Source organism: Neoarius graeffei, chromosome 7, assembly GCF_027579695.1.
Source record: "Neoarius graeffei isolate fNeoGra1 chromosome 7, fNeoGra1.pri, whole genome shotgun sequence".
Taxonomy (NCBI): Eukaryota; Metazoa; Chordata; class Actinopteri; order Siluriformes; family Ariidae; genus Neoarius; species Neoarius graeffei.
In genome coordinates, this window is record NC_083575.1 from 55,612,760 (window position 1) to 55,684,848 (window position 72,089).

The window sequence follows — 72,089 nt, forward strand, 5'->3', positions numbered from 1 at the left end:
TTATAAATAGAATTGATCATCCACTTTAGGTCTTCCAGGCCTTTTGGTGTTGCTGAGCTCACCAGTGCATTCATTCTTTTTAAGAATGGACCAAATTGTTAATTGTAACAGTTACCAAATGCAAACTCAACACATGGAATAAACTCCAGACCTATTAATTTGTCATGACCTCATTAATTTGTCATGAAGTTATGAGGAAATGTGCGATAATTGGCCACGAAATTGCTTATCAGTCAGTTGTCAATTGTGAAAATGGAGGGATTATGTAAAAAATGGTTTTAATTCTTCAATGTTTGATGCAATATTTTTTGTTAAACCTCTTGAATTGAAGCTGAAAGTCACATCTTGATTGCTTAATTTAAAATTTATTGTGGTGAAATAAAATTGCAGAATTTAAATAATCACATAAACAAAACTGGAAAGAAACAACAAAGAATTCATGAAACTAAAACTCAGAGACACACAATAAATGAGGCTCTGAAATGAGACAAAGGAACCTGAAGGTATACACTAATCAAGGGATTACCTCAGAACAGGTGCACACATTAGGTAACAGCTAGAGCAGTGATGGGACAGGACAAAAACATTGCCACATGGCGCTGTAAACAAAAAGCACATGGCGTGAACTCAAAACAAAACAGAAAGTGTCAAGGTGACAATAGGTTCTATAATGTCAAATGTACAACCCCGATTCCAAAAAAGTTGGGACAAAGTACAAATTGTAAATAAAAACGGAATGCAATGATGTGGAAGTTTCAAAATTCCATATTTTATTCAGAATAGAACATAGATGACATATCAAATGTTTAAAATGAGAAAATTTATCATTTAAAGAGAAAAATTAGGTGATTTTAAATTTCATGACAACACATCTCAAAAAAGTTGGGACAAGGCCATGTTTACCACTGTGAGACATCCCCTTTTCTCTTTACAACAGTCTGTAAACGTCTGGGGACTGAGGAGACAAGTTGCTCAAGTTTAGGGATAGGAATGTTAACCCATTCTTGTCGAATGTAGGATTCTAGTTGCTCAACTGTCTTAGGTCTTTTTTGTCGTTTCTTCCGTTTTATGATGCGCCAAATGTTTTCTATGGATGAAAGATCTGGACTGCAGGCTGGCCAGTTCAGTACCCGGACCCTTCTTCTACGCAGTCATGATGCTGTAATTGATGCAGTATGTGGTTTGGCATTGTCATGTTGGAAAATGCAAGGTTTTCCCTGAAAGAGACGTTGTCTGGATGGGAGCATATGTTGCTCTAGAACAGAGGTGGGCAAACTACGGCCCGCAGGCCATATCCGGCCCGTTGGTGTTTTTAATCCGGCCCGCGGAAGACAATCATATAAACACGATTGAGCAGATCTATAAACTATAAGCGTCAGTGTTATCACGTAGACAGGTGTTCTAGAGATCCGTCTTTCCAGTCAGTCGTATTCACGCGAGATTACATTTGCAGAGTGGTGCAGCGCGTGCCATGGAAGTCATTCTGGCGCCCGTGCCACTGGTGATCTCGAGAACACAGGATAAAACTTTACAATGAGTGGTCCTAAAAAAAGAAAAGTGGACAGTGAGTGCAGGGTGTTCAATAAAGAATGGACAACTAAATATTTTTTGCTGAAGTCCGATCAAAGGCTGTATGCCTTATTTGCAAAGAAACCGTTGCAGTTTTAAAGGAATATAACATCAAACGGCACTTTTCCTCCAAGCATGCTAATTATGCTAACAACCAGTCAGCGCAAGCACGGACGAATACAGCTCAGCGGTTGCTGAGTGAATGTGAGTATTAACACTTTCTCTTTTTAAAACTATGTTGGAGCTGTAATAAGATGGTAGTCACATGTTTACAGACATAATAATATAAAAAGTATAACTCTTAGTAATTTTGGTTGTCGTGGGTGGCTGCTGTAGTGCTGGTGTTTGTTTTTAAGTACCATGTGCTTTTGGGTGTCTGCTCCGCCCCTCATTTATGTCCCGGTCTGCTATTATAGGTGTATTATGAGCAGCTGACCTTGCTTCTGCTTATATCTGTTCCTGGACTTTTGCCTGTGGAGGTTATTCTGATCTATGAGTGGCCTTTTGGAATATGAAAACCTGTTTGGAACCTGTGTTTTGATTTTTTGAGGACTGGAAATATTTCAGTGAGTGACTTTGAACCTGAAAACCAGTTTGGAGTTTTTTGCTTTCTTGAGCTGTTTTGTCTGATTTTGTGGGCTGGATGGATCCAGTGCCAAACCATTGAACTGCAAATATGTTGGCATGGTGTGGTACCCAAACTGTTGAACTGCAAACATTTTGGAATGGTGTGGTACCTCTCCTACTAATGGTGGTTGGTTGTACTGGCAGGCTGGAAGTGGATGGTTAAAAAAAAAAAACACTCAGGTGTAAATCTACGAGTTCAGTGAAATGTACAAAAATGATATGTACTGATATGTAATTTAGTTCAATTTAATGATATGCAATTTAGTTGTATGTATAAAATGATACAAATGTACAAATACACTGGCATCCTACTCATCCTGGCAACTCAAAGATGTAATTTAAGAATTAAGTGTGCTACTTTTCTTACTGTCACGTGTGTGTGTGTGTGTGTGTGTGTGTGTGTGTGTGTGTGTGTGTGTGTGTGTGTGTGTGTGTGTGTGTGTGTGTTACTTTTCTGGATGGATCCAGTGCCAATCTATTGAACTGCAAGCATTTTTCTGCTCTGCCTTTGTTGACTGAGAACTAAAATAAATGTCAATCTGATCTGCATTTGGGTCTCTGTCAGTGAAGGCCTTACAAGAACACTAAAGCTTTTCTGGTTTATGTTCGATATGGGCGGCACGGTGGTGTAGTGGTTAGCGCTGTCGCCTCACAGCAAGAAGGTCCGGGTTCGAGCCCCGTGGCCGGCGAGGGCCTTTCTGTGCGGAGTTTGCATGTTCTCCCCGTGTCCGTGTGGGTTTCCTCCGGGTGCTCCGGTTTCCCCCACAGTCCAAAGACATGCAGGTTAGGTTAACTGGTGACTCTAAATTGACCGTAGGTGCGAATGTGAGTGTGAATGGTTGTCTGTGTCTATGTGTCAGCCCTGTGATGACCTGGCGACTTGTCCAGGGTGTACCCCGCCTTTCGCCCGTAGTCAGCTGGGATAGGCTCCAGCTTGCCTGCGACCCTGTAGAACAGGATAAAGCGGCTAGAGATAATGAGATGAGATGAGATGTTCGATATGTATGAATTTGGTGTTGGCTCGGCCCGCCCGGCAAATTTCAAAAGTCAGTGTGGCCCCTGAGCCAAAAAGTTTGCCCACCCCTGCTCTAGAACCTGGATATACCTTTCAGCATTGATGGTGTCTTTCCAGATGTGTAAGCTGCCCATGCCACACGCACTAATGCAACCCCATACCATCAGAGATGCAGGCTTCTGAACTGAGCGCTGATAACAACTTGGGTCGTCCTTCTCCTCTCTAGTCCGAATGACACGGCGTCCCTGATTTCCATAAAGAACTTCAAATTTTGATTCGTCTGACCACAGAACAGTTTTCCACTTTTCCACAGTCCATTTTAAATGAGCCTTGGCCCAGAGAAGATGTCTACGCTTCTGGATCATGTTTAGATACAGCTTCTTCTTTGAACTATAGAGATTTAGCTGGCAACGGCGGATGGCACGGTGAATTGTGTTCACAGATAATGTTCTCTGGAAATATTCCTGAGCCCATTTTGTGATTTCCAATACAGAAGCATGCCTGTATGTGATGCAGTGCCGTCTAAGGGCCTGAAGATCACGGGCACCCAGTATGGTTTTCCGGCCTTGACCCTTACGCACAGAGATTCTTCCAGATTCTCTGAATCTTTTGATGATATTATGCACTGTAGATGATGATATGTTCAAATCCTTTGCAATTTTACATTGTCAAACTCCTTTCTGATATTGCTCCACTATTTGTCGGCGCAGAATTAGGGGGATTGGTGATCCTCTTCCCATCTTTACTTCTGAGAGCCGCTGCCACTCCAAGATGCTCTTTTTATACCCAGTCATGTTAATGACCTATTGCCAATTGACCTAATGAGTTGCAATTTGGTCCTCCAGCTGTTCCTTTTTTGTACCTTTAACTTTTCCGGCCTCTTATTGCCCCTGTCCCAACTTTTTTGAGATGTGTTGCTGTCATGAAATTTCAAATGAGCCAATATTTGGCATGAAATTTCAAAATGTTTCCCTTTCGACATTTGATATGTTGTCTATGTTCTATTGTGAATACAATATCAGTTTTTGAGATTTGTAAATTATTGCATTCCGTTTTTATTTACAATTTGTACTTTGTCCCAACTTTTTTGGAATCGGGGTTGTATATAGCAACATTGCTAAATATCTAAATAAACAGGCTCTATATAGGTATTTCTGCCCACTCCATGACTGCACAATCAGAAGACTGCACTTACACTGTACTGAAAATCAGAGGTGGACAAAGTACCAGAGTTCATTACTGAAGTCAAAGTACAGATCCCACTGGTCAAATGCTACTCCAATACAAGTGAAAGCTGTACAGTCAAATTTTTACTTAAGTTAAAGTACTGAAGTACTTGCTTTTAAAAATACTTAAGTATTAAAAGTACATTTTCTGTCAACGCATCATTGTATTATTGCCACAACGCTTACTATACCTAACGCCGTTACCAAAGACAGAAATGTGAATTCACAAAATGAACGCATGCTGTGCCATCATGGCGATTTAATGTTAAGCTAGCTAGTCAGTGAAGCGCCACCTGACATGCTAGCAAATGCTTTTCAAACTCGAAATCATATTGGGTAGCTAATGTTACTAGAAAAGAAAGATTTCTACATTCTGTTTATTTGGTAAGATTATGCTGAAACATATTTCTGAAAGGACTTAAGATAAGTTAACATTATTCATGTTAGTGTAACTCCATTTTTACATGCCAACTAACTAGTTAACTAGCTATGTGTAAACGTTAGCTGTGGACAAGGCTACGGCAACTTGGTGGGCAAATCCATAGAAAGTCATTTGACTACTCAGACTGCACAGCTATTGCAACGTTATCGCTAGCTCTAAAACCACAGACAACTTCACTACAAGCTTTATCTTGGAATAAAATGTTTATATACCTCAATATGCTTCTGCAGGTTGGATGGCGAGTTTTTGTAGGCCATAATGTAGTTCGTTTTCAGCAAACATCTCATCATCTCATTATCTCTAGCCGCTTTATCCTTCCTCGCCAGGTCATCACAGGGCTGACACATAGACACAGACAACCATTCACACTCACATTCACACCTACGGTCAATTTAGAGCCACCAGTTAACCTAACCTGCATGTCTTTGGACTGTGGGGAAAACCGGAGCACCCGGAGGAAACCCACGCGGACACGGGGAGAACATGCAAACTCCACACAAAAAGGCCCTTGCCGGCCTCGAACCCGGACCTTCTTGCTGTGAGGCGACAGCGCTAACCACTATATATATATATATATATATATATATATATATATATATATATATATATATATATATAGTCTTGTCAAAAAGTCTCATCTCATCTCATTATCTCTCGCTGCTTTATCCTGTTCTACAGGGTCACAGGCAAGCTGGAGCCTATCCCAGCTGACTACGGGCAAAAGGCGGGGTACACCCTGGACAAGTCGCCAGGTCATCACAGGGCTGACACATAGACACAGACAACCATTCACACTCACATTCACACCTACGGTCAATTTAGAGTCACCAGTTAACCTAACCTGCATGTCTTTGGACTGTGGGGGAAACCGGAGCACCCGGAGGAAACCCACACGGACACGGGGAGAACATGCAAACTCCACACAGAAAGGCCCTCGCCGGCCACAGGGCTCGAACCCAGGACCTTCTTGCTGTGAGGCGACAGCGCTAACCACTACACCACCGTGCCGCCTTTCAGCAAACATTTAAAACGAAATGAATCTTTAATCCTTTCAGAAAACTGAAACATGGGTTCCAGGTATGGCCATGGGTGCGTGCGTTATTCCCCAGAAGAACTGCCTCCTTCCATTCTGCCATCAACTGATCATGTTTAAATAATGCTGCTGAGAAATTATTGAACTTGATTTTACCCAGTTTATGGACGTGACATGACCCTAGTGATTACTGATAGACTGTCTCAGTGTCACCTGCGAAAAAACCAATCATATTTTAGAAAAGAAAGGAAAAAAAACATCCACTTTCAAAGCTGCTTCATAGTAACGAGTAACAAGGACCTTGACAGAAATGTAGTGGAGTGAAAAGTACGATATTTGTCTTTCAAATGTAGTGAAGTTAAAGTCATAAGTTTCCCCCCAAAAAAATTCTCAAGTAAAGTACAGATACTCAAAAAGTGTACTTAAGTACACTTAAGTACAAGTAAATGTACTTCGTTACCGTCTACCTCTGCTGAAAATTCATCCTGCACTTGAACTCTGTACTCTAAATTTGTAAAGTAGAACACTTAAGGTCAAACAACACCCAAAAATAAATGCCGTTTGTTGATCACGGCAAGTACCCTGTGCCCTCCTTATTAAAAATAAAACTCTATAACAAAAATTTATCCATTTTAAAAAGTTATGATTTTGCTAAAAATAGGCTTACCAGGACACAATCATTTGCACTGAAACCGGATATCTGCCTGTGACATTAACGGCACACTAGTACGCTGATTACTTTCATAACACAGAGCCATCAAATAAAGGCTTCTAATTCTAAAAACAACAACAACAACAAAAAATCCCTGGGTGCCACTGTGCTCTTTTTCTCACCCTCTGTGTGTGTGTGTGTGTGTGTGTGTGTGTGTGTGTGTGTGTGTGTGTGTGTGTGTGTGTGTGTGTGTGTGTGTGCATGTTTTCACTGTTCAAATGGGTTGAATACAGAGAAAGAACTTTACTGTGCTGTGCACTACCGTTCAAAAGTTTGGGGTCACCCAGACAATTTTGTGTTTTCCATGAAAAGTCACACTTTTATTTCCCACCATAAGTTGTAAAATGAATAGAAAATATAGTCAAGACATTTTTCTGGCCATTTTGAGCATTTAATCGACCCCACAAAATAATGTGATGCTCCAGAAACTCAATCTGCTCAAAGGAAGGTCAGCTTTATAGCTTCTCTAAAGAGCTCAACTGTTTTCAGCTGTGCTAACATGATTGTACAAGGGTTTTCTAATCATCCATTAGCCTTCTGAGGCAATGAGCAAACACATTGTACCATTAGAACACTGGAGTGAGAGTTGCTGGAAATGGGCCTCTATACACCTATGGAGATATTGCACCAAAAACCAGACATTTGCAGCTAGAATAGTCATTTACCACATTAGCAATGTATAGAGTGGATTTCTGATTAGTTTAAAGTGATCTTCATTGAAAAGAACAGTGCTTCTCTTTCAAAAATAAGGAAATTTCAAAGTGGCCCCAAACTTTTGAACGGTAGTGTATATGTGGCTAAAAATCTAATGAGAAATTTTCTGTAACCATGTGATTTTTACTGGCAACAAAATATGCAAATCAACAGACTTCACTTTTGTGAAGTGTAAATCTCACTTGAATAAATAATGAATATGCTCTACTGAAACAGATACTAGCAAACAATCCCGTTGCCATAGCAATGCGATTCTTACCGTTAAAGCAGATTACTTTTCTCAGTGAATAAAAACAAACAAAAGCATGTCATATAAAAATAATGAAAACAGAAGAAAAAATATACCCAAACACTTGACACTCTGGCATCTTCAGGTTTTTTTTAAAACAACAATTTAGAAGTGATATATTCACTAGATCTCAGCCTCGGTAAGTCCTGTAGCATGTAAGTGGCGTCACAATCTTGGCTTCTCTCGCATAATTTGTACTCAGAGCCCGATATTTGAACCTCAGAAAGAGTGAGATGGCAGCGCCCAGGGACATTGTTTTTCTTTTAAAATAAAATCTGTACACAGTATACAGGTACAAATATGAACAAATGAACACTCAAACATGTCTTGTATGGATATTATCTGTCAGTATAAAGGAGTTTATTTTGGGGTTTTGTTAATCTTTACATCATTTATATCAGTCACTCAAATAACATGAGCTGGTTTCACACCACTTTCATGCTAACCACCAAAACTGCACAAATTGGCTAAAAAAAAAATTAGCCATCTTCATTTTATTTCCGAAATGCACCCATATTTTTGCATTAAGTGTGGAATTGTGGTTTCATAAGTTAAAAACTCTTGAGTCTTTTACCTGAATCTATAATTACAATCCACCAGACGCCACTTCACTAAACTAGTCCTTTTGCTTAGCACACTTTTTAATTACTTTTATCACTTACATATTGCATTCTAATCAGAGCTTTTAGCAAAAATGACTCACTTCCATGGTTTCCAGTTTCCAGTTTTGGACCCAGTAATTTGTATTTGAGCAATTGTCCTGCTCCGATTAGGTAGGGTTGATGCCACTACTGTAGTCCAGGTGGATCTATTGCTTAGATGTCAAGTCTAGTGATGGCACACCCTCAAGTTAATATTAACAGGCATTATCTATCCAAAAGGGATAGAAATCTTTATGTCTGACATTGTCAAGTCATTTGCCACTTAATCCTCAAAAAGTCCTTTAGGACCATAACAAGCATTCACTAATAATGAAATCAGTGGGTGACACACCGACACCAGTGAGGGATGGCACACTCAGAGCACACCACTGACACACAGTCAATCCTTATTTACTTAATTGCATGGCAAGTGGGTCACATGGAGCTATTTGTCTCTCTGTCTGTCCCACTGTTTGTCAGGATGTTTCATCACTGGCTGGGTTTGCATCTTCCCTCCCATCTGTGCCCGTCTGCATGTGTGAGCTGGCAGAGAGACAGAGCTCTTCTCATCACTGCTGGCACAGGCTGCATCCCCACAACCCGGTCATAAATCCTGAAATAATGCAATGTACAGAGATACGCTCCACTCTACCACCGCAAGAGACATGCAGGGGTGGGAGAGAGAGAGAGAGAGAGAGAGGATGGAAGGAAAGAGGGAGAGAAAGAAAGAGAATGCCTTTGGCTTCACTGATCCAATTAGTAGATCTTGTATAGCTTTCTCTCTCTCTCTGTCTCTCTCTCACTGTCTCTCTCTCTCTCCTTCCTGCAAATCTTAATTGGAAGCCGAAGAGACCAGTCGAAATCGCATTAACAGAGGTCCTGACAGAGAGGACCATCAATCTTTTTTTATTACGGTGTAATGGGGGTTCTTGGGAGCCACGATTCGATTTGTCACCGGCCTCGTTCGCTGATAACAGGCATTTGTCATCACTTTCCCCCTGCGTTAATGTTATCATCCCGGCCCTGACAGCTGCCTCCATCCAGGGAGTGCCAGCGACACAGCACATCCGTCAACATAATATTTCCACGGCCAAGGGGACTGCTACAGCAATAAGCCACATTAAAGCACTTATGAGAAGAAAATCTGTTGTCATTAATTAAAATGTTAGAGGGAGCAGCGGGTTTTCTTTGTGAGGGTACTGCGTCTGTTTGTGTTCTTTAGGAGGTCGGAAGGAGGGTGGCAACTTTCTTGTACTTATTTTAATCCTGCTGTCAGTATGCTAAGTGTCTTTTTGGAGATAATTTTGAATATACAACAGTGTATATTACAGAAACATACAATACATGCATATGCATAACAAATACATAACATATACATTTTGAAGGTGGAAATGTTTCCAACAAATACTAAGAAAGCACTGAAATTTCTATACACTCAAGCAATGCATTGTACAGCTCTATTACCTTACGCTAATTTCCTTCTTTAGCCACAAGGGGGCAGACCCGAGACCACAGCGACATGTGGTAAGGAGATGTAGATTCCTCTGCTGCTAATTAGACCAACATCCTTTCCTCTTGCTGACCTACAGGACGACAGTCCTTCCATCAGGGAGGCAATTCAGAGTGAAATATTAGCCTCTGTATTTAATGCTGCGCAAAGCACCAAGGATGAAGTAAATTTAAGGACTACCGAATTCTAAGTGAACCAGCAGTGGGACACAGAGATGGACTTGAACAAGTCATTTTCTGCCCAACTCTCTGTCGGAGATATTTCTATAAATGAGGTGGTTGGACAACTTGGCATCGGAGCAGCAGGAAAATAAAAAAACTACTGATTTCTAGCTACTTGTCTTTTCTTTATACTTTAGTAACACTAGTTGGTCAAGTGTGGAATACAACCCCAATTCCAAAAAAGTTGGGACAAAGTACAAATTGTAAATAAAAACGGAATGCAATGATGTGGAAGTTTCAAAATTCCATATTTTATTCAGAATAGAACATAGATGACATATCAAATGTTTAAATTGAGAAAATGTATCATTTAAAGAGAAAAATTAGGTGATTTTAAATTTCATGACAACAACACATCTCAAAAAAGTTGGGACAAGGCCATGTTTACCACTGTGAGACATCCCCTTTTCTCTTTACAACAGTCTGTAAACGTCTGGGGACTGAGGAGACAAGTTGCTCAAGTTTAGGGATAGGAATGTTAACCCATTCTTGTCGAATGTAGGATTCTAGTTGCTCAACTGTCTTAGGTCTTTTTTGTCGTATCTTCCGTTTTATGATGCGCCAAATGTTTTCTATGGGTGAAAGATCTGGACTGCAGGCTGGCCAGTTCAGTACCCGGACCCTTCTTCTACGCAGCCATGATGCTGTAATTGATGCAGTATGTGGTTTGGCATTGTCATGTTGGAAAATGCAAGGTCTTACCTGAAAGAGATGTAGTCTGGATGGGAGCATGTGTTGCTCTAGAACCTGGATATACCTTTCAGCATTGATGGTGTCTTTCCAGATGTGTAAGCTGCCCATGCCACACACACTAATGCAACCCCATACCATCAGAGACGCAGGCTTCTGAACTGAGCGCTGATAACAAATTGGGTCGTCCTTCTCCTCTTTAGTCCGAATGACACGGCGTCCCTGATTTCCATAAAGAACTTCAAATTTTGATTAATCTGACCACAGAACAGTTTTCCACTTTGCCACAGTCCATTTTAAATGAGCCTTGGCCCAGAGAAGACGTCTGCGCTTCTGGATCATGTTTAGATACGGCTTCTTCTTTGGACTATAGAGTTTTAGCTGGCAACGGCGGATGGCACGGTGAATTGTGTTCACAGATAATGTTTTCTGGAAATATTCCTGAGCCCATTTTGTGATTTCCAATACAGAAGCATGCCTGTATGTGATGCAGTGCCGTCTAAGGGCCCGAAGATCACGGGCACCCAGTATGGTTTTCCGGCCTTGACCCTTACGCACAGAGATTCTTCCAGATTCTCTGAATCTTTTGATGATATTATGCACTGTAGATGATGATATGTTCAAACTCTTTGCAATTTTACACTGTCGAACTCCTTTCTGATATTGCTCCACTATTTGTCGGCGCAGAATTAGGGGGATTGGTGATCCTCTTCCCATCTTTACTTCTGAGAGCCGCTGCCACTCCAAGATGCTCTTTTTATACCCAGTCATGTTAATGACCTATTGCCAATTGACCTAATGAGTTGCAATTTGGTCCTCCAGCTGTTCCTTTTTTGTACCTTTAACTTTTCCAGCCTCTTATTGCCCCTGTCCCAACTTTTTTGAGATGTGTTGCTGTCATGAAATTTCAAAATGTCTCACTTTCGACATTTGATATGTTGTCTATGTTCTACTGTGAATACAATATCAGTTTTTGAGATTTGTAAATTATTGCATTCCGTTTTTATTTACAATTTGTACTTTGTCCCAACTTTTTTGGAATCGGGGTTGTAGTTTTCTGCTCAGAAAAGGAACTCTGAGTGCAGCTGTGTGTATGGAGGCATGTGGGATCACATTTAACCAGTGACCTTGAGCCCAGTGGACAACAGTTGGGAGACTGAAAGCCAGACACGATTTAGCTCACCATTTCTCTTCTCGCACCGGGAGATGCAGGCACTTCATATCATTTGTCTATACAGGGATCTTCTGAGGGAGTTGCAGAGGCCCACACAGATGGAGCACCATGCCTAGGGGCTAGCAGAATTAGCACCTTGCCTCAGTACATGCATAGCTCTCTGCGCCAGATAGACCCAAGATGTCACACACACCCACATGGTGTATTAGTTCTGAGCTGCCACAGCTTTGGTGTATAATAGGTTTAAAATATTGTGTTCTAGTAATGGTATAATTTTCTGCACCACAACAGACATTCTAGAGGGAAGTTTAATTGCTTTTAAGAGAGTAAAAGGACATGAATCTATATGGATATATAATTACTCTTGATTCACCTGGACTGTTACAATTTTCTGTATAAAATCAGATACTCTTCCCACGAATGCAACCAACCAGAGCCAGCGAAAGTAAAGGAAAACATGGTTTTGAATAGAATTTCTGGGCAAACAGAATCATTATACATGTTCATTAAGCGTGAGGATATTTTCCTCAATTAGCCCATGTAGAAAAATCATGTAACAGAGCTTAGTCAAAGAGAAGCACAGTACCCATAGATGAAGGTGAGAAAGATAGCCCTTTTCTTTAATTAAGCATTAAATCCGCCTCCTCGGTGAGTTAATGAAGCTGCTCTGGGTTTGGCACTCAACGCTGCTTGGCGAAAATCACCAAATCTCTGCTCGCATCTTGCTTAGCAAGCATTTACTGGCCTGCCCCGATATTTCCAATAAACAGACTACCAAAGATCCTCTAAAAACATTTTTATTTGTGAGGTTTTAAAAATTCAATATTCTTAAAAACTCAAACATCTGGCCAATTACATTTAAAATTAGAAAAATTATTATCACCAAAAAATGCCATTTAGATACAATATTATATCAAAATTCATTAAACAGACATTTTGATCCTTGCAAATTTGAAATGAGAAAGAAAATCAGGCAACAAAAAGCCCAATATTATAGCATGTAGTATGTACATTATTTCATACAGTACAGTGCCTTGAAATATCATTTTATTTCCAATTAAACCTGAATCTTTATATAAAACTGTTTTGTACAAAATAAGTTAAAAAACATATTGAATTTGAGTGCTAAATTTGAGTTTACATCAACATCAAATAATCTATAAATATCCTAAATGTGACAATCGTGAGATAACATATGTATGTAGATCGTGCTGTTCGTAAAGCTATAATATACACTGTAACTATAACCATGGCATTGACTCTAATATTAAACTTCATCCCATCTCAAACTGTTATTAATAATTACCAGTTTACAAGCGTGAAACCATGTTTGAAGACTGTTTGATTAAGTGTACTCTCCTCTCTGCTCTCAGGGACCAGAGGAGGAGCTGTCAAATTCGAGTGAGCCATTTTCTAGCGTTCCATAACCATTCATCTTCTTCAGTTTAAGCTGATCTGGCTCACTGAGGCCCTGGCTCTCTACCACCGCCTCTTTAGTGGCGAACATCTGACTGATCTCCATAAACGTCTTATTCTTTGTTTCAGGAATGACGAAGAACACATAGACAGCTACTAGCAAGCACACACTGCTGAACACCAGGTAGCAGTAGGGTCCTGCCAACTTCTGTGACACAGAGACAAAAAGGTTAAAAAGTTATTTCAGCTCATAATAATAACCCAGGGATGACAGTGGGTGGTCATCAAAAAAGCAGAAAACAAGATGGCGCCCGAAGCCAACGGGGGGTGGGGGGGTGTTCAAGATGCCCCCCCCGGAAAATTTTGAAAAATAAGGCCTTACAAACCACTTGTCCTGCAATCTGAGCTGTAGTAGATAAAAAAATATATCTGTTGTCTTTTTTATATATTTACATGAAAATATGTTTCAAATCAATAGTATTGTTTGAATTCAAGATAAAATCACATTCTACATTCAAGGGTATGGTTATAATTCATGATCAACAAAAACAACAAACTAAATTCACATTAAACTTAAGTTTTATTAATTATCAAAATGTTCATATATTAAATAAAATTTTAGGGTGAAATTTTCTCCCTATGTCCTCATTAGTTGCATATGATTTCTTCAAAAAGTCTTTTGAAATATTTAAGTTTTCAAAACTGTCAGCATTAATTCAGATTTACTGACTATCATAAACATGTTCAATGTACTAAATCAAACGAATGCTAAGTTTATGGGATAATGTCTATGTACACTTTATACAATTATTTATAGTTCACAGTCACTTCTCATTTTCATTTGATCATTTCGACTTCTTCTTCAGCTTTTTGGCCAAAGACAAGAGCTTGTCAGGCCTCTCTCTGTTTTTTATACCAGCATTGATTTCACGTACCTTTGCTTCATCTCGCTTGTCAATTGTATTCGGCATTTTGAGTAAAAAAGCCGATACGAAAGAGAAACGTATTTTTGAAGAGCAGCGACGATGAACATGTGCAAGTTTCGATAAAATAGAACAGATGCGGGTACTTTTCTAAGAACTGTTATGATTGGTTTTTGTTCTCTCCCACACTCTTGTAAGAACTGTTATGATTGGCTATCATGCTCTCGCCAGCAATGTTTTGGCCAATTACATTGTAGATAACACATATTCTACCGTGAGACTTAGCGAGACTAAAGATGGCGAAAATGTAAACATGTAACATCATCGTAGGAATGAATTACGCTTGAGTATCACGAAGGAACATACCCCAACCCCCCTCAATAAATGAAAAAAAAATCTCAACGGATTTGGCATAATATAAAAAGGTTGATTTTTACTCAGAAAAAGTGGAAATCCGCCGAAAAGCGGAAAACTCTCATCCCTGATAACCTGAATTTTTGGAATATGGAATATATATGGAAAAGTATGCAGGAAACATAAACTTGTGTTTGCAGCTTTTACAATACACAAAACTTTGCCTGACTAAAGTTCTGGTAATCTTCACTCCTCTATCCTAAAACATAAAGTCATAAGTCTGATAATTTACGAATGTTCCTGCAACATCATTTCTCATGGTAACACTTTACTATATGGTTCCTTAGTTAATGCTTAGTGCTTACTAACTTAGCATTAAGTAATAAATTGTTACCATAGTAGTTCTTCAGTTATTACTAATCTCATCTCATTATCTCTAGCCGCTTTATCCTGTTCTACAGGGTCGCAGGCAAGCTGGAGCCTATCCCAGCTGACTACGGGCGAAAGGCGGGGTACACCCTGGACAAGTCATCAGGTCATCACAGGGCTGACACATAGACACAGACAACCATTCACACTCACATTCACACCTATGGTCAATTTAGAGTCACCAGTTAACCTAACCTGCATGTCTTTGGACTGTGGGGGAAACCGGAGCACCCGGAGGAAACCCACGCGGACACGGGGAGAACATGTAAACTCCACACAGAAAGGCCCTCGCCGACCACGGGGCTCGAACCCGGACCTTCTTGCTGTGAGGCGACAGGGCTAACCACTACACCACCGTGCCGCCCTATTATGTTGTTTAATGACACAAATGTTATGAGAGAATAATGATGATTATTATTACTGATACATCAATGACACTTATTATTAATTGTACCCCCATAAATAAACCAAACCAGTGCCCTTATCCTTACTATTACATCACTAGTAACTAGTACCCAAAACTGGATAACAAGTCATTAAAATTTTTGTCAGTATATTATCCTAGTAGCCTAAACACTGCGGCACGGTGGTGTAGTGGTTAGCACAGTCGCCTCGCAGCAAGAAGGTTCTGGGTTCGAACCCAGCGGCCAGCGAGGGCTTTTCTGTGTGGAGTTTGCATGTTCTCCCCATGTCTGTGTGGGTTTCCTCCGGGTGCTCCGGTTTCCCCCACAGTCCAAAGACATGCGGTTAGGTTAATATGGGACGGCCTTGGGCTGAGGTGCCCTTGAGCGAGGCACCTAACTCCCAACTGCTCCCCGGGCGCTGTTAGCATGGCTGCCTACTGCTCTGGGTATGTGTGTGTTCACTGCTTCAGATGGGTTAAATGCAGAGATGAATAAAGTTGTTCTTTCTTCATTCTTCTACTTCAAATGTTAATACCTATGATTAATTATTTAATTTATTACACTTTCATTGGCATAGCTATATATTACATTCGGGAGTAATTCATGGAAGACTGATATGGAATACCTGACTATTTACTGAAATAGTACTTAATCATTAATTAAGGAGCCATGAAACATGTTAACAGAGTAATTTAATCTCTCATTAATGTATTAACGCCTCTGTATTGGCAAAGTAAGGACAGCGTACAACACCAGATGCAGATAACATGCCAGCATAGTAAGTTAATACCTGTATTGGTTACTAAATCATTACATTTTTGTCAACATTGAAATTCATTATAGTGATGAGTAATTATTGAAGCTCTACTATGGCGATACTTGATTACTTTCTGCAAAGTGTTTAAACATTAATTAAGGACCATGTTGCAATGTGTTACTGGTCTGATGAATATTGGTTATATTCCCCCAAAATATTTTCATTACAAATAATGTGAGTGTGTTGGAGTGGAATGCACTTCTGAAAGTAGTAATAGCACCTGTAAGAAAAGGAAGATGAAACCAATAGTGAAATTGGACATCCAGTTTAGAGAGCCTCCCACAATATAAGCAGCAGGACGGTGGGACTGTGTAAACAGTTCTGCTGTGATCAGGAACGGGACACCAGCTTAAAAACATAAAAGAAAAAACAATCAAATGCAAAACACCATTTAGTTCTAGACACTTATTTATGTAATTCAAGTGTGTCGAGTGTTTATTTATTTATTTATACTGAAGAGTTCAAATTGCTTATGGGAATTGACATACAGTGCACATGCTTTTGGGAAGCACATATAGATTAGGGTATATATGCAGATATACTATGCATATATATTACATCCATTAATGCACAAGTCCAGTGCTTTTCCATAATGCAACAGTTCATGAAGGGAAGAAGACAATAAAGTAGCTTTACGAGGTGCTCGTTATTGTTCCAGTGCTTAACTTCTAATCCCTTTTGGTTACCAGTGAAAAATAAACAGGCGCAAGGTGTTATTTCAAGTCTAATGAATTCAGGAACAAGCCAAGCTGTGACTTCATTATTTGTGCATGATAATTGCAGTAGAAAGCATGCTGCAGTTAAATTGATATGGAACTCTGCTTGTAATTCATTGTTCATGCAGGATTTTGGCTTAAAAAGCCATATTCATCATTGTTTATGAACAATGAGCCATAAAAAATCCTAATTAAAGACGTAATTACAGCGATTGAGGCTGCGGCCTGAGAATGAATTATAGATTTTGGAGTGGGGTTGAATCATACATCAACAGAGTAAAGCACTTGCAGTCTCATTCATCATTTCAGATGTGCTCCTTTGCTCTACCCTACTCTTGTGGCCTGCATAAACTCCACACATAATACTGATACACCACTGAATAAGCAATGCATGCACTTAATAACAAAATCTACACTTCTCGCTTTTAAATCCAGATTACTTGCTCATGCCATGGAGATATGTAGTGATAGGTAGCAGTAAAATAGTAGAGTAGTAATATAAAATGAATTGTATATACTGAATGTGTGTACACAGTCTTTATGTTACCATGTTACTACTTATGATTATGAATGAGTAAGTGAAAGGATAATGTATATCAATGTCTAAGCAAGCTCAAAGATCATCAAACCAATGGCTCATCATTAGAAGAATCCATCTATTTAAAAAAAATACACACAAACAAATAAATACCGTTCTATTTTTCTACAAGTTATTTACCTTGCCTTGCTGTAAAGGAGTCAAGGAAGCTCTTAGGAAGATTTCCTTACAGTTAATTTAGCTATTCTGCCTCCAGGTGTCGCTATTTCCCTACTTCCAGATGTCACAGGAACCAGGGGTCAAAGAAGGACCATCTGTTGATTCAGTCTCAACCACTCTCTAGAGACCATATCTCTTCATATGTAGTGAAGTAGTACCATTTCATATGATAAAAGTATGGCTTTTAAAGTTAGCTATTTAAAACATGTTGAAAATGTGCAACAAAATAAATTTTATATATAAATAAATAAAACACGGCGGCACGGTGGTGTAGTGGTTAGCGCTGTCGCCTCACAGCAAGAAGGTCCGGGTTCGAGCCCCGTGGCCGGCGAGGGCCTTTCTGTGTGGAGTTTGCATGTTCTCCCCGTGTCCGCGTGGGTTTCCTCCGGGTGCTCCGGTTTCCCCCACAGTCCAAAGACATGCAGGTTAGGTTAACTGGTGACTCTAAATTGACCGTAGGTGTGAATGTGAGTGTGAATGGTTGTCTGTGTCTATGTGTCAGCCCTGTGATGACCTGGCGACTTGTCCAGGGTGTACCCCGCCTTTCGCCCGTAGTCAGCTGGGATAGGCTCCAGCTTGCCTGCGACCCTGTAGAACAGGATAAAGCGGCTACAGATAATGAGATGAGATGAGATAAATAAAACACCCACCTGGTCCTATACAGAACCCAGCAATGATGCCAACCACACAGCCTACACTCACATACTTCATGAAATGCACGTGTGTCTAAGAGAGAAGGATAGGAATAACACAGGGTATATGATACTAATGCATTTTGAATACTTTGATGCACATATCAATTAACTCTACATTTAATTTCATAATATAATAAATCCAATATGCACAGAGAAATGTGATTTTAATTGTAGTTGAAGTCCTATTGCTCACCTGTAGTGCAAGTGAAAAGGTTATCCCAGCACAACAGATGCCCATGACCCCAAAACCTCCAATTATCAGCGGCCTTCTTCCGAGCCGCTCAATTGTGAAACACTAGGGAAACAGAAGAATGAATCAGTACTCTATTGATATTTCATTAATATTGCAAAACAGATGATATAGAATACAAACAATACAATACAACTGCCACCACTCAACATATTTTCATTGTGCTCCATGTTAGTAAACTGAAAGCCGAGGTGCCATTTGGAAATTTCTGATTGGTGCTTTAAGACTGTAATTCTGAAAGACTGAGACTGCAAGACAATAAGGAAAAGATGAGAGCCAAAGCAGTGCACTGACTTAAAGGAGGGTGTGGAGAGCAGCTGACAGCAGAATGAATAGTTGTAATTTTATAACCAATCTCCGGCCTTCCTCCTGTGTGCCATTGGCCTCCCAAGTGAGGGCCAATTGACACTGACAGCAATGAGTTCTCCTGACTAACAGCGCGCCTCGCCTCCGCCAGTCGCTGATGGTGCATCACTAAATCCTGGCTAAGCGATACGCCTGGGAGACGGAGACTGCGTCTAGCCTCCATTACAGCTCTGAGATGTGACCCAGAGAAGGAGCCAGTGGGAACAAGTCTCATCCATCTCTCTAATGTTTTCCTTTCATCTCATACAGTGTTTTCTATGAGTGTAAAGGCAGAAAAAAAACGAAGAAAGTGAGCGGCAGAAGATGGACAGAAAAGCAAAGTGAAGCAGAAGGAAATGACGGAAAGGCAGCGTGACTCCAGAGGGAGAGCTCACACGTACGCGCCTGATTTCTTTACAACTTGAGCATGGTACTACTTCATAGGCTTGAGCCAATTGATGATGCTATCGGGAAACTCAAATATATTTTATTTATCAGAGATGGAATCAAGTTGTCAATGCCAGGATGACCTTTTGCACAAAAGTAAATCTTACTTGTTATAATCTTTTTATATTATTGGTGATTTAAAAATCACAAACATTGTTATTGCCTCCAAAATGACACCTTTTCCAGAAAAAAATGCTTTGTGAGTAGATAAGAATGAATGTTTGCTCATATAAAACCTTAGCCATACTTCCTCTGTTCATTTCAATCTTCACTAGTCATATTACTATATTAGAATATAAAAACAAAACAAAACTCACCCCTAGGAGGCCTGCGATGATCTCTATGACTCCTGTTCCTACAGTGGTGTATGGGATCTCAGGGGTTGGTATCCCAGCATTCTTGAAAATGTCATTAGTGTAGAACCAGATCTATGGTGCAAGTGAAAATTAAGAGCGGTGGGTGAAACATAGTGAGAGGGGATGAGAACGAGGGAGATGCTGATTTTGGCTTGAACAGGTGGCGTATCATAGCTGCACAGTTATGGTGTACAGCACTTCAGATTCAATTTTGGCGCTGGAGGGGTGTATGCGACTTTAGACGGGGGGGTAATCAGAAGAAACACAGACGGTTTTAGAGCTACTGGGAGTGCAGAGGACACACACGGTCAGCCACTCTCCTGCTGCTCTGGCTCAACTCAGCCAAGACACACCACCTGTCAACCCCATTTACCCTGCACACACGCATGTGCACACACACACGTGCTGGGATACTCTAATTCACTGCGATTAATAATCCCCATCACCTCAAAATTTTTTTTCTATTGTTTTTTTTTTTTTTTTGCATCTCCTTTAAAGGGCAACTCTGACAAGAGCAAACGCACATCTGTCCATTCAAAAGCAAATGTAAAAAAAAAAAAAAGCTCACATGAATCAGCAATATAAACATATTTGTTTACATTCACATTCTAGCCAGAGTCTATAAATGCCAGTGTTTTTATGGTCATGTTACACAGCTGAAACTTTCTAGAACTTGATCTCAGAGATCAGTTTTGCATTCTTGTTTCTAGTGATTAAAGAGGATTATGGCTGGGAGCACTGATGCTATCAGACCTCTATTTTCAGTGTAAAGGAAGGAAAACACACTGAGGAGAAAAGTGGTTTTAAGCCTTATATATAAAAATGCATTAGATTGTTAACAAGTATAAATACTTGGGCGCTGTGTTACAAGCTCAACACATTTTATAAGCAACATTTATTTTCTTACTTTCAGGAAGCCAATATATTTGGTTTCCATGGCAACTGTTATAAATGGCAGGGGAGATGAATGTAATGTGGTGAATCTGTCCCAAATTTTCAGCTAAATTATTAATACACATTTACTGCCTGGCCTGCAAGATTATTCACCCAAACGTCAGCATTGTCTTTTAGCTGATGATACTTTAAATCTTATTCTGTTGTCAAAACGGCATGTTTATTTCATTTCCTAACTTCTAGCACTTTTATGTCATTGTATTAAAGATGCAATATGTATGATTATACTGCAAAATGGGAAATCCTGATTCTGTGTATTGCTCTAATCATCCCAAATGTGTTACAGTCCATTGATGTCTAATTTGGACACATGAGCTCTTTCTGGATAACACTGATGTTTTCTTTCAAATGTCAAAAATGTTCACCAGGGACATCATTCAGTAACCTCAGTTCACCACTGTAGTGTAAGTATTATGATTGCGAAAATCACACCCACTTTATCTTTGACTAAACTATGCCTCAGATTCAGATTTTGTTCTATGTAATTTGCTTTAATAATAGCCTACGTTTATTGCCTTGGCAGGGCAGAACAAATTAGATCCTATAAACAGACTCTTGAAATAAGGATTCTAATTTGTTCAGCTCTGTTGGGTAAAGTATGAGCTTTCTGCCAACTCTGTCCACTTAATCATCTGAATAATTAATTTGCAGCTAAACCAAATAATTCACAAAGGTAATGCTCCTGAATTTATTTGTTGTATAAATAAAAATTGAGTGAGCTCTTTCGCAAGCCTAGAAAAGTCAAATTTTAAGTTCTCAACATCAAACCCTTCATGGTGCCACCTTCATTCATATGTATGTCATGTCACTAACCTCGAATAGCTTGTCTCAATTTCCTAAACAGTGTTGGTTAAACTGGTGTATCTTACTATAATAAAACTTCATGCAGTCAAGTGCAAAAGGAAACAGCCTTACTGCATCTATACCAGACAGCTGCATCCCGATGTTAATGACGACCACAGAGAGGACCTGCCAGCGGACTTTAGGGTCCAGCAGCAGCTGCCACACAGACACAGTTTTGAGAGAGAACAGGGAGCGCTGCTCTTCCTGCATTTCCTCAATCTCATCCTGAATATTACATCTGGCCCTGTACCACTTCAGAGCTATAGAACAAGGTAGGTGATGAAAAAAAGTTTATTAGTAATAGTCTGTAGCACTATTCAAATCAGCGTAGCACACGTTGGTTTTTAAACAGCATATGACAGAACACAACAAAATAACTTGAAACCATAAAGGAGAGATGCTAAATTACATATAAAATTCAAAACTCCTATTAGAAATCAAGCATATGCTCTAAACACTAGGTAATACTACCACCCTGGCCAGTTCTCTCACCTGTGATAGTGGCATGGATGTTGTGCTTTTCAATCAACAAATAACGAGGACTTTCTGGAAACCATGGCAACAGCATCAGCTGGACAAATGTTGGGATAACCACAAGGGAGAGGAATAGGGGCCAGTATTCCTCCTTTGAAACAAAGCAATGACCAAGGAGCAGTCATTTATCATTCTCAGCCTAGACACAAAGTAATACAATAATATAGAGCTCCGTTTATGTGTGTCCATTTTTAGGATATAAGTAAGACGATACTGCTCTGTAAGGTTATAATAGTGCCATTCTGACACATACCTACCTTCCCAAGTAGTTCATGCAGACCCAGGAGCTGAGCAGAGAAGACCCCAATGCAGATAAATATGCTGGGCATGAGGCCTAGAAAGCCTCTCAGGATTTTAGGCGCAATTTCCCCCAGGTACATGGGCACCACACTCAAAGAGATCCCTGAGATAAGGCAAAAAGACACATACACGTCAAATGATTACTTCAATTCCATTATTCAGCTTAGTTGCGCAGCTTCTGACAGCATGTTACCTGAATGTATTCCTGTGATGAAGCGACCCAAAATAACCATTTCGGGTGAGTGACAGATTCTGCTGAAGCCCATTAGGGAGCCTGCTATGAAGACCAGCACAGTGGAGTTGACCACAGTCCCTTTCCTGCAAGGACAGACAGACACGAGTCCTGTTCCTAGCACTGCTCATTAACCAAGGCTGTAATGCTCAACAGCCGCCACCAGGGAGTTTAACTATCAAAACCAGGTTATTGATGTTCCACGACTGCAGCGCTGAATAAAATAGCTGGCCTCCTTGATTAGTTCTATCAGGTGGCAAACTTTTCCCTCTGATTTACACCCAGCTGTGCCATGCTCTGCGTTATGATGGCCTTAATCCTATAAAACACTTTGCTGAGCCACAATTGATTAGAGCATTAAATGGAGTTGTGAATCATCACCTTTCATTTGCATTTAAATGTCTGCAGTCTAATCTCATGGCTCCCGTGAGATACTTGGAGCAGACAAGACAAGCAGAGGAGTTTGTGAGTGCCTCTGTGGGCATGCTGAAGAATTCTGATTATGTCTCATCCTCACATTAAAGCATAGCTGAATATGCATTCCATTATAAAAATGTATTACTGTTAATATAAACTCTTGGGTCAACACAATACCCTAGCTTATTTTATTGTCACAGCAGCAATCTGAGAAGTTAGTGAGGGAAGTTTTTAGACTACAACCCCGATTCCAAAAAAGTTAGGACAAAGTACAAATTGTAAATAAAAACGGAATGCAATGATGTGGAAGTTTCAAAATTCCATATTTTATTCAGAATAGAACAGAGATGACATATCAAATGTTTAAACTGAGAAAATGTATCATTTAAAGAGAAAAATTAGGTGATTTTAAATTTCATGACAACAACACATCTCAAAAAAGTTGGGACAAGGCCATGTTTACCACTGTGAGACATCCCCTTTTCTCTTTACAACAGTCTGTAAACGTCTGGGGACTGAGGAGACAAGTTGCTCAAATTTAGGGATAGGAATGTTAACCCATTTTTGTCTAATGTAGGATTCTAGTTGCTCAACTGTTTTAGGTCTTTTTTGTCGTATCTTCCGTTTTATGATGCGCCAAATGTTTTCTATGCGTGAAAGATCTGGACTGCAGGCTGGCCAGTTCAGTACCCGGACCCTTCTTCTACGCAGCCATGATGCTGTAATTGATGCAGTATGTGGTTTGGCATTGTCATGTTGGAAAATGCAAGGTCTTCCCTGAAAGAGACGTCATCTGGATGGGAGCATATGTTGCTCTAGAACCTGGATATACCTTTCAGCATTGATGGTGTCTTTCCAGATGTGTAAGCTGCCCATGCCACACGCACTAATGCAACCCCATACCATCAGAGATGCAGGCTTCTGAACTGAGCGCTGATAACTACTTGGGTCGTCCTTCTCCTCTTTAGTCCGAATGACACGGCATCCCTGATTTCCATAAAGAACTTCAAATTTTGATTCGTCTGACCACAGAACAGTTTTCCACTTTGCCACAGTCCATTTTAAATGAGCCTTGGCCCAGAGAAGACGTCTGCGCTTCTGGATCATGTTTAGATACGGCTTCTTCTTTGATCTATAGAGTTTTAGCTGGCAATGGCAGATGGCACGGTGAATTGTGTTCACAGATAATGTTCTCTGGAAATATTCCTGAGCCCATTTTGTGATTTCCAATAAAGAAGCATGCCTGTATGTGATGCAGTGCCATCTAAGGGCCCGAAGATCACGGGCACCCAGTATGGTTTTCCGGCCTTGACCCTTACGCACAGAGATGCTTCCAGATTCTCTGAATCTTTTGATGATATTATGCACTGAAGATGATGATATGTTCAAACTCTTTGCAATTTTACACTGTCGAACTCCTTTCTGATATTGCTCCACTATTTGTCGGCGCAGAATTAGGGGGATTGGTGATCCTCTTCCCATCTTTACTTCTGAGAGCCGCTGCCACTCCAAGATGCTCTTTTTATACCCAGTCATGTTAATGACCTATTGCCAATTGACCTAATGAGTTGCAATTTGGTCCTCCAGCTGTTCCTTTTTTGTACCTTTAACTTTTCCAGCCTCTTATTGCCCCTGTCCCAACTTTGAGATGTGTTGCTGTCATGAAATTTCAAAATGTCTCAGTTTCGACATTTGATATGTTGTCTGTGTTATATTGTGAATACAATATCCGTTTTTGAGATTTGTAAATTATTGCATTCCTTTTTTATTTACAATTTGTATTTTGTCCCAACTTTTTTTGGAATCGGGGTTGTACAAGCCACAACACAACACTGTTCCTCCTCCACAGTGTTACCAAGGTCATCTACAGAGGTAAACCAAAAAAAAAAGGTCATGTGAGGTGATAGATGAGGTAGTGTGTACCTTGGTGGTCGTCACACTCTGGGGAGTAGCAATACCACACCTGGCAGAGTGACCAGACAGCACCAGATGTTAAGAGGTCTCCTATTGACTCACCTTCCAAATCTGGTGACGAGCATGCCCACCATCAAGGAGCCGATCAGGCCTCCAATGGCGAAGACAGACACGGTGAATGAGTACATAAGCATCAGCTGATCTCCATTCAGCCCAGTCCCATTTCGATTCACAACAGTACAGTTATAAAAGTTCCTAATGTACTGAATGTGTGTAAAGAGGGGAAAAAGATGGGAAAATATCATCATGATGCACCCAGTGAGTAATTATTCTACAGTTTCATAGTTATTCCTTGTTTAACACATGAAACATGCAACTATTTTGAGTCAGAAATCAAAGTGGCCTACTTGTGAAAATCAGGTTTTCGGTTTTAAAAAAGGGGAAATAGTGGTATTGTTGTCTTACATGTGAACAAATGCTTTCTGATTAAAAAAAACATGTTTAAAATATACTGCAAACGTTAGGGGTTTCTGACTCAAACAAGGTTTAACATTCAAACTAGCAAAATAACCTCCTGTGATATTTGTAGCACAAAGACTACAACAGGGTATAAAACATAAAATAGTGGTTCTGAGGGATTCAGAATAATGGAACAGATCACAATGAATCTCTTCACAGAAAATAATCTCATCTCATTATCTCTAGCCGCTTTATCCTTCTACAGGGTCACAGGCAAGCTGGAGCCTATCCCAGCTGACTACGGGCGAAAGGCGGGGTACACCCTGGACAAGTCGCCAGGTCATCACAGGGCTGACACATAGACACAGACAACCATTCACACTCACATTCACACCTACGGTCAATTTAGAGTCACCAGTTAACCTAACCTGCATGTCTTTGGACTGTGGGGGAAACCGGAGCACCCGGAGGAAACCCACGCGGACACGGGGAGAACATGCAAACTCCACACAGAAAGGCCCTCGCCGGCCCCGGGGCTCGAACCCAGGACCTTCTTGCTGTGAGGCGACAGCGCTAACCACTACACCACCGTGCCGCCCACAGAAAATAATAATAATAATAATAATAATATGCAACCTGAAAGGTCACAAGAGGCCAAATGACTTAAAATCAAGTGTCTATATATATATTTAAAAAAAAAAAATTTGACAAATTTTTATTGAGATGAGAGAACACACTGTCTCACATGGCAATTATTCTTGAGACTCTCTCTCTTCTTCTATGTCTCACTCACCTACTCACTCTATATTCTGGAGTTACACAGTCTAACTGAATTCCTGTGCAGTGTTCTCTCTCTCGCTCTCTCTCTCTTTTTAATGTCCTAATTATTTTAAGCAGAGTCACAGCAGTTTCTGGGCTGCAACGTTCAGTTACCTTTTAACAGACTTACAGACTTGTGACTACAACTGTGTGATATTAATTTCTAATTTTAATGAATGACTGAAAAGCAGTCATAAGATTTCAAGTCTTGGTGAGCATTTAGCTTGGAATTAATTTCTCAAGTTTCCTATTCTGAGGAAATCAAACATTTTATACAATTCACAATTTCATGTACAATAGCTAAAAATGAACTTTTTTGTTAGAAAAAAATATGTATTCTGTGCAAACAGCAGATGCACAAAACAAAACCACTTTCATGGGGAATGTAACAGCCGACAAAAAAAAAAAACAGAAATAACAGGAAAATTTGAATCTTTTCATCATTAACAGACTAATGGTGCAAGGCAAATAGGTCCCCACTTACTGTACAAGAAGACCTGCTAGAGGCAACCATCACGGCTCAAAATGGCAAAAAACCCTCAGATGACTAATGTTATACATCACAATTATACAAGCTGCTTTAAAACATCTTTTTATCAATTTATCAGAGAATCAGTTCAGTTATACATTTTGGCAAATAAAATATGCTATAGACATTACTGTAATTACAAGATTGCTGTCATTCCAAAATATAGTAATAACTGCTCTTAGAATAAGTTACAGAAATTATGATACAGAATCATGGGCCACATTCCCATAGTTTCAGTAAGGGCTAGTTCTGACACATGGTCCATTCCATCCACATTCCTCATCCAGTGACAAATCTCCCACTCAGAGCACAGTCTCAGTGGAGCTAGTGTTCATGCAACCACTAGGGCAATGCTTCTCCATTACACTGCAGAACTAAGATTAGGAATATACTACTCGACAACCAGTGTATTTAAATATTAATAACTTTATGTACAATCCCAAACCAGAAAAAGTTGGGGTGGTATGTTTAAACTGAAATTAAAACTGAAAACAATGATTTGTAAATAATCTTTGAGCTGTATTGTGCTCAAAACAATACAACAGCACATTATTTGATGTTTTACCTCGTGAAGTTTACTGTTATTGGTTTTTTTAAAATAAACACTAATTTCAACCTTGATTCTTGCAAGACATTTCAAACACGTTGGGATAGTAAAGTATTTACCATTTTATAATTTTGCCATTTCTTCTCACGACACTTATAATATGTTTAGGGACTGAAGACACCAAGTGACAAAGCGTTTTAGGTGTTATTTTGTCCCATTCTTCCTGTAAACAGGTCTTAAAGTGTGCAACAGTACAGGGTCGTCATCATCATATTTTTTATTTCAATATTCGCCACACTGGCACGGTGGTGTAGTGGTTAGCGCTGTCGCCTCACAGCAAGAAGGTCCGGGTTCGAGCCCCGTGGCCGGCGAGGGCCTTTCTGTGCGGAGTTTGCATGTTCTCCCCATGTCCGCGTGGGTTTCCTCCGGGTGCTCCGGTTTCCCCCACAGTCCAAAGACATGCAGGTTAGGTTAACTGGTGACTCTAACCGTAGGTGTGAATGTGAGTGTGAATGGTTGTCTGAGTCTATGTGTCAGCCCTGTGATGACCTGGCGACTTGTCCAGGGTGTACCCCGCCTTTCACCCGTAGTCAGCTGGGATAGGCTCCAGCTTGCCTGCGACCCTGTAGAACAGGATAAAGCGGCTAGAGATGATGAGATGAGAGATGAGATGAGAATATTCGCCACACATTCTCTACTGGGGACAGGCACCCTTTTCTTCCACAGCCATGTCTTTGTAATGTGTACAGAATGTGGTTTTGCATTCTCTTTTTGAAATATCCCTGGAAAAGATGTCATCTTGAACATAGAATATGTTGCTCCAAAATCTCAATGTGCTTTTCTGCATTAATGCTGCCATCACAGAAGTGTAAGTTACCTTTTTCAAGGACACTGACACAACCCCATACAATGACAGACCCTGGCTTTTGGACTTGTTCCTGGTAACAGTCCGGATGGTCTTTTTCATTTTTGGTCTGGAGCATATGATATCCATTTCTTCCAAAAAAAAACCCTGGAAGACTGATTTGTCTGACCACAATACACATTTTCACTGTGTGATGGTCCATCCCAGATGCCCAGAGAAGTTGATGGCGCATCTGGACACAGTTAACATAAGGCTTCCTTTGTGCACAGTAAAGTTTTAACTGACATTTTTGGATGCAACTCCATATGGTAGTGCTTGAAAAAGGTTTGCCAAAGTAATCCCAAGTCCATGTATTATATCAGCTATAGATGAACGATGGTTCTTGACGCAGTGCCGTCTGAGGGATTGGAGATCATGGGTGTTCAGCTTTGGCTTGCGCCCTTGTCCTTTACACACCAAAATTTCTCTAGATTCCTTGAATCATTTAATGATATGCACTGTAGAAAGTGAAATATCCAAATCTCTTTGTGGCTTTCTTTGAGGAACATTGTTTTTTAAACATTTCAATAATTTTCTCACACATTAGTTGACAACTGGAGAGCCTTGGTCCATCTTTGCTCCTCAAAGATCATTCAAATAATTTCATTATTTAATTGTCTTACCTCATTACTAGCCCTAAATTTCCCCGTCACAACTTTTATTGGAATGTGTTACAGGCCTGAAATGCAGGAATGGATGTAAATTACTGTGCAAAAGTCTTAGGCACACGTAAAGAAATGCTGTAGACCAAAAATGGCTTGAAAATAATGAAGTGAAATGAAATGTTTCAACATTAAAAAAAAATACTATAAACAGCAGTAAGTCATAATAAATGAAAGAAAGTCAATATTTAGTGTGAGACGGCCCTTTACTTTAAAAAAAAAAAAGTAGTAGTCTCAGGTCCAATGAGCGCAGTTTTATAAGGAAATGAGCTGTAGGTTTTACTGAGCATCTTACAGAACCAGCCACAGTTCTTCTGGACACTGTCACACTTGCTTCTTAATTTTTCAATAAAACCCAGCAGCCTTCATTACGTTTTCTTTTTTAATCTGAAAAATGGTCTCTTATGTCACATGCCACTCAGATACAAAAAAAAAAACTTCTGTAACATTTAATTTTGTGCTGGAAAATGAACATTTGGAACTCTAAATTGTTTTTGTCCGAACTCGATAATGTAGAAGTCATAAAATGGACATCTGTAACAAAGTTTGTATGAAAAAAAAAGGGTGCCTAAGACTTTTGCACAGTATATATAAAGAAATGAAATTAAATTGACCAGACAGAACATGAAATATCTTGGGTTGATTTTGCCTGCAATGAAATACAAGTAAAAGTAAATTTAGAAATCACTGCTTTCATTTTTTTATGTGTATTTTCCATAACATCCCAACTTTTTCTGATTTGGGACTGAAATTCTTTTTATACTGTAAATACAAATTGCAAAATCTTGCAAATTCGGGAAAAAAATACCTTAAGTATGGTGTATGACCTTATATTAGGATGTCTTATTCCTTCACAGTGAATAACATCACAGCATATTCTCATTTATATAATAATAATAATAATAATAATAATAATAATAATAATAATAATAATAATAATAATAATTTGTATTATTATTATTAAATGTTTTAGGTTTAAACTGACAAAAGTTTAAGAAACCCATTATAAGTCATAAACTGTAATATTAATATTTACTGACAAAGTGTGAGAACTTCCTAATCCCCCCAAATAATAATAATAATAATAATAATAATAATAATAATAATAATCTCATCTCATTATCTCTAGCCGCTTTATCCTGTTCTACAGGGTCACAGGCAAGCTGGAGCCTATCCCAGCTGACTATGGGCGAAAGGCAGGGTACACCCTGGACAAGTCGCCAGGTCATCACAGGGCTGACACAACCATTCACACTCACATTCACACCTACAGTCAATTTAGAGTCACCAGTTAACCTAACCTGCATGTCTTTGGACTGTGGGGGAAACCGGAGCACCCGGAGGAAACCCACGCGGACACGGGGAGAACATGCAAACTCCGCACAGAAAGGCCCTTGTCGGCCATGGGGCTCGAACCCAGACCTTCTTGCTGTGAGGCGACAGCGCTAACCACTACACCACCGTGCCGCCCATAATAATAATAATAATAATAATAATAATAATAATAGAACAGTGTTTCTCAAAGAAGTTCTCAAATTATCCTTTAGAACAATGGTTCTCTCAAATCCAGTGACTCCCTAGTGTCTATGAATTATAGCCAAAGGTAAGTGATTTTTATAGATATATTTGGTTACAGTGGTGGAAATTACAACTGCCATTCACATAACTGTTAATACAGTATCAAATTCTCATAGTTAATCGCTTGTTTGACTGGTTACTTGATTGAATGGGTTTACTCCAAGTCTCAATAACTCAAAAACAAGTCAACCTATAAATAATGTCAACTTGTACTTAATCTGTTCTATCAGTGGAGACTCTAGGAATAAAAAGCTCTATGGCTCAAATAAATAGCCAAAATATTTTTGTTCAATTGTGAACTTAATATTTGAATAGTTGGATTGTGTTCATAAAAAACAACAACAACTGTGCTGATGGGGTACATGGAATTTATTTTAAAGTTAAAGGGGTTAGAATGTCACTAACTGAATGTTGCTTCATAGGATTTGTGTACCAGGAATCACCAGTATTTTAAAATAAGATGAAATACAAGCTTGTAAATGATGTGACACTTCTTCCCTTTAGTACCTTTAACTGTTACCTGTTGCAGATTCATACAGAGCATGAAATTATATTAGCAATTCTAATCGTACAGTAGATGAACACACTTAGAGAGTTCTTACCTCTGCAGGAGAGTTCACCACAGCCAGATTATAGCCATACAGCATAGAGCTACCAAATGAGGTGAGGAAAGCCACAGTCAGTAGGGATAATGTGAGGTGCTGTAGGCAAGGAGAGAAAGGACAAAAATTCGTAATGCATCATGCCAGGATAACAGCGATAGCATTATATAAGTCAAATAATGCATAAAATCCATAAAATAAAACATATATCAACATAAAGTAAATATCATGCTGGTACACAACTATAGACCAATGTATGTTGATTATCAAAGAATAAACAAACTTGGTGACATAAATGCACTCTATATGATATGATATTTATTTGTCTATGAATATTCATCTATCAGAACTACCAGTAAGTGAAAACAGGAGTCATTCCATGACCTTAAAAGAGTACATTGGTCACTGATGTAATCCTGAATGAAATGAGATTATTACCAACTGGTCTGGGCTTTATTTTACTGGATCACACAATAAAAGAGATTGTAGGTTGCCACGTTTCAGATACAGACAGAAATTTTGGAACTGATAAAGACATCAGTAGTGATAAGAAGATTTTATTGAAAAAAAATAAAAAGACTTGCAAAACATGCCAACAGTATTACAATAAATCATCAGTACCAATGTGTATTCTTGTCAAGTAAACTAGGTTGAATTAAAAAAAAAAAGTTCATTACCTTATACCTATGTACATGATGCTAACAATGCATATTCATGAACAAATCAGTTGGGCTCATGTAAATAAAAGGGATGACCTTAATATTTACTTCAATATTGAGCATATTATTGCTAATGCAAAATTGGAGTATATTGTGACTGCAGGTCCAAATTTCAGATAATGTAAAATAACATCACTGAATTATTTATTCAACATAATAATCAGATTCATTGCTTAGTTATAGTGATCTCCATCTTAAATCAGTGCTTGCAGATTGGTGACAGTGTAACACTACAAAGTAGCCCTGGTACAACTGGTCTACACACAGCATAATTTAGAGCATGAAGTAGTCTGATGCTGCTGCTTAGGTACCTATGTGAAGAAAGACAGTGTCTTTTTTTATATTAAATAAACACTCTCTCTACATAAACACATTACTCCAAAGGCAAGTAGTTGACTTCATGTGATAAGTCTGCTCCAAATAGCCATGTACAACAACTATATTTATAAGGTATTGAGCCTGGTATTAGGATAAATGGTAGGAATTTGTAAATTTGAGAAATGGATGTAGGCTGGTCAAAAATAACCAGAAATAGTGTTACTGTTGAAAGAGTATGGAGGCTAAGAATGAGTAGGCTGTACATGGCCAGGCTAAAGTTAATAAATAAATAAATACACACACACACACACACACACACACAAATAATAATAATAATAATAATAATAATAATAATAATAATAATAATAATAATAATAAGTAGAATACATTCTAGAATAAATTAGCTTGGACTTTCAAATTTGAATGTTTATATATTATATAATAATATATTCTTTTTCTCCACATGTAATTTCTACATGTGGAGAAATATGCTTTATTCATACACATATCATACATCATACCCATAATATCCATCTTGCTATCTGTAGCTGCTTATCCTGTTCTACAGGGTCACAGGCAACCTGGAGCCTATCCCAGCTGACTATGGGCGAAAGGCGGGGTACACCCTGGACAAGTCGCCAGGTCATCACAGGGCTGACACAGAGATGAACAACCATTCACACTCACATTCACACCTACGCTCAATTTAGAGCCACCAATTAACCTAACCTGCATGTCTTTGGACTGTGGGGGAAACCGGAGCACCTGGAGGAAACCCACACGGACATGGGGAGAACATGCAAACTCCACACAGAAAGGCCCTCGCTGACCGCTGGGCTCGAACCCAGGACCTTCTTGCTGTGAGGCGACAGTGCTAACCGCTGCCCCACCCATAATATTGCATGCATTATTTTGTATGTAGAATTATATAAATTGTAAATTTGTGTGAGGAAAATGTGAAAACATACAGTACCAGTCAAGTTTGGACACATCTATTCATTCATAGGGTTTTCTGTATTTTGACTATTTTCTACTTTGTAGTACAATACTGAAGACAGCAAAACTATGAAATAACATCTGGAACATATATGGAATTATGTGGTAAAAAATTATTTTAAAAAATAACGTTTCATATTTTAGATTCTTCAAAGTAGCCAGCGTTTCCCTTGATGACGCTTTGTACACTATTGGCATTATCTTAACCAGCTTCATGAGGTAGTCACCTGGAATGCTTTTCAATTAACAGTTGTTCCTCATCAAAAGTTTATAAGTGCAATTTATTGTCTTCTTAATGTGTTTGAGATCAAACAGTAAATAATAATAATACAGTAAATAGCCCTGTTCCACAACTGTAGCAATCCATATTATATCAAGACCTATTCAACTAAGTAAAGAGAAACAACATCCATCATTACTACATGAAGTGTATTTTAATTAATAAAAATAAAGAAACTACGTTGAATCAGAAGGTGTATCTAAACTTTTGACTAGTACTGTATGTGAAAATATGTTATTTCACATTCAAAAGTTGTAAAACTTGTGCTTCTTATAAGGCCATTCATATGAAATACAATGAATCAATAAAGAGCAGAGGACTTACCGATGTAATTTTGCCTGGTGACGTTATCAACAGTTGTTCAGCCATTTATGTGCTTCAAAGGTTTCTTTTCAATGCACATCAATGAGAGGATGTTTCTTTTCAGCTGGGTTTGTAGTGGGCTGGTTGTAGGATCACAGACTTCATCTTGTGAAGAAAGATAGGCGCGGTCAGACTGTAAAGGTTGAGCATGCAGTTTATTCTCTTAGATCATGTACAGTCATAAAGCTTGCCAGGCTGTTTAGGACACTCCGAGTAGCCAAGCCATTCACTCACATGATGGACAGCAACGTGACACTGCTGAAATCAATTAGCTAAGTGAATTTGTAAAGGCTGCAGCCTGTGGCCTGAATCATGGCAACCCTATGCTGGTGAGTGAGTAGCTTCTTTCAGCTCAGCACGAGGAATAAAAAGTCACTGACAATATTATCAAGTGTCAAGTAAAATCAGATGAACCAGAACATAAAACTGAATTCATGAGTTTTGTAATCCGATGTCCCTAAAAATGCAAATATTAGACATGTGATTATTTTGGTTCTGAAGGACCGTCTTATTATGGGGTTTGGAAAATCAAGGCATAAAAATTAGGTAATTTCTGTATAAAAGTGATGCTTGCAAGCTCAGCCCCTCTGACAGTCACTAGAGAGAATGCTTTTTAGAAGAGTAAACATAAACTATACCTACAGATATGCAATCTATTTCCTCATTTTAACAATATCTACCTTCAGTTTGTAAACTGCCTTCTCAATACATGCTTTACTGGAAAAATGGTGACAACAACTTGAGTGTTCACCTATATGTTGGCATCAAGCACAATGTGTTTGTTATATTTAGTAATAATTATTATACATACAGTACACATTCCTTCCGGGGGGCGGCACGGTGGTGTAGTGGTTAGCACCGTCGCCTCACAGCAAGAAAGTTCTGAGTTTGAGCCCAGTGGCCAACGGGGGTCTTTCTGTGTGGAGTTTGCATGTTCTCCTCGTGTCTGCACGGGTTTCCTCCACAGTCCAAAGACATGCAGGTTAGGCTAATTGGTGGCTCTAAATTGACTGTAGGTATGAATGTGAGTGTGAATGGTTGTTTGTCTCCATGTGTCAGCCCTGTGATGACCTGATGACTTGTCCAGGGTGTACCCCGCCTCTCGCCCACAGTCAGCTGGGATAGGCTCCAGCATGCCTGTAACCCTGCAAAGGATAAGCGGTTACGGATAATGGATGGATGGATGGATGAATGGATGTTCTTACAGAAAGGGACAGCACTGTCCATGTGCCTCAATCTAATCATACTAGGAGTAAAACGCCAAAAAGAATTAGCTCTGTTGAATTTTCATTTGGTAACAGTTCTGGTCTTTTTAAACTTATCTAGTCTTGAACATTCCATCTATAACAATTTAGCTACAGTTAGTTAGTGTGATCTTAGTGCAACAAAGAGTCAGTTGTAGCTTCAGATTTAGATTACTGGAGAACCCATAAGCTAGGATCCTTAATCACATGTATGTTTCAGTTAATATTAATTCCCTGGCAATAGTATCATATGGAGAAACACAGCTGAAGTTATAGGATTGCTTATTCTATTTAACTTTATCATTCACTATATGTACTAATTTCATACAACTTAGAACTATAGAACGATAGAAGCAAGACCAGAGTGCAACTCTCAGTTTCTCTAAATTCGTTTAAAAACATGATAAAATGGTCAGATTTGAACTTGATCCCTTTAGTTTAGTAGTATACGAATCCATTTTACTTGCTTTAGCTTCATTTCAACATTGTGTTGGATGTTTATGATAGACACTTATGTCAAAGTCTCACTTAGTCATTGTAGCGAAGCTGATGTGTAAGTAGAGATGAAAAGTCATGTCTCCCTCATGAACAATTGTCCGCCTCAAAGACTATTGGATCAGCCTAAGATGTCATATGATTTTCATCAGTGTCATGAGGCTGCTTTGTAAAAATCAATTACAGCTTCACATAAAAGAGAGAAGGACTGCACCTCCACACTCAACCCATTGTGTGAAACTGGTGGTTGTTTTAGGCTTGACTAGAGCTGCCTGGAAATGATCTTATACAGCATTAAAATGCAAGATATATCAGCAAGAGAAAGGTGTAAGGTACCAATGTCTCTTTTCTTCCTTTTTTAGCCATTTTCATATCAGTATCATTTTGGAAATATTCCCTTCACAAAAATGCAGAATTTTAACATCCTGTTTCAATAAGTGATGATCTCAAGTTGGCAATAACCACACTTTATGACTGAACTATGAATATGTTGGAAAGACTGTACATTACACATTGGGTAGTTACTCTTGAACATTTGAGGATAACATATGGTACCAACTGTAAGGACTCTGACCAGCAAACATTACATAATGTATTAACTATATAAATATATATTAATTTATACATACTGTCATAAGGGTTCAAAAATTCCTCATCAAAAGAGTCTTTGGTAGAACAAGTGATGTTTTCACTTGTTTAAAATTAGATCATTTTAAAATGTTTTCTATTAATATTGTGGGAAACTGACTGCTCAAAATTTCTGCTCATTTGACAGCACATCAGCGTGTAAACAGTGTGGGTAAATTAGCCCAGCTGCAACTTCCTCAGGTAAGATAACCTGTCAACTCAAAGCTTTAAATCATCAGGTATTTATATAGACTTTCTTACCAACATAGGCGGTTTTAAACGGGGGCCAGGGGGGGCCAGTGCCCCTGTAAAATTGCTCCTGGCCCCTGTTGTGGCCCCTGTGCTGAACAGGTAACAAGATTTATTAATTTTGACGTGCGCTGGCTCGATGATCGGAACTGACATGACGGAGTGTTCTACACGGACTCCTTAAAGCGCTACACGCACACTGTTACCTGCAGCAGAAAGACCCGCAGCAGCGCGAATTGTAAACTTCGGACGTGAGAGATAACAGCTGCAGCCCTGCAAGGACTAGGCTACTGCAAAGAGGCGAAGGTAAGGAAAATTATTCAATTTCGTAACGTCATTGTTTGCACATATCCGTGTTTTACTGTTGTTGTTCACTACAATAATAAATCCGTTTTATTGCGCTTTCTTAAAAGTGCGTTGCACAGCAATAAGTAGCCTAACTTAATATTTTTGGGAAATGGGTAAAATAACCGACAGTGTTTAACCTTCTTGTAAAACTTTAATGGCCTTTTGATATGTAGAGGCTACATTCCTCTCCGTTTACTTTTTAGTATAGACCTACTGTAGGCTATCATCATGGAAAGGAGCAAGAAGGACATTATGTCCTTTTTTGCCCCTGTTGGCAAAAAGCAACATAGAGAGAGTAAGGAAGATGAAGATTATGAAAGAGGAGAGAGAGCCAGAGGTGGAGAGAGAGCCAGAGGTGGTGGTTGGAGAGGTGGAAAGTGAGGCATCTGAAAGGCAATCTGAGAGTGAGGATGAAGACATTCAGGATCAGATTGAGGGACAGAATGAGGGACAACCCAACGAGTCACTGGGACAACCAGATTCACCATGCATATCAAGTACAGCACCATCAGGTTTGTGATGTTGAACAAATGTATGTGTGTGAGCAGTGTCGACCTACAATTCATATAGCCTACCCTGAAAGTGTGAAGTCTGAATAATAATTAATAAATATAAAATACAAATAATAGATATAATAATAAATTAATAAATGAATAATGATAAATAAATGTTCTCAGTCGCACTCCCATATTTACTGTATTCATCTTTCTCCAGATATCAGCAAGTGCTTGGACAACACTCCAGTGCAGCCACGTCTGAAGAAAAGGTTCATTGTATGCAAAAATAGAAATCTTATTTTACAAAAAAGAGAAACATGGTTTTAAGATTTACTGAGCACAATTTATTTTATGTTTAGGCTATTGAGACAGAATGTTTATCTCATTGTATTTATGCTCAATGTATTTTGTTTTGGTTTTAAATAAACTAAACAAAACATTTTGAACGCTTAAATATTGCCATGTTTTGCCCATATGTGCCCCCCTGAAAAAACACTGGCCCCACCTCGGCCCCCCGAGTAATTTTGGTCTAGAACCGCCACTGCTTACCAATCATGCAGTCGTCTTCTGAGGAAAACTGGATATTGTTCTGACACAGCTTGAGTACATGACCTAGGAATAGGAGCATAAGAAATAGCTAATGTAGCACCTTTAGTCCTGACTTTGAGGTTAAAGAGATATTCACATTGCTCTAGGTCCGGTAGGAATTGCTCCAGGAAGTGAGTCACAAACAGGAGTGTTGGTATTTGAAAAGGTGATATTTTAATATAAATGCAAAACAAATAATAAAATATCAATAGCTTGGCTGTATTTTTATTTACCAAAAGAAGGCGCTGCAAAATAAAACAAAACAAAAAAACAAAAAAAGAGTCCACAGAACTCGAGCTCTCCTGCTCGATATTCTGGTAGGTTCAGTTCAAGAATAAAGATCCAATGTGTGTGTATGTGTTCAGTGTATCAATGTCCATTCAGTTTCTTTGTCCTCAACTCCTATAAACTACTACCTGGGTAGGTGAGGAGTGTGTGTGTCTTATCTGTTCTCAGAGTGTGAGATTCAGATGATCTGGAGTTGTCAAGGTAGGTTCTGCAGCTGGCCACACTGCATCTCCCACTCTCTCTCAGAATCGCTGGGCTCGCCATCTTAATCGTTTCTCTCTATTTCTCGGACAGTAGATCAGACTAGCAAAAAAAAAACAACCTACACAGAACGTGCATACTTGTAAGGAACTTCATCTGATTCTGTCTCAGCTTATCAGTTTATGATTTTCTTATGAGATCTCATCATTTTCTCAGTTCAAAGCATGAAATACACTACCATTCAAAAGTTTGGGGTCACCCAGACAATTTTGTGTTTTCCATGAAAAGTCACACTTTTATTTACCACCATAAGTTGTAAAATGAATAGAAAATATAGTCAAGACATTTTTCTGGCCATTTTCAGCATTTAATCGACCCCACAAATGTGATGCTCCAGAAACTCATCTCTCATCTCATTATCTGTATTCGCTTTATCCTGTTCTACAGGGTCGCAGGCAAGCTGGAGCCTATCCCAGCTGACTATTGATCGAACACTGTTGTCACTTGAGATCCAGTGTCAAGAAGACATCTACACTCAACTCCTGCCACTGTGATGTTAGTAGTACATTTGTTCCCAACAAGTCCTCTTGGAAGCTTGATGTGTTGTTCCAGGTTTTGAGAATGAATGGATGCTAGGTTGGAAGGATCAGTTTTGGGACATGCATGCTTGGTTTCAGTTCCTGTTAGTCCCTCAACAGGAACTGAGGTTAGTTTAAATGATGTCTGTTTTGTTGTTCCCAGGCTTGTTGTTTCTGCCTGAACTCTTTCCGTTTTAGTTCAACTTGTTCGGGGTCTGGCTCATTGCTGCAAGAGAGCGCAATATGGCCATCCTGCCCACACCTGAAGTAATAGCCTGGCTGGGGTCTCTTTTCAGGGGTAGATTCACCTGGGGACGGGGATTTTGGTTCAGCTGGGGTCTTTGGTTTGGGTTTTGTTTTCTTATTTGGCTTAGGGGAAGACTGAGCTGGGTTGCTACTCAAAGATGCTTTGAGAGAAGCTATCTGTGCTTGTAGTTTTGCAATTTGCTGCTCTAATCTATTCGTGTCAACGGGAGGGGTCACAGATGCTGTAGCTGCCATGTCAGTATCATCAGGGGTACAGTCATTAACAGAAAGGGGGTTCGACTGGATATTGGTTTTGGAAAACCCCAAGTGTTGTTTCATTCGGTTTGACTTAGCAGCTTGGCAGTCTTCGTCTGTACGTAACAGAAGGAGCAGCTCTGGGAATGGGGGGGGGGGGGGGGGGGGGGGGTTGGTTTTCTTTTGCTCCAACTCTAAACTCGTGATTAAACTGTTGTTCCAGCAACCCCTACAAAATTGTTTGAGGAGCTGGCGTTCGGAGTCAACAGCAATGCCACCTCGCTTAACCACTTTTCTCAAAGCTGCCTGCAGCTGCTGCAGGTAGCTGGAAGGTTTCTCACCTGAATTTTGATTTGTGTTCAGAAACTTAGCAAAAAGCTCATCTCCATCATCCATGATGCCATATGCTGAATTGAGAAGACTGAGATAGTCATGGGGGCTGGAGCTAGGCCCAAGATGTTTAACAACATTGGCAGCGGGTGGAAGAAGGCTCTCTACTATTCTCCTCACAGTGAGTTTGTCAGACATGGAAGGATCAGCAAGATAAAAATCAACATTACTACGCCATGTATCGTAGTCAGACTCCAAGTTTGGACAGGGAGTTTTCCCAGAAAAAGACCTTAGCTTGGTGGAGCCATGGTATTGGGAAACCATGTCGCTATTCCTAATGACATGCTCGACTACCACCTTTTGGACTTCGAGAGAGGTGAGTTGTTCAGAAGGTAGGTAAAAACCTAGTTTCTTAGGTGAGGGTACTGCCTCTGCACCTACAATGAGTGAAAGGGAGTCATGTTCATTACGTCAGTTACGTCAGTGACCACTTTAACAGGAGTTTGGGTCGGGTTAGTCACTACTTCCGCTGAGGTTACATCACTGGTCGACTGAGGTTCATGGTCAGTTTTAGACATACCTGTTTCAGCTGTCTGGGGTTTGGTAGACTCACGAATTCTGGTCAACTTGCCCAGCAAAACCTTCTCAAAGTCAGCACCACTTAGCTTAGCAACATCTCGCAGTTCAGCTAAATTAGTGTGTGTCAAGGTTGAACCTTTGTCAGCTGCATAAAGGTCAGAGAGGCACTGAATGTGGTTTGTAATGTTTGGGTTATTAGTGGGTTGGCTGCAGGGCAAAGTGCTCTGCAGGAACTGAATGGGCTCACCTGCCTTGAACTCTATGATAGCTGTGTCTTTAAACCGCGCTTCTGAACTGGTTACTTTGATTATCCTTTCAATAGGACCGCACTGCCCTAAGTAATCAATGACCTCAGTGTCTATTGCTTCACCAGTTAAACCATCTACTAAGACAGCATTGGGTACTTTCACATTTTCAGCAGTAATAACATCCATAATGTCATTTACAACAAATACAGTTTTCTAAATATGAAGTTCACTTTTTTTCAGCAAAAGCAAATGTCAACTGTTCAACCATCAACTCCTCCTGGCTGGCTCGCCAAGTTTTTTGTGTAGCACCTTTAGTCCTGACTTTGAGGTTAAAGAGATACTCCCATTGCTCTAGGTCTGGTAGGAGTTGCATCAGGAAGTGAGTCACAAAAAGGAGTGGGTGTTGGCATTTGAAAAGGTGATATTTTAATATAAATGCAAAACAAATAAAACATCAATAGCTTGGCTGTATTTTTATTTACCAAAATAAGGCGCTGCAAAATAAAACAAAAACAAACAAAAAAAGAGTCCACAGAACTCGAGCTCTCCTGCTCGATATTCTGGTAGGTTCAGTTCAAGAATAAAGATCCAATGTGTGTGTATGTGTTCAGTGTATCAATGTCCATTCAGTTTCTTTGTCCTCAACTCCTATAAACTACTACCCGGGTAGGTGAGGAGTGTGTGTGTCTTATCTGTTCTCAGAGTGTGAGATTCAGATGATCTGGAGTTGTCAAGGTAGGTTCTGCAGCTGGCCACACTGCATCTCCCACTCTCTCTCTCTCTCTCAGAATCGCTGGGCTCGCCATCTTAATCGTTTCTCTCTATTTCTCGGACAGTAGATCAGACTAGCAAAAATAAAACCAACCTACACAGAACGTGCATACTTGTAAGGAACTTCATCTGATTCTGTCTCAGCTTATCAGTTTATGATTTTCTTATGAGATCTCATCATTTTCTCAGTTTAAAGCATGAAATATATCACCAAAAATCAAGGAAATACATAAACACACAATAAATGAATTATTATGAATTAAAACTATTAGTTTTAACCATAAATGTACTCAATTATTCATGAATTATCGCAACAAAAATACTATTTTTAACAGACACAATATATGCATCCTTTTTAACCTCTATTTAGCTATCTTATATCAATTTTTAACTATTTTAATTCACCTTTTTAATATTTAACTCTAACATCAGATGAATTACAGTTTTATACACTAAAATGCGATTTTTTAATCAAAAATGAAATACACCACACCTTAACTGGTACTGTTACCCACTGCAGTGGCTAATAACACAAAATGAGCAGTTCAAATAGCATAAAAAATAAATAAACTGCATCTTCCCAATGCAAAATGCATGTAGCATAGCGATTAGCATAAACAATAGAGAAATTAGCATTTCAGCCTAGCGATTAGCATATCGCGGTCGCTATTAGCATTAACATTAACTCGCGATCTTTTTTCAAACAATAAACTACGGTATAAAGTGCACAAAAGTCAGAAAAAAAACATTGGAAAGCATCTTATGGCATATTTTAAGCACCACAGACCAACTTAAACCAAGTTAATAGCACAATAAATGCATTTTTTCCTTCTGAGCAGGTATTGGATGACCGGCTACTAGGGTGGCCAGAAGTCCGGCTTTAGGCTGGACCGTCCATCTTTTCAAATGTCTTGTCCGGCGTCCGGTGCAGCATCAAGCCGGAGGCACATTTGTCCTCCTGAGACGATGAGCGGAATTATATAATATCGACTTGCCAGACTGGAAGAGCAGAGTTCTAGAATAACGTTTTATAGGGAAACTGCATATCTGTGCTGCACACTAGTAAGCTACAATAAAGAGTCTATGGCTCGATGTTTTTTGGCATGCAATGCGAACTCCGCACCGTGAGGCGTTGCGTTCTAGAACACGTTGCACTCTATCCTTTGATGATCTTCCTGGCGTGTGCCTTGTTGGCTACTTCAAAGAGTCTGACTGTTCTCTCACTCACTCACTCACACACACAAAGACACCTACGAAATCTGAAGACACTGAAAGACTGAAGCATGATATACTGTTTTAAAACGTTTTATAATGCTGCTGGTTATGTTGCCTATTTGTTCTTTGAGAATCTACAAATGTTGTGCTTTTTGGTACTCAGCACCTTAAGTTTAATTTCAGTGGTTTGTTACTCCACAATGTTTTTAATAAATACAAATATGGTGTTCTAGCCAATTAAGAGCTAATACATGAATTATAATAAATACTATGAATGCTTTAAAACAGGGGTTCTCAACCTTTTGCAACCTGGGGCCCACCAAAGCTGGTTCATTGCAGTTGGGGGCCCCTCTTCTCGCCCCGCCCCCATCCCCCCCCAAACACACTCACCCGCAGTGACGCCACCCGACCTACAGCACCTTATATCGACCGATAGATAGATAGATAGATAGATAGATAGATAGATAGATAGATAGATAGATAGATAGATAGATAGATAGATAGATAGATAGATAGATAGATAGATAGATAGCCCTGGGCTAGATTATTATTATTAGTAGTAGGAGTAGTAGTAGTAGTAGTAGCAGTAGCAGCAGTAGTAGCATTATCCATAGTAGACTAGCAGTAAGAAAACAACAAAAACAACAAATTATTTGGGTAGAGCTGAAATGGGGAAAGCAAAAATACAGTGTGGGGTAGTAGTCTTTAAAAAGACTGTTTGGGTTTTGCGCTGTATCGATGGATTGATGATAGTAGACTAGCGAGAGTCGGCACGAGTTAACTCGGCAAGAAACCAGACTAGTGTGTGTGTGGCAAGCACTCACACGGTGGCCACGGTATGCAGACTCACTCACGTGACGTTGCGTCATGTTCGCGTCACGGGCTTAAAATAACCTACACACAAGATTTTATGATAGATTGATGATAGATTTTATAATAGTATTGATTTGTATGTAATAGTCCAATGTCCTGCATTTTGACATGGGTAAATGTGTTGCATCTGCTTAGCTACTATAGCCTGTTAGCCCCAGATTTTTTTTTTCCTCCATACATGAAGCCTACTCGCGACCCCCCTGGAGTACCTCCGCGCCCCACCAGGGGGGCGCGCCCCCCCAGTTGAGAACCACTGTTCTAGCCAATTAAGAGCTAATACATGAATTATAATAAATACTATGAATGCTTTAAAACAGGGGTTCTCAACCTTTTGCAACCTGGGGCCCACCAAAGCTGGTTCATTGCAGTTGGGGGCCCCTCTTCTCGCCCCGCCCCCATCCGCCCCCAAACACACTCACCCGCAGTGACGCCACCCGACCTACAGCACCTTATATCGACCGATAGATAGATAGATAGATAGATAGATAGATAGATAGATAGATAGATAGATAGATAGATAGATAGATAGATAGATAGATAGATAGATAGATAGCCCTGGGCTAGATTATTATTATTAGTAGTAGGAGTAGTAGTAGTAGTAGTAGCAGTAGCAGCAGTAGTAGCATTATCCATAGTAGACTAGCAGTAAGAAAACAACAAAAACAACAAATTATTTGGGTAGAGCTGAAATGGGGAAAGCAAAAATACAGTGTGGGGTAGTAGTCTTTAAAAAGACTGTTTGGGTTTTGCGCTGTATCGATGGATTGATGATAGTAGACTAGCGAGAGTCGGCACGAGTTAACTCGGCAAGAAACCAGACTAGTGTGTGTGTGGCAAGCACTCACACGGTGGCCACGGTATGCAGACTCACTCACGTGACGTTGCGTCATGTTCGCGTCACGGGCTTAAAATAACCTACACACAAGATTTTATGATAGATTGATGATAGATTTTATAATAGTATTGATTTGTATGTAATAGTCCAATGTCCTGCATTTTGACATGGGTAAATGTGTTGCATCTGCTTAGCTACTATAGCCTGTTAGCCCCAGATTTTTTTTTTCCTCCATACATGAAGCCTACTCGCGACCCCCCTGGAGTACCTCCGCGCCCCACCAGGGGGGCGCGCCCCCCCAGTTGAGAACCACTGCTAAAACGTTTTATAATGCTGCTGGTTATGTTGCCTATTTGTTCTTTGAGAATCTACAAATGTTGTGCTTTTTGGTACTCAGCACCTTAAGTTTAATTTCAGTGGTTTGTTAACTCCACAATGTTTTTAATAAATATAAATACTGTGTGTTCTAGCCAATTAAGAGCTAATACATGAATTATAATAAATACTATGAATGCTTTGGCCTTACTCTTTTTTCCCCACAATCATAATCTTTAACCCTACAAAATTGCGATGTTGATTTCACCAAACTTGAGTGACTTGCATAAAAATAATCCATTCTCAATCTTGCCACTGTGGTTTACATAAAAATTTGAGGGCTATGAACCAGATGGAATTTGCCATTATTCACCCTAAAATTGATTAGAATGCAGGAAATTGCATCTAAGAAATACAAAATTTTCTGGGGGAGGGCCCCCAGACCCCCTGTCCAAATAATGTCCTCCTTTTTGGTGTTATGGAAATGGTCACCCTGCCGGCTACTGTGTGCTAACTCACCGGAGTCTCAAGCATTTACTCTCACAAAGGTTTTTTTTTTCTCCTCGGCTCACAGCTTATCAGGATGAAACCTGGATTTGCCTGTGACCACCAGGTCTGCCTGCGGACTTCTCTGCCTTTATCCGCGGCTGTTTGCTACACTTTGCTTCGTGTTTTCTTTGTTTGTTTTTTTCTGCTACCGACTCTCTCGGTACGGTCTGCTCTGCTCTGCTGCTGTCTGCCTCGTGTCTGAGAGAAAAATGGCATCTGCTCGCAGGTGCAGACTTCACTCAATACCTGACCTAGGTTCATGGGGAAAACAACACTGCCCCCCTACTGGAGGTTTACTGTAACTGTCTAAATGACAAATATAGGATTAGTGACCTGATTTTTTCACGCTGGTTACATTAAGTATTTACATATACAAATATAAAAAGAATAAGATATGGGGAAGAGAGAAAGGGGGAGAAGGGGGCGGTGGCAGGAGAGATATTGCACCTTATATTGCACATTATATTGCACATTGTCCGGTATTGCTTATTGTTAGTTGTTAGGCTAGGCTACTGCTCCTTCCCATCCGCTGTCCTCCTGTTCCCCCTCCTCCCCCCCAGAGAGGAGTTGTACAGTCTGATGGCGTGAGGGACAAAGGAGTTTTTAAGTCTGTTTGTCCTGCACTTGGGAAGGAGCATTCTGTCACTGAACAGGCTCCTCTGGCTGCTGCTGATGGTGCGCAGAGGGTGACTGGCATCGTCCATGATGTGTCAATAGTTTGTCCATAGACCTCTTCTCTGCCACCGTCACCAGAGAGTCCAGCTTCATGCCGACCACAGAGCCGGCCCGCCTGATCAGTTTGACCAGCCTGGATGTGTCCTTCTTGGATGTGCTGCCCCCCCAGCACACCACGGTGTAAAACAGGACACTGGTGACCACAGACTGATAGAACATCCACAGGAGTTTCCTGCAGATGTTAAAGGACCACAGCCTCCTAAGGAAGTACAGCCTGCTCTGTCCCTTCCTGTATAAGTGTTTGGTGTTGCAAGTCCAGTCCAGCTTGCTGTCCAGCCACAGCCCGAGGTACTTGTAGGAATCCACAGCCTCCACCTCGACTCCCTTGATCAGAACTGGTCGTGGACCTCCCAAAGTCAATGACCAGCTCCTTGGTCTTCGAGGTGTTGAGCTGCAGATGGTTCCTGTTGCACCACACAGCAAAGTCCCTCACCAGGCTCCTATACTCCTCCACTCTGTCGTCACTGATACACCCAACGATGGCTGTGTCATCGGCAAACTTCTGAATGTGACACAGATCTGAGTTGTAGCAGAAGTCCGCAGTGTACAGGGTGAAGAGAAGAGGGGCCAGCACCGTGCCCTGGGGTGCTCCGGTGCTGCTAATCACAGTGTCAGACGTGATGTCCTTCAGCCTGACGTACTGCGGCCTGTCAGTGAGGTAGCTGGAGATCCAGGTGACCAGGCAGGGGTCCACTCGCATCCTGTTCAGTTTGTCCTGAAGCAATAGGGGCTGGATGGTGTTGAAGGCACTTGAGAAGTCCAAGAAGAGGATCCTCGCTGTGGCATTTCCCTTATCCAGATGCGAGTGGGCTCAGTGTAGCAGGTAGAGGATGGCGTCTTCCACACCAACACCTGCCCAGTATGCAAACTGCAGACAGTCCTGGGCATGTTGTACCTGGGGTCTGAGGAGGCTGAGGAAGAGCCGCTCCAATATCTTCATCAGATGTGAAGTGAGTGCCACTGGTCAGAAGTCGTTCAGCTTGCTGGGCTGACTCTTTTTGGGAACTGGAACGATACACGATGTCTTCCAGAGGATGTTAACCCAAGACAAACAAAAATCTAAACATCCACCACCCAGGGGCCCACCAGGGACCCCCTGGGGCACAAATATGGAATTTCTGAGTTCTGCCAAATTGTGGCTATCTCCTGTACCTGTGTGCCAAGTTTAGTGAAGATCTGTCGAGAGTTTGTGTCGATAAATGTAACGTGAAAGGCATTGAGATAGAGGGTGGGTGGATTTTGTGCCCCCCAGAGACTTTCCTGGGGCCCATACATGAATTTTACTTGTATCTGCAAAATTCTGGGTCATGCCCATACCTACTTGCCAAATTTGGTGAAAATCCGTCAAGAAATGGTGAGGTTAGCTCAAGACAAACAAACTTTACCTCTTATTATATAGATAACTCTGCACTTACATCCGCCTCATACCTGACAATCAGGAAATAGTTAGATACACTATTAGGCAGCCATGGACCAAGTATGAAAACCTTGCACCACTGAGTACAAACACAGGTTCAATTATAACATAGCTGTAAAATGTACTATAGGAACGCATTAATTACTTACTTAATTAATACTATAGGAACACATTAATTGCTGAATTGAATTATTGAATTACTGCTATAAACTGAGCAGTCCTTCAGTCCTGCAGTCCTTCAGTCCTGTTTGCTGGGTGATTAGTACCTCCACACCACTACTGTTTCATCTACTACTTCTCAGATATCCCTTGGTAGTGCTTATTTCCATGAAAAGAGTGACTCCTGCTGAGCTTAGAAACTGGTTGACCACAGTTAAATGAGTGTATTGACACTAATAAGCACTGAAATATGTACAGGTAAACATGTTTTTTTTTGAAAGAAATTAACTTAGTGAAGCACTGACCTCTGCATCCTTGCTTCAGTTCTGCACAATTTGTTTAGAAGAGGCTTTACAATTAATTTTTCTGGCTGCCAAGTGGGCCATTTTTGGCCAGGAGGCCAAGAGAGCATAACTGGCCATACTATCAGGGTGAGAAGGATGACGTGCTCTCTGTTCCTGTCAATCAGAGCCATATTAACCAATTATAGGTGCCAGTGAGCTATTCTATAAGGAAGAGGGCAGTTAGTGTATTCCTTTGAGGTTGTTCAGCTGGCCTGAAATGTAGACTGAGCAGCAGTTTGGAAAGATCTGCTAGAAAGTATGATGTGTTTTGGAGGACGCAAATGCTATTCTTCATCCTCCCTGCAGAGCTAGCTATTGAGAGGGAATTGGCAAAGACTAAAACTGGCAGAAAAATGGAGGGAAGGGGGTTTGCATGGCATTTTACCAAAGTAAACTTTAACAGCGAAGCTATCACTGTCAGGTACGAGGTAGGTGGATGTAAGTGCAGAAGTACATATTTAATAATGTGCAAACACACAGGCAAACAATCCAAATTGGCAGGCAAACTCATGAATGTAATACAAGCAAAGGGTCGGGCGAGGCGCAAACAGGATATCAAAGGCAGAGCAGAGAACAACGAACAGGAATCAGGAAATCAGAAACAAGGGTAGAAAGGCTCGGTAATGCGCCCCGGGCTGCACGCCTTCAGGTGCACGCACCACAGCATGCAGGACTGTCAATCAGTTTGGAATGTTTTATTAGAAATGTGACAATATTGTGTTGGCAAAGAAAGAAAATAATTGTACGGCTGTTCAGAGTGGCTTTAATGATGTGGGATTATTTTTTCATACAGACATGATTAAAACCCATTATACTCTTTATTGTCTCTGTTGATCAGTTTTAAGTCATAATTTAATATACTGCTAAATTAATTTTTAACTAACATATAAAAATACTCAGTATATAACATGGACAAAATGTTTGCAGCATGTTAGTAACGTTTTGTAGAACACATTGATTAAAAACTTTTCTCATGAGACAGATGGGCATGCTACACCTCATGATATCGTTGAGGCTTCCAAATGCACTCCAACCAGCTCTTGTCCTTCTTTTGACCTCGTCCATTTGATCATCATCGATTGTAGTTTGCTGTCCTAAGTAAATATAATGGTCTACTTTCTCAGTTTCGATGGTTTTCATCTTAATTTTCTGTTCTTTACATAATTAATTAAGCATTACTTTTGTCTTTTTCATGTTTATCTTCAAACCAATTTTACTACTCTGTGTTAAGGTCATTAAGCATTTCTTCTGTGATTAGGATGCTGTGATTTTTGCCTGTGATTAATCCTGTGATTAATGCCTGTGATTAATCCTCATTTGTGATTAGGATGCTATGATTTTTACCAATGGCTTATGGATCTGAAACCTGGGCTTTAACAAAGAAAATGGAACAGAAACTTAAAACTACACAGCACAGTATGGAGCATACCATGCTTGGAATATCTAATTGTGATAAGAAGACACTCCAGTGAATCAGAAACCAGACTCGAGCAGCAGACATAATACAGACAATCAAAGGAAAAAATGGAGATGGACTGGCTACTTTGCAAGAACATCTGACAATAGGTGGATGAAACATGTCGCAGAATGGAGATCTTGGTTGGGCTCAAGACAATGGAGAAAGCAGAAGCTGAGATGGAGTGATGAGCTCACAAAGTTCATTGGTAACAAGTAGATTGCATCAGCACAAGGTAGACATCTTTGGCACCAACTTGCCCTGCAGTGAGCTGATAATGGCTGATAATGCCTGATGATGATGATGATGATGATGATGATGATGATGATGATGATGATGATAAGTAACCTTTTGTGAATTTGTTAGGTATTTGCTGTGTGTCTGTATTATGATAGTTTTACTCAGATACAACTATTTTTAATCAATTTAAATACTGGAAATATACAGTGCTCATTATAATGATTGAGGAAGTCAAAGTCAAACTTTACTGTCATTCAGACCAAACAACAAGCAGTGCACGGCTGAAAGAAATTACGTTCCCCCACAACTCCAATGTGCTGGTATGTACAATAAACAAATAAACATGTTACAGTAAGTGCACACAAGACAACAATAGGTAAACATACCAGACAGCTAGACAGACATGCATATTGTACTATAAACACAGATGTAGACCAATACACAGTGACAGTAGGGCCACAAACAAACATTGCACAAGAGAGCATATTGCACAATAAATAGATAAGAACCATAACACTGGTGGGTGATGAAAAAATGCAGAGTGATGGCATTGAGGATAACAAGATATTGCACAGGATGACAGCCTATTATACCAGATAGCAGCATTTCAACAATCTGTTGCACCGTAAACTTCAATAGCGTTTACCCAAAGGTAGAAGGGAGAACAGACCATGTGCAGGATGGGTGGGGTCTTTGATTATATTGATGGCTCTGTTGCTGCAGCGTGACTGGTACAGATCTTGTATGAGTGTTTGAGATGTTCTGGTGATCTTCTCTGCTGTCTTCACCACCCTTTGGAGGGCCTTCCGGTCTGAGATAGAGCAGCTGCCATACCAGACTGAGAGGCTGCTGGTAAGGATACTCTCAATGGCGCCTCTGTAAAAAGTTGTGAGGACGGGGGGTAGAAGGTCCACTCTCCTCATCCGTCGCAGGAAGTGTAGGCGTTGCTGTGCCCTCTTGACAAGAGAGGTGGTGTTAGCAGTCCATGTTAGGTCATCTGTGATGTGCACCCCCAGGAACTTGGTGCTTTTCACAGACTCCATAACACTGCCATGGATGGTGAGTGGGGTATGAGTTGAATGCTTCCTTCTGAAGTCAACTGTGATCTCCTTTGTTTTGTTGACGTTCAGTTGTAGATTGTTGTTATCACACCAGGCAATGAGTTGGTTTACCTCCTCTCTGTAGTCTGAGTCATCGTTGTTGCTGATGAGGCCCACCACTGTTGTGTCATCTGCAAACTTGATGATGTGGTTCAAGTTGTACTTGGCACAGCAGTCATGGGTCATCAGGGTGAACAACAGAGGGCTCAGAACACAGCCTTGGGGGACTCCAGTATTCATGATGATGGTCCAGAGGAGTTTTTTCCGACTCGTACTGTCTGGGGTCTGTCTGTGAAGAAGTCCAGTAACCAATTGCACAGTGTGGTGTTGATGCCAAGTGGGCCAAGTTTCCTTACCAGGTGTTGGGGCACGACTGTGTTGAAGGCGGAGCTGAAGTTGATGAAGCGCATCCGCACATAGCTGTTCTTGTTCTCCAGATGGTCCAGGCTACCGTGAAGTGCATTCGCTATGGCATCATCAGTGGAGTGATTGAGTGGTATGTAAACTAGAGTTGGTCAAGTGCAGCAAGGAGTCTAGATGTTATGTGTTCTTTAACTAGCCTTTCAAAGCACCTCATCATGATGGGGGTGAGTGCTATAGGTCTGTAGTCATTGAGTGTTGATGCTGGTGACTTCTTTGGCAGTGGTATGATGGTGGTAGCTTTGAAGCACTGAGGTACAATGGCTTGGCTCAGGGAGGTGTTATAGATGTCTGTGAGGATGTGCGTCAGTTGGTCAGCACATTCCCTGAACACACGCCCTGGTATGTTGTCAGGACCTGCAGCTTTCCGTGGATTGACCCTGAGTAGGGCCCTCCAAATGTCGCCTGGGTCAAGACAAAGTACTTCATCATCCGGACTGGGAGCGGCTTTTGTTGGTGTTGTGCTGTTGTTTTCTTCAAACCGGCTGAAGTAGATGTTAAGTGTATTGAGGAATTCAATGTTGTCGTTGCAAGGTGGTGATGGTGGAGACCTGTAGTCTGTGATGGACTGAATGCCTTGCCACAGGCGCCTAGAGTCTTTAGAGTCAGTGCAGTGTCTCTGGATTTTCCATCCATAGGCACACTTTGCTGCTCTCACGCTCAGGTTCAGATTGGCTCTTGCAGATCTAAGAGCGTCTTTGTCCCCAGACTTGAAAGCAGAATTTCATGCTCTCAGAAGTGCATGCACCTCTCCTGTGAGCCAAGGTTTTTCGTTGGAATATCAAAGTTTAGATTTTGTGAAACACCCAAGTTTAGAGTATATGATGCCTTGGATAAAATGCATAAGGATAGGATTATTAAAGCCAAATAATAATAATAATAATAATAATAATAATAATAATAATAATAATAATAAGCTAATTTTGCATTGAATACATTTTGATATCCAATAGACTGGGCAAAACATCTTTCCCTCTATATTTTTGTGATGGTGTTCAGGTCTGTTGTATATATTTGACAATATGTATATGCCTTTAACATAATAATAATAATAATAATAATAATAATAATAATAATAATAATAATAATGTATGGTAAAATTTTCTCTGAAGCCCATATTCATAAATCCTTATAGTTGTTTGTAAGTTAGTAATGATTCCTTGTAAGCATTTCCATCAATGCTAATAATTGCCTATAAAGCTCTAATAATATGCTTCTTGATAACTATAATCATGTTGTAACACAAGTGTCACTATTCATATGAATAACTATAAAGAACTGTAATATTTATTAGCAATTATTATTTTAAAAAATTATAAAGATTTAAAACTATCACTGAGTGCTTCAAATAAAGTCAATACACATTTCTAGATTAATTACAAAAACAGATACAGACACACTACTGAATTAATATAAATGTTAATAAATATTACTGTTGCTTTATAATTATTCACAAGTCTCTATTAGTTATAAAGAATGTACATCACATTATTACAATAATTATAAGTTATCAAGGAAACATGTATAGTGCATTTATGAAGCATTATTTACATTTATAAAATTTACAAGGAGTCATTACCAACCTACAAAGAATTCTAATCACAGTTATAATGATTTATTAATAAAAGTTTTATAGAAAGTTACTGTACTACTAATTATAGTAATAATTGAAATTATTACATTATAACAATAATTTGTAATAATGTACCATTTTAAACATTCTATACCTCAGCATGACAGCAAGATGGCATTTTCTCAAAAAAAAACAAAAAAAACACCCCAACAACACCAAAATCAATTTATGCAGCCATCGGTAGGTTTTTAAGAAATCTGCCTAAGCGGAAATGATTTTGGCGGACATTTTGTATAAAGTTTTTATTTATTGAGTTTGCAAAAAATAAAAATAAAAATGCCCTGTTTCTCAATGCCCAGTGAATGTGGATAGAATAAAACAGTTATTCCACTCAATCTCATTGTACATGGCTTATAGCCAACTCAGCACTACATGCCTTGTCAGCAATCAGCAATCAGCTCATGTACAACTAGATTTTGCAGAATAATTGTTCTTTATATATATATATATATATATATATATATATATATATATATATATATATATATATATATATATATAAACTATTTTAGCTGGATTGGTGGAGTATTTCCACATCCAGGGCATCACATGTGTGCCAGAATCTAATCTTTGAGAACAATAGTGTTTTTATTGTGTGCAGGATGTGGGCTGTAACTTCAGATGTCCCTCCAGGGCCAGATCGATATTTTTTTCCCTTATTTTGGCCTCTGTCTTGTCCCATGTTTAATTGCATCATGTAATGGTGGGAGAACGCAGTGGGCTGCAATTTCTGCTCAGGTCAGTGACCCTTCTGCCTCTTTCACTGTTCGGGCTCAGTTTTCTTCACTTGTACAATGTATCCCAAATCAAACCAGGAAAAACACAATGCAGGTTATGCACATAAGAATGCACTTGTGCTCTTGTGCGCCAACTTGTTTTTTTCACTTCACATTTGAATAGGATGCCATATTATAATATATATTTGCATGGAAAGATGTTTTTGTTATGGAAAGTCACATGAACACGTCAGGTTATATATAGGCTTTTTTAATAGCTGAGTTATCGAGTGCATAACAAAGTCATCTTACCATTAATTAAACTGGTTTATTTAGTGGCATTAGAAGCAAATATGCTTTTCATCTATTGGGTTAGAAAACTAATCCAATATTATAAACTTGACAAATGCAGACTGTCATATAGTAAGATCTGCTCCTGTATTTTTGCATAATCCCTACTATTTTCCTCTCCTCGCATCACATGACTGTACACATGACTTGGCAGTACAGACTGTATGAGTGTATGTTGAACTGCACTTGATTACTGCCAGAGAGTGCGAGGGCTCCTCTAGTGTGGAATATGAGGCCGTTGTGTACCTGATCACGTTAAGAGTGACTTAGATTGATGGCAGCTCCTGAAACCCAATATCCTCTCTCTCTGTGGCTGATTTTCTGATGAATGTAATCAGGGACTGACACTCACACACCTGACAGGAGGCCATGTTCCACAAAGTAATGATGTCCTTTGACTTACTAAGTCCCTATGAAATAGAATTTGTAGTTCTTATGAGATAGTGATATATTATGAAGGAATTCAGTTTTGTGTGGATGGAAAAATAGTCATATAGGATTTAGAGAACACAGTTAACTTTTATCAATTACATGTTTATTTTGATTACAGCGATTTATGCTATTTACAGTGTAGGTTCCCTGACAAAACGTTTCTTCCGCCAGTCAAGTATTTGGGTTCTTCACATCTGTCAAATCACTGAGGCCCTCTTGTGGACACCTTACTTATTGTTTTTAAGGATGCCTAACAAATGTTGTTGATAACCCAGAAATACAAAACTAGTAGATTAAAAGGTAGCTATTTTTTCCAGAAATCCTATAAAATGCTTGACTACTGTGTGTTGTACACTCCAAAAATTCACGAGTGTCTCCAGTCATGCTGTATACATACAGAAAAGATTTAACAGGAAGCTCTATATGCAAGCTGCGGCATGTGTGAGCCTGCATCCATCACTCTGTTTATCGCCACTGCTGCTAATTGAACAGAGGCTCGCCGAATGGGCCCCCATGTGTTCCTCTGTGCCGCGCTGCCATTGGCTGTTGTCGCGGCGTCGCGGCCATTAATGAGACAGGGGCAGGAAGATGGATTACCCAGTGCCATATTGCCCATCATCCCCAATCAAGAACCACCCATGGAAATTGATTGTTCTAATTTGCTCTCATTATTATTATAATACCCGGACAAAATAACACACGCGGCTTGCTGTCAAAGCTGCGAAAACCAGCCATTAGTTATGGGGGAGACAGCAAATGTGTTTTATGAGTTTCGCAGTGAGTTGAAACGTTGGATGCAAACACATCTTAATCAGATTTCCCCTCCCTCCATCATGGTGATATAGCATCTCATTACCTCCACCTCAGAGAGTTGGGGAAGAGACGAGAGTACACATCCATTTGGATTTTAATGTCAGTGTCACAGTTTTGCTTTGTGAATAATGCCTTGAACTTTCCCTGAAACAAGAACAGTAGCAATCACTGATTCAAATACCACAATAAAAAAAAAGTAGCAGCCACTCAACTTGGTTTAAAGCTGTATTTCTCAGAAAACAGGGAGGCATGTGAAAGAACAGAGACACTTGTTTTGTTCACTCTCTGAATTCTGCTTTGCCTAAGAACTTCCCACAATCTCTCTCTCTCTCTCTCTCTCTCTCTCTCTCTCTGTTTATCAGCTCTCATGAGTTTGCTTGGAAGTCCAGTCAGATTTTACCTGCTGTTTAGCAGTGCATCTAACCAAAAAGAACAAGTGGTCAATACCTCACAATGTGTCATGTGGGATGTCTATAAGTAGCCCTGGCTCCCGTTCAGCCAGTGATGTACATCATAACGGCATTGCCTCCAGAGGCAGATAAAACCTCCAACCCTGCACTACACCCAGCTTCGCTATGCTTACGCCGCACTCTGCTTGTCTCATGACTCCCTCTCATTACATATTATAAGGGTTATAAGGCATGAAAACGACTAAACTGGGGTACAATTATGCATCCCTAATCAAACTAGTCCCACAAAGCCATGCAGCTCTTGCCCTTTTTATTAGGCGGTGGTGAGAAAATGGCAGGTAAATCAGTTGAAGATTACACCTCAGATATTTTTATGACAGAGCCAGGAGTCCCATCAAGAAGGAATATTTAGCTGGGTCAGCAGCACGTTAATGGTGGGGTACATCGTCTGGAATTAGGGCTGTAATTTAAAGCAGTCTTATTACCGCGATCACTAATGTCCAGGCTTTTATTAGCGACACAACTTAATAAAAATTGAAAATATGAGTGCAAGGCCTTGATATATCTTAAATGGGGTCTCTAAAGATGTTTTGTAATTTCGTACGAAGCCAAATATAGCATCATTCAATGTAAATTACTGAGAGAGGATGGAAGCTGTCTAATTAAAATGCTTTTTAAGCACTATTGTTTGTTAACTTAATTAAAGTGCAACTATAACTTTCTTATTAGTCTCAGTAAAATAACCTCAGGTGTGGGAAGAGGCACCGGATATTATAAAATTCTTACTACAATTGTAACATTTCTCTTGATGGCTGTGTGATATGGAGTAGCTCTATCCCCTCGTCCAGTTTTCCTACTTTTCCCAATAGGCTCTGTGTAACCTTCAGCCCTACAGGGGAGAGGCTTGTAAATTACCACTGGAGTTTCCCCTTCCCGCTCCTGCTGCTAGCATTTCATTAACCCCATCCTGATCTCCTCCGACCTTGACTGCTTGCCTTCACTCACAGGGGAATGGGCTCTCTCCTCAGCCCTCTGTTCCTTTCACTCACTGCCAAACAGCTTTGAGCAGCAGCCAGTGCATATGTCATCCACAGCACTGCGGCCTCAGCCATTGAGAAACGAGTGAGAAACAGAGAAATGGGGTTCAACTGCTCTTGTTGGTCTGAATGCATACTTGTATCAGGCATTCACATATGGTCTCATTTCTCTCATGTGCATTTAATGATTATTGTTTTAATGGGAGTTATTATGCTTTTTATGGTGTGATAGATGAACGTATCATCACATAATTATGGGTATTTCCTCCACAGTATTATTACTACAGAATATCTTAGCTGTTAATATTACATGAAGGAAATTTTGTACAATGTACCTGTGCTGAAACTTATCGAGGTGATGATGAAATCGACTTTATTGGAGATCATATTCTAACTATTTGGAAGTGTTCTGTCTCGTCATATGTGCTGGAATGTGGATTTGCATAATGTAGTGATGTGAGGTGACTGAATATGTCTTACTGAGAAACCTGTATAACAATCTGACATCAATGCAGATGCCTTGGCAGAACAGTTAGCTTCCTCCAGCTTCCTGTTTCGATATGGCCAGACGCTCCTTTTAACAAAGCCACTATCCAGTGTGTGGAGGATTATGCTGATGCTGATGCTCTTTTCCGTGCCCCCGGCTGCACTCTCTAAACCGCCTTTTTTCTCCCAGAATTTATACACTTGCTCAGCAATGCTATTACAAGTCAGAGTTTATTGGGAAATTGTTACATTATGTGAAGTGTCTAACAAATTGCTTATGCTCCTGTAATTGGATTACAACAGCCGTGTGCTCTCCCATCGGTGAGATTAGGCAGGGAAGGCTCCCACCGATCTTACAACCCAAGCAGTAATTTTATTTGTCTTGCCTCACTCTCCCTCTCCTAACAATGTGGTTTTCACTGACACTACTTGCCAGATGTCTGTTTGGAGAAACGGGCTTGTTTTTTGGTCCATGACAACTAGCCACTGCGCTCATAGTGTGTGCGCATTAGCATCCGTCTCCAGAATGAGATCGATTAATGAAAGCTTGCTCAGGGCTAAAGAGAAAGCCCAAGGCACTTTCACACACATGAGAGTTGCTGGAGTCAGGGATCAGACCAGAACATTTCTGAGATACAACACCCATGGGAACTGATCTTGGAGATGCTCACTCATCTGATATACGTAATTTTATCTACTGATAAAAACCCAAACAAAACTTCACATGTTATTTAGAATGATAATGTGTGTTCTGGACCGGATTTAATTTTGGAGCTCACTGATTTAATTAATATTCTCATTAATGATATAATAAAACATATTTCCCTTTCATGAAAATACAATGAGTGTGGAGATGTAAATAATGATGAAAATACAATACGAATACAAATGCACTGGATTTTATTGTGTCTTAGATTTTTAGAGTTTATATGTTTTGGCGGAAAAAAAAAAACAGCCTCAGACTGTGTATGACATATTGGAGTAATCTTATTAGCCAAGCCAGCCTCTTACATAAAAAAACTAAATAGAAATAATCGACCCTGCTGCTAAGGTATGTGCACCCTGAGAATGGCTTAATTTTTATAATGTCCCACTGACACGAGATTATCCAGCAAAGTAATGGCTAATCGATAGGGACTTAAGGTGTCAGGCTTAACAGATAACATACTAAAAGGGATTGATTAGAAGAATTTTCTCCTTTTATGAGAAAGACTATACCAAACGTAACTGCAAAGCATGTTAAAAGGCGGGTGTACTTATCCTTACAGAGGGCAGACAAAAGAGAGCTGAAGGCAGATTGTCGAAGCCGAGGGAAAGATTAAGGGAGAAGAACTGCTGACCTATGCATTGTGTTTAACGTTGAGCTGATTTATAATTGGGGATAAGCCTTGTCTACAGGGAGAATGAAAGATATCTTGATGTAAATGATCTTAAATGAGATCTCACAGGCTGTTGTCACAGTGGGAGTCCCAGTAGAGGAAAACTGAGTTTTGGGTGCATGATGAAACCTTGCTGGTCCATTTAAAACATTCTGAGAAAAAAAGGACATGACTAATTACTCACACATTTGGTTTGGTGTGATTGGCATATGAAATATCTGAAAATGCATTTCAATTAAGTCTAAAAATAGAGTGGAGTATAATTTATTTTTTTTTTACATAAACTTTAAACTGACATGTCAGATTCTTATATTTGCTTCATATCCATGCTCAAATGATAGTCTGTCCATTAATCAAGCTGAGTCAATCTCAGTAGTGAAGATCTGTAGTGGTATCAGAGTAGCATCTGGTCTCTGACTGTTCTAAGTGTGGCAGCTGTTGCTTTCTATGATTATATTCATCTTGTATAGACTCACATGATGCTTTTGCTTTATCCACCCTTCAACCTTTCTTTAGTGAAGGTCCCGTTCACTAAATGTGGATGTTTTTAAGTTCTCTGATCCTTCTGTATATTTAAAGGGTTTGAGGCAGAGAAAGAGGTATATTAAATAAGGTACAGAAGGAGGACCCAAATATGTTTTTCTGTTTGGTTGTTTGGTTGGTTGGTTTTGTTTTGTTTAACAACAGAGTTAGGACATTTTTGGGAAGTGAGGACATTTTGGCTGGTTTTCACTTCTTCAAAGAGCCGTTTGATGGTTGACACTTAGGCCAAGTTTACATTAGACCGTATCTGTCTCGTTTTCTTCGCGGATGCACTGTCTGTTTACATTAAAACGCCTGGAAACGCCGGGAAACGGGAATCCGCCAGGGTCTACGTATTCAATCTAGATCGGGTCTGGTCCGGTGCTGTGTAAACATTGAGAATACGCGGATACGCTGTGCTGAGCTCTAGCTGGCGTCGTCATTGGACAACGTCACTGTGACATCCACCTTCCTGATTCGCTGGCATTGGTCATGTGACGCGACTGCTGAAAAACGGCGCGGACTTCCGCCTTGTATCACCTTTCATTAAAGAGTATAAAAGTATGAAAATACTGCAAATACTGATGCAAATACTGCCCATTGTGTAGTTATGATTGTCTTTAGGCTTGCCATCCTTCCACTTGCAAGTGGTAAGTGATATGCGCTGGGATCACACACACTACGGCTCAGTCCCGAATCACAGCTTGTGCACTTCACTCGTGCGCTGTGTGAGCTGCGCAGGGCCGGAGTGCGCACCCTCCAGAGGGCACTCGCTGTTCAGGGCGGAGTGATTTGGAGCGCAGGATGCCTGCGGAGCCGAGTGTATCCGTGTATTGGTGTTTCTGTGTGCACGCGAATCGTGTATTGGTGTTGCTGTGTGCACACTAATCGTTTTAAAAATGTTAATCTGATGATCCGCTGATACGGTCTAATGTAAACCCCACCTTAGTTTTAGGGTTCAGGTTAGAATTAGGTTGAGGTTAGGGTTAGGCATTTAGTTGTGATGGTTAACATTAGGGCTAGGATATGTATTGTGTAAATGAGTGTCCCCACAAAGATAGAAGTATAAGTGTGTGTGTGTGTGTGTGTGTGTGTGTGTGTGTGTGTGTGTGTGTGTGTGTGTGTGTGTGTGTGCACTCAGAAAATAAAGTGCATTATTGTACCTTTAGGTGTACAATGGCTTTTCACTGGGGCAGTTCCCGCTAAAGTACTTATTTGTACCCTTTATATACTGCTTGGGAACATACAGTATATGTACCTTTTTTAGCCCTAAAAAGGTATACATATAGTTAACTTGAGGTCCAAAAATGAGCCCTGGGGGTACATTTGTGTAGATTGTACCTTGAGGGACAACAATGGACTCCTACTGTACCCCTATTTCTGACAGTGCATGTGTGATTATATTTGGGATAGACAACTGCACATTTTTTTAAACATGTACTAGGAGAAAATTGGGATGAGTACAATCAGTTAAACAATATGGCCATTTTGATCTCTGAACTCTGCAACTATGGTACTTGGAAAATTTATGGTTATAAATTAATTCTGCCATGACTTACCCACTACGCAGTAACAATTATGCCTTTTTCCTGTGTGAATCATTGAAAAAAGAAATGCTGAGGATAATCTTGACTACCAGTTAGGTTGGAACTTGGTTCACACCTACTACAGTAAAGTATTAAAGTCAAATAAGAGCATCTTGAGTTAATATTGATCCTTGCAAACCTGGTTAAACTTGATTAAGTACTTTGGGACATTTTTAACCATTACAATGAATGCTTGGAGGAGGAAAAACCTTTCTGTTCCTTATATGTGATTAGCTGTCCATATTTCTGTACTGGGTTTTTATATCTACAGTATAAACATCCACATTTGAATTAAGTGATTATAATCCTTGCTCATCAGGGCTGCATCCAATGCACTATATTATCAAGTCAGGTTAATTTGTATAGCGGTTTTAGCAATAAACATTGCCGAAAAGCAGCTTTACAGAATTTGAACGACTTAAAACATGAGCTAATTTTATCCCTAATCTATCCCCAATGAGTAAGCCTGTGCCGATGGTGGCAAGGAAAAACTCCCTCAGATGACATAAGGAAGAAACCTCAAGAGGAACCAGACTCAAAAGCGAATCCATCCTCTTTTGGGCAACAACAGACAGCATGACATTAACAGTATTAACATGAAGTCAGTTCATTGATGTTATAACTCTTCATTGATGGAAACTTGAGTGCAAAAACTGTTCATGACACCTGCAGTCCTAAAGTTAGCAAGTCAACTATAGCCCTCAGCCATAAAAGCATTACTGTAAGAGTCCAGAGCGTCTTCCAAGTGTGACTTTCAACTGTCCATATGGGGCCGTCCTCCACAGGAGCAATGTGATGAGACTCCAGCCAGACGTAGGACATCAGGATGGATCAGGCAGGTCCGAGGAGCAGAAGAGGTCAGCATCTCGAGCTCAGGATTGACATGCAACTCAGAGGAACAGATTGGGGGGGAGAAGAGAGAGAAAACAGGTTGTTAGGTATGCCCAATGTCACCTGAATAAGTAGGAACAATATACATTTTGCGCTGAGTACAAGCAGGGGCTCCGGCAAAACTAACTATGACAGCATAACTAAAAGGGGAGAGCCAGAAGGTAATACAGGCATGAGGGAGCCCCGGGACATAAAGCAGCCAACCACTACACCGTCAACAAACTCAAGTGAGCAAGTGAGTGGGGGACTGACAGCATCCATACATCCCAGTTTACCAAAACACTTTATGTCTAAGGACCCTCCAGATCTACACCTTTACCTCATAAATACCATTAATAAAAGGCTTGACTAAACAGATATGTTTTCAGCCTAGACTTAAACGCTGAGACTGTGTCTGATTCCTGAACACTACTTGGAAGGTTGTTCCATAACTGTAGGGCTTTGTAAGAAAAAATAATTATCATTATTTCTAACAGATTAACTATACTGATATTATCCCTAACAGCACTTTACTCCTATTATCCATTAAAGTGATACTATACTTCTATTGTCCCTAATACATAAGCTTTACACTCATTATCCCTAATAGGTCATATTAATGTAATTACATGGCCATTATTATCTTATTATCATATAATTTAGCCATTACCCTTGCAGCCATGTATCTTGTTTAAGTTGATAACAAAATTAACAAGAAACAGGCAGCAAACATTACAACTGTCATATATAATATTTATCTATGAAGCTAGAGGCTTATCTTGGTTGAGTTTACTAGACAACTAATGTAAAAGCTGTAATGTAACAGAAAATGTCATTGAAGTGAATCATAGAACATTCAGAATTACTTTTGAATTTGCATATGTTGTCTGATCCTCCTAATCTCATAATAATCTGATTGAAAACACATTCATTAAGAAAAGTAGTGTGGAATAAATCATATAATCTTTTAGATTTAATATTGCATATCACATTTAATGCCATATTGGGAGGGTTGAGGGCAGAACAAAACATTTACACTAGAAACCCATGGCATGTAGGTTAAAATATACGCTAAGAAGAGAATTTGAAAAATTAAGGAAATGCGTGTAGATAATTTATTGCTGACCTTTGAGGACATACAGATGATTTATGGTACCTGCATAGTATTTGGCCTTGCAGATTAGAAGCTATAAAGCAAGCAAGCAAAATCACTCAGTGGAGCAGCCAACTATAGGTTCTGCATGTTCTTTGTTACAAGTGCATTATTTTAAAGGAAGAGACCAGGTGTCCTTGCAACATAATTTAAACATCCTCAGCAGGAGCAATACTAATGCAGTGAAATAGCCTACATAATGTAGTAATTACAGAACAGGAAGGAAGGCTCAAACTATTAATAGCAGCTTTAGACTTCTTCCAAAGTAATGATGAGTATAAAAATAACTTTAGTTTTAGACCATTTGCACTTTAAAAATCATGAGCAATGTATATAAAATAAGGACAATAAGGATAAAATCAAGGATACAATTTATGTCCAGATTTGTCCAAAAGTATTCAATTTGCTGGTATTTGTTAACTCAGTAGTTGGCAAAAGGAATTTCATTTAAACAAACAAAAAGATAGATAGATAGATAGATAGATAGATAGATAGATAGATAGATAGATAGATAGATAGATAGATAGATAGATAGATAGATAGATAGATAGATAGATAGATAGATAGATAGATATTTTCATTATCTAATTTAGCTTTAACTGGGAAAATATTTCTTCGATGGTGGAAATTACTGTATTTGCTTTATAGCGTATGTTGTAATTGTCAGGGTGCAGGCACTTACAGTACAGATGCAGGTGCAGGGGAGAGCGGGTGTGTCGCAAACTGAAGTCCTAATCCAAATCGCAAGGCAAAAAACGTGGTCAGGGTCAGGCAAAGGTCGGTCAATATACTAACAGAATGTCACAGGGCAGATGAGTAGTCATAGTCAGGAAATAATGTGAGCGAAAGTCAAAAGCACTAGTAGTCAGGCAGAATAATGAGAAGGCTTGGTATGATCTGGCACAGGGACACAGAATGATACTTCACACAGAGGTGTGTGTTTGCAGAGCTTAAATAGAGCTGTAATTAGCCACATGATGTGGAACAGGTTTGCTTCTAGAATTGAGGAGAAGCAGTGTGCTGTGGCGTTTGGGAAATGTAGTCCGGAGCAGCCATGTTTGAATGCCACTCTGAATATTGATTTTCTGCACTGTTACTGACAGACAACCCCACCCCACCCCCACCACCACTGCATGAGTAGTGGATTTAATACGTTCTTAGCATTAACCCAGCTGTGCTCCTCTGGGCTGTATCCCTCCCATTCCACCAGATATTCCAAGTGGCCCTGCTTGTGACAGGAGTTAAGGATCTTGTGGACCTAGTATATGGGGTCCCCTTCTACTTCTAGAGGAGTGTGGCATTCACTGTTAAGAGCACAGTCTGCCAGGGGTCTTTGAATTGCTGGCTTAAGGCAGGACACATGAAAAGCTGAAGACATACAGGAGTGAGGTGGGAGTTCTAACCTGTAGGTGACCTTATTGATTCTATGGAGGACCTTAAATGGGCCTATGTATCTGGCCTGGAGCTTGTGACATGTGTTGGGATCTTGTAAGTCCCTGGTGGATACCCATACTTGGTGCCCAGGAAAGTAAATGGGTGTTTCCCCTCTGTGTTTGTCAGCATATTGCTTGTACTTTAGGGCTACCTGTTCCAGACATTGATGCACACCATCCCAGACCTGTTCACTTCTCCTGAACCAAGAGTCCACTGCTAGAATTTGAGAGGGTGAGTCATCCCAAGGAAACAAGGGTGGCTGGTAACTAAGGACACACTGGAAGGAGGTTAATTGTGTGGCTGAGCGCTTCAGGGAGTTCTGGGCATACTCAGCCCAGGGGCGGTATTGCGCCCAATTCCTTGGGTTTTCCATGCAATAAACCTAAGGAAACACCCAATCTCTTGGTTGGTGCATTCCACTTGGCCATAGGATTGAGGGTGGGACCCAGAAGTTAAGTTGACCAAGATCCCCAGCTTGTCCATGAATTTGGCCCAAACTCTGGAAATGAATTGTGGGCCTCAGTCACTCATGATGTCCTCTGGAAGGCAATAATAACCAAACACGTGCATGAACAGGAGGTCTGCTGTCTTGAAGGAAATGGGTAGACCTGGCAGGGGAATGAGTTTTAGTGATTTTGAGAATCTATCGATAATGATTAGAATAACAGTGTTTCCTTGTGACTTGGGTAGATCCATGATAAAGTCAATGGCTAAATGGGACCAGGGTCTCTGAGGTATGGGTAGTGGACAAAGTTTGCCCACTGGGAAGCCTGGGGCACCTTGGCTTGGGCACAGGTTGAGCAGGTGGACACAAAGTCATTGATCTCCGACAACATGCTTTCCCACCAGTACTTGTTCTTGAGTAGCTGGTAGGTGCATTGACTGCTGGGATGTCCTATGTCTAGAGATGCATGTGCCCAGGTGATGAGCTTGCCTCGTAGTTGAGCTGGAACATATGTAAGACCAGGGGGACAGGTTATCAGGGGGTTGCATGATTGGGCTTGGTTTATCTCCTTGTCTACTTCCCATGTGATGGCCTGGTTAAAGCACTCAGGTGATAGGATAGGAGTGGGTTCAGTACTGGGGTTGGAGGCATTATGGATACAAGACAGGGCATCAGCTTTGGCATTCTTGAAGTCAGGACAGTCAGAAATAGTGAATCTGAAGCATGTAAAAAATAGCGCCCTTCTAGCCTGATGAGGATTGAGTCTCTTGGCAGTCTTCAGGTATTCCAGGTTCTTATGGTCGGTTAAAATGGTGAAAGGATGTTTTGCCCTGTCCAACCAGTGCCTCCACTCCTCCAGTGCCAGCTTAATGGTGAGGAGTTCCCAGTTGCCAATATCATAATTTTGTTCTGCTGAGGTCAGTTCCTTTGAAAAAAGGCAACAGGGTGTAGTTTGGGCTTTTCTCCAGAGCATTGTGATAGCACTCCTCCTACCCCTGTTTCTGATGCATCGACCTCTACCATGAACGGGATGCTTAGGGCTGGATGTTGCAGAATAGGGGCAGAGGTGATGCGGTTTTGAGATGATTAAAGGCTTCCTCAGCAGCCTGGCTCCACTGCAGATGCTTGGGACCTTTCCTTAGCAGCACTGTGAGGGGTGATGCTATGGAGCTGAAGTTTCTAATGAAACGACAATAGAAATTCACAAAGCCCAGAAAATGTTGTAGTTCCTTGGCCATTGTGGGAGTTGACCAGGAAGTGACTGCGGACACCTTGTTGTTGTCCATGCTGACACCTTCAGCACTAATCATGTACCCAAGAAGTGAAATCTGGTGAACATGGAATTCACATTTTTCTGCTTTGACATATAAGTGATTCTTGAGGAGCTGGCTTAGCACTGTTCTGACATGTTCTAGGTGTGAAGCTTGGTCAGGGGAGTAAATTAGAATGTCATTGATATATGCTATGACATATCTACCCAGCATGTCTCTCAGGACATTGTTGATAAGGCATTGGAAGACCACCGGAGTGCAAGAGATGCCATAAGACATGACACAATACTCAAAGTGACCAGACGTGCTAAAGACAGTCTTCCATTCGTCATCTTCATGGATTCTGATGAGGTTATATACACTATGAAGGTCAAGTCTCGTGAACACCCTGGCAGACCTAAGCTGTTCTAGGGCAGAGGGTATTAGAGGAAGTGGATAAGGATATTTGACGGTGATCTGTTTTAAGCCCAAGTAATCAATGCATGGGTGGAGGCCTCCTCCTTTCTTCTCTATGAAGAAGAGGCTCACAGATGTCAGGGAAGTGGAAGGACAAATGTACCTTTGTTGTAGAGCTTCCTGAGCATACTCTTCCATTGCTGCCTGCTCTGCAATGGAAAGTGTGTAGATACGGTTGCATGGTGGCAAGGTGCCAGGGAGGAGGTAAATTGCACAATCATAGGGTCGGTGTGGAGGGAGGCCACTGGCTTTACCTTTGCTGAAGACCTCTCTCAGGTCATGGTAGCAGGCTGGGATATGTTCACTGACTCCAGGTGCAGCACTTTCAACAGACGTGGATGCCATGGAAATGTGCAGGAGCTGCAAGCATTGTTGAAAAAAGGAAGGGGACCATTGCAGGATTTCTCTGTTCTGCCATGATATTAAGGGGTCATGGGTTTAGAGCCAGGGAAATCCAAGAACCAATCCATGATGAGCTGTGTGAGTGACAAACAGAGCAAGGCTCTCGACATGAAGGGCACCAACCTGAATGTTCAGTGGAGAGTGCAAGTGGTCACCAGTCCCTCCCCAATGGGACTGCTGTTGACCACCAATGGCCTGTAGTCTCATGGGTTGTTGGAGTTCCTTGGTGGGTAGGTTGAGCCATTGGACAGTCTCAAGATTGCTTTCCGCCCCTGAGTCTATGAGGGCAAAAAGGATATGGGTCGAGTTTGGTAGTTTCACCAGCATATGAATTTTAAATGAATGCATGGAAGTGAGTTTATGACTCACTGGGCTGGTGGAGTTGGCTTCATCCCAATGGGAACCCTCTCATCTAGCCTTGGTGGTTGGACAGGGCAAGTAGCAAGCAGGTGACCAGGCTCCCCGCAATAAAAACATAACCCTTGTGAACTGAGCCACCTTCTGCTCTTCATTAGTGCTAGTGAGGGTTGAGAAATACAACAAGCACTGAAGAAGCAATCCTTTGCACTCAGAAACCTCCCCAGAATATTTCTCTGGTTGGGACACCATGGTGGCTGCATTCATGGACAACGCGGGGCATGTTAGGAGGGCCTGTGAGACAACAGCATTTAGTTGAGACATATGAGTATTTAGCTCACTCAAAATCTGTTGATGTTCTCCCAGCAAACATCCCTGCGCATTGAGAGCTGTTTGCTTCGCCTCCTCTGCTGCATCCACTGAGGCAAAGTATACTGTCAGGGTGCAGGCACTTACAGATGCAGGCACAGGGGAGAGCGGGTGAAGTCCTAACTGACCTCCTAAACTGAAATCCTAATCCAAATCGCAAGGTAGAAGATGTGGTCAGAGTCAGGCAAGGGTCAGTCGATATACTAACAGAATGTCAGAGGGCAGGCAAGTAGTCGTAGTCAGGAAATAATGTGAGCAAAAGTCAAAAGCACTGTTTTATTTGTTTTTATGTTTTATGTCTTAACATCAAGGACCATGTTGGAAATAAGTGTTCTTCACTTTAACATGTTATCCTTTGGATTTTATTGTCTGTCAATCCAAAATAAAATCAATCAATCACTAGTAGTCAGGCAGAATAATGAGAAGCCTTGGTATGATCTGGCACAGGGACACAGAACAATACTTCGCACAAACATGAGTGTTTGCAGAACTTAAGTAGAGCTGTAATTAGCCACATGATGCGGAACAGGTGCACTTCTAGAATTCAGAAGACACAGGGCACTGTGGCATTTGGGAAAGGTAGTCTGGAGTGGCCATGTTTGAATGCCGCTCCAAACATTGATTTTCTGTGCTGTTACTGACAGTAATGTATACACCTAAAACACTTTATATGTGTTTAAGTCTTGTATTTGGGTGTTTACCTTAGACTGGTGTTCAATTGTTTTCCATCTAACTGTTTTGGGGATGGATAATATTTGGGGGAAAATCCTAACAATCATAGTTAGACTTGTTTAGCTCAGGGCCATTTTTATGTATGTAAAACAAGTTTTTCCCCATATGGTAAAAATGTGATGTCGTGCCGTGCCTATTGTTCTGGTCTCCCTTTAACTAGGTTTCCTCTCGCTTTATGAAGTGTGTGATGAGAATGCACACATGCTGTTCACTTCATTTCAGGAAGACTCAGTGACAACCTCAACAAAAGAGTCTGACCCCTGCACCTCCTCGTTTCCAAACATTAGGGTAATTCCCTATGCAAATGGGCCTCAGCATTGTGCCTTGCCTCGTGGGTCTCCCCATCTCCTTTTACAAGCCCAGCTTTGACTGATTACCCTCTGACAGCTCCAATGTGGGTGCACTTACCCAGATTGACATAATCATTAGGGGTGGGCAGACCTAGAACCAGATCTCGACAGTTTTATCTATTTGAAGACACCCCCCTAGCCCTCCTCCCCCTGCTTTACCAAAGCAGCTGAGACTCTCCTCTCACGTACTTCGCCCTTGCTTAAACACAAGCTCATGCACATAAAAGAGGCAGTAGTCTCTCACCCACCCCTTGCATTCATCATCCTGAAGTTAATTGGTGTGGGCTTTAAGCAAATTTCCTACAGCCCAACCATCAGCCGGCTGCCTGAGGATGCTGGGCAGAATGTTGACTGCTGACCCACTATCATATGCTGCCTATTGATTAAACTGAAGAAGCAGCCCCTCTGATAGACTTCCAGTCTGGAGAATCCATTATCCCTACAAAAGATGAGGGAAGGGAGGGAATGTGTGTGTGTGTGTGTGTGTGTGTGTGTGTGTGTGTGTGTGTGTGTGTGTGTGTGTGTGTGTGTGTGTGTGTGTGTGTGCTTACATCAATACGTTAGATGAATGGGGTTTAAACTCAGCCCTGATTTAGAGTTTCTGTTTGAACTTTCCCAAGGCTAATCTCCCCCTTTCCTGTCCTGAACTCAAATCACAAATGCTTTGCCTAAGCTGAGACATTGCCAGCTTTATCAAAATGGCATGGGGAGAATAGATCATGGTGGCAAGAATAATCAAGGTTTTAACTGAATATAATTGAAATGATCTAATGGAATAGGGAGCTGATGATTGTCTAATTTTTGCTAAATGAAAGGAGAGCTAGTCCTGCAGTGGAGCCCTCTTTATTTACGGCTTAAATTATAACTAGATAAAGACGTCACAGATTAATGCCCTCTACCAACTCTTCTGCGTCTAGAGGAAAGGAGCATTACTCTTACAACTGAACGTGTACCCAGCTCCATAATGAATGCAGACCACTGACCCATAAAATAGAATAAAAAAAGCAATCTTGTGTTGTGGATTCACATTATCACCATTTCCCCCCTCCCTCCTCCCCATTCCTGCCATTCCCTAAGAACCGCTGAGTCTCAATCAGGAGGGAATGGGCATTTGTGACAAGCAGTTCACTGTAGGGTTAATTAAACAGCACGCTTTAGCACCACCACTGTCATCTGCCCAAACACAGATCCATCAGTCACACACATCAGTCCCTGCACACACCATACACATGTCAAAGTGCCAGAGGTTGGCCGTCCCTCAGTGACAGACAGGGACATTAAATCTTATCTGGTTTATCAATTATTCCTGTGATTACTCACACGGATTAGTCTGTGGGCTCAAAGCATTGCTCAGATTTATCACACAGCCCTTTGTTTTTGCATTTGTTGTACAGGGAAAGAATTTGAGCTGAACCTGGCCTTTTACTTGAATTCAGGTGATGTATTTTTTGTATTTAGTACTGAGCTGAAGAAATCCCTTTTATTAGAGCCACCCATAACACTGGACAGACGAGATTTTAGCAAATCACAGTTTGGCACTTTATTTTATTTTGTTCATCAATAAATATCATTGGCTTTCACACAACACAAATCCTGCTTCTCTGAATGCAAATAGATCATACTATAGATTAGTTTGACCTTAAATTCTGAAGCATGTCATAAACTGTTCAATGCCACTCCATTAAAAATTGCACAGCTATGCAAAACAAAAAAAAGGTGTAAACAGTTTAAGGTGATGTCTACTTTGGTTTTTAAAGCCTGGAAAAAGATGAGCAATAGTATCTTCAATATATCAGTCAGCTATATCAAGGCATCCTCTTTAGTGGGCTCCTTAAGTTAAGAGGAACACACAAACAGAATTTTCCCCTGTGGACAGATTGCATCATAGGGGATAAACACGGTTCTCTGCTGGACAAATAGGGGTTTCTATGGGTTTAATGCACTATAAACAGAATGTATCAGTGCCATTGGTACTTTTTTCTGCAGCATATGTGGCCTGACACTTAACAGGAAGACATTGAGCAGAAAAGCACTTTGCCGGCCCTTTTAATATGGCACAGCAATATGAGCATCTAGCCTCTCTCTCCCTCACAGATTCATACAGGCTTAATGTACCTCTCCCAAATCCCATTAGCTGACAGGCTGTTGAAACAGCTTGAATGTGTGAGGCTCATGCTTGAGGGATCAGGCCAAACTGGAAGGTCTGGCACCCAGTCAACTCAACAGAAGCCGTTGCCTCTCCTCTTTAGAGAGGCATGGGCGACAAAGAGCTCGTCAGCACTCGCCACTCAAGAACCAGCAGGGAGGCAAACTGTACAGTAGTTAACTTGCTAATATGGACAACGTGCAGGCCCTTGCTTTAAGTGCTGCTGAGCACAACAAACAAACAAAAAAATATTTTAAGATCGTGAACTCACTATCTTGGCAGATGGGAAGTAATTTACTATATGTGTCATAAAATATCCTTTTATTCGTTTTCTTTTACATTTATATTCATTTTTTTTCTCATGTGGCTTTTTTAGTGTAACCTCTCCTGCAGCCTTCTTAGACATGAGAATGATATACCCCAGAGCTGTTTATGGGTTGGGCTGCACCAGAAAACACAACCAATCTTTTATAACATATTGCAATGCACTGCTCCTTAAAGAGCAGGAGCTGCTGCAAAAAAAATAGGCCGTTTCATTTAAAGGTGACAAACATGTCTTTAATGGTCACACTGAGAGAATATATTCCACTCCTTCCCTGTCCACTGGGTAAAAATAGGGAACGTAACATTTGGGCTCGCCGTCCAGAGCTCGGATCCAATTTGTGTTCACATGTGCAGGAGAGTGAGTGTCCACTGGGCCCCTGGGGCAGTGGCACCCCTCTCAGCACTGACATTTTATCCACACCGTACACTGCTGAGTCCTGCTTGAGCAATTAAAGCAACAAAAACACAGAGGCAAGCCCGGCACTGTGCCCTGCATCTGCTTCACTCAGTGCCTCTGCCAAACCTCACTCAAATATTTACCTTGTGGTGAGTTTATTTAAATAGATGGCACCAGCATTATTATATCACAGTCATGTGATGGACACCTTAAGCTTACGTTATGCCTTATGCTTATATCTAAAAGTTGTAAATTAAAGCAACTTAGATGATGAGATAGTGAAAATTACACCGCAAGCCCAGTCGCTTTGACTTACTACTCTTAGCCAATTCAACGACTTGGATGACTGAAAACCTTCGTAGATCTATTGCACTTTTATTCAGCTGCAATTATTTTCCGATCTCTTTGATAATGTTTTAGGCATTCAAAATGCGGCTGTTGTCTTAAAGATGTAAGGTGCTGTCTGCAGACCACACGTTGTTAATATGAATGTTCACAAATGAAGAGCAATTTTAATTTCAGCTTTTCTAATGAGATAAGGAGATGTGTCTTGTCCAGAGTGAATATGAATGCAATTTTTCATCATATTCATAAACCATTCTGTGCTGATGGGTTCATTACCATCAAATTAGAGATAAAAATCATGCTAGTGCCCTGAAATGATGTGGAAAGACAGCACTGATAAGATTAATGATAAATACATTAGTGTTGGGCTAGACACGTTTCAGATCTGCCACCATGCATACAAGCTGCCACCATTTTTAATTCAGCCAACACAGCAGTGCCAACACCAAGTGACACAATGCCACAGATACACACACTACACAGATTGAGAATGTGGATCTGGTGAAAGACACAGGCTTAAATGGAGCTGATAAAGCTTATTCAGGGCATGGTGTTGATGGCTTTCTCTGTGGAGCTGTGCTGAACACAGAGAGGTAGTCAGCTTGGTTGGAGCAGGCAATGGCTCAGGTGTCTTTTAAGCAGTGGTAAAGGTAGGCATTGCAGGAGAGGCAGAGGACGTCCTACGGACAGAGCCGCACTGCTGTGACATATCGCCACAGCTGACAGCCT

General features: G+C 40.4%; 1 protein-coding gene across 1 annotated transcript; it reads right to left on the reverse strand.

Annotated features, from left to right (window-relative positions):
* Positions 1–13,044: 13,044 nt before the first annotated feature.
* On the reverse strand, positions 13,045–33,775 carry slc2a15a (solute carrier family 2 member 15a). Its single transcript, XM_060924757.1, has 12 exons — positions 33,704–33,775; positions 31,067–31,165; positions 25,069–25,229; positions 22,597–22,721; positions 22,361–22,506; positions 22,062–22,194; positions 21,642–21,829; positions 19,734–19,844; positions 18,568–18,669; positions 18,330–18,405; positions 16,427–16,554; positions 13,045–13,487 (listed from the first exon to the last, which is right to left on the reverse strand). Exons 1-12 carry the CDS (start codon positions 33,746–33,748, stop codon positions 13,233–13,235), a joined length of 1,569 nt encoding a protein of 522 aa, XP_060780740.1. The 5' UTR covers positions 33,749–33,775; the 3' UTR covers positions 13,045–13,232.
* Positions 33,776–72,089: the final 38,314 nt, after the last annotated feature.

Excerpts from the sequence above, each read along its gene's own strand:
- slc2a15a (XM_060924757.1), bottom strand. The coding sequence starts at position 33,748 with ATGGCTGAACAACTGTTGATAACGTCACCAGGCAAAATTACATCG. Across the intron at positions 22,722-25,068 it reads CTCGTCACCAGATTTGGAAG|GAAAGGGACTGTGGTCAACT; the intron begins GTGAGTCAATAG and ends CTGTCCTTGCAG. Across the intron at positions 19,845-21,641 it reads AGCTGTCTGGTATAGATGCA|ATCTGGTTCTACACTAATGA; the intron begins GTAAGGCTGTTT and ends CTTGCACCATAG.